Genomic DNA, 71,731 nt, shown 5'->3' with positions numbered 1-71,731 from the left:
TTTTCTAGAATATTTTTCATCATTCAGGGTATGAATAATGGATCCAGAGCATAGAAAAAGTATGTTTCAGAAATACATGCGTACAGATGTGAAGAAATGCTAAATGTGGTTGATTAATGCCACTAGTGACAATTAGGAGACCTAGGTTTGAGGTAGAAAAGGCAAATGATTTTTTTAAGTCTTATTTTGTGTTACGGCACAGATTGCTGTGAATGAAGTGGTAATACCACCTAAGCAGTTTTGTTATTTTCTTTTTTCTTTTTCTTTTTTTGAAACAGGATCTCATTCTGTTGCCCAGACTGGAGTGCAGTGGCAAAATCACGGCTCACTGCAGCCTCACGCTTTTGGGCTCAAGTGATCCTCCTACCTTAGCATCCTGAGTTGCTGGGACCACAGGTGTGCACCACCATGCATGGCTGATTTTATTTTATTTTATTTTATTTTATTTTATTTATTTCTGTAGACACAAGGTCTGTGTCTACTGTGTTGCCCAGGCTGGTCTTGAACTCCTGGGCCCAAGCAATCCTCCTGACTCAGCCTCCCAAAGTCCTAGCATTACATTTGTGAACCACTGCACCCCACTGTGTTTTCTTTTCTATTAGTAAAGTGTATTAATAAGAAAATTCTTGTTACAACTATTGTGCTTGAATGAAGTAAGGCTAAAACTGGTGTCGAGCCCTCTGTCACTGATGGTAGTTATGGGTGAAAACCAAATTGGGCAGATTTACCAGTTGCTGCTGCCAGGAGAAGCCTAATTAATGAGAGAGTGTCAGGCTTGGGGTTGAGTATGGACATTTTTTGGAATTCTTATGTGTTTGAGTGTAACAATCATGATGCTGATAATAGGAATCCAGTATCTCCAATACTTGTATATAAAATTGCCTGGAGGCTGCTCTATTTGTGTCTGTTAGGCCATATCATCATCTAGTAAGTAAAAATGATATGATTTCTATTGTTTTTCATCCAATAAAGAGTTGGAAGAAAAAAAAAGAGTTGGAAGAGGTTGGTGGCATTAGCTACTATTAGTATGGTTGTGAGGAATATAAATATGGACTTAAATAATTGATTAATATTTTGATCTGAAAGTATATATCACATTGAAGATTCTGTAATCAATCATGTGATGAAAGAAGTTACTGGTACAAATATTAGTCTAACTTGAAGCTGAATGTCAGTTTTAAAGTTTGAATAGTCATTCAATGTCAGTTTGAAATAATTATTTCTTGCCCTGAATGAATAAATATTGGGGTTGGAAATAGGCTGGTGGCAAATGAGTATTTTTTTTTAATAGTTATAGTAATTGGTAAAAATAAGTTGGTAAGTAAAATTATGATAGAAGAAGAGAAGAAATTTATTTTATTCAAAGTTGCACCAATTTTTGGCTCCTAAGGTCAATAGATTAATTCTAACTTTTAAAAGTTCAGAAAGCCACATTGTTATATATGGAGGCATGAGTTAGCAGTTCTTGCATACTTTCTTAGCAAATCATCAGTTCCCCCTTATCTGCAGGGTATACATTCCAAGGCTCCCCCAGTGGATGCCTGAAACCAGAGCTAGTACTGAGCCATACATATAATGTGTTTTTTGAATCTGATAAAGGAGATAGCTACTGGGTGGTGACTAATAGGCAGATCCTTTTTGGATAATGGCAAAATTAGACAATATGCTCATCAAAGGGATGATTCATGTCTTGAGCAAGATGGAGTAGGATGGTGTGAGATTTCATCATGCTATTCAGAATGGCACAGTTTAAAACTTATGAATTGTTTATTTCTGGTATTTTCCATTTAATATTTTGGACCTCAGTTAACTATGAGTATCTGAAACCACACAAAGTAAAACCTTTGGAACTACTGTAAAGAGTTTTAAGTTTCTATATAAGATTCACAACTGAATGTTTTATTTAAACTTTATTTACAATATATGGGTCCTGGAATAATTTTGGAGTTAAGTGACAGGAGTAATAGAGGTAGAAGATGTATAAATATGAGAGTATTTTCTCATGTGAATAATGGTTTGATGTTATTAATGTGATATGTGAATTTTTCTCATTGTAATGTGATTGATAGAGGGACTATATGGCCATAATTAGTACATTAGTCCTATTTGGATAATGGCAAATTAGATCATAAAAATACTGATATAATTCCAAATAATTCTCCATTCAGGTTAATAGTTGCTAGTAAGGCTGTCAACTGCTAACTCAGGCCTCCATATAGAACCATGTGGCTTTCTGAACTTTTAAAGGTTAGAAGTAATCTGTTGGCCTTAGGAGCCAAAAAGTTGTTGCAAAAGGCTAGGTCAGTTAGGCTAGCCCGTACTTATCATGTTTCTGTTAAAGGAAATAATGTCTGTAGTCTGCGAGCTAATAGTACAGATGCTTCTCAACATACGTTGGGGTTACTTCTGGATAATGTCAAAAATATTATAAGTCATTCTGTGTAACCCCGTTGGTAAGTCAAGAAGCATAATGAATGTGTATTGCTTTCTTACCATGGTAAATTTGAAAAATCGTAAGTCTAAGTATCATAAGTTGGGGAACCTTGTGTCTGGTTTGGCTATGGATTTGTTCATGGTTTGAATTTGGTTTTTGTTTGTTTGTTTGTTTTGAGATGAAGTCTCGCTTACCCAGGCTGGAGTGCAGTGGTGTGATCTCAGCTCTCTGCAACCTCCACTTTCTGAGTTCAAGCAATTCTTTTGCCTCAGCCTCCCAAGTAGCTGGGATTACAGGCACCTGCCACCATCCCCAGCTAATTTTTGCATTTTTAGCAGAGACGGAGTTTCACCATGTTGGCCAGGCTCAGGTCTCAAACCCCTGACCTGAGGTGATCCGCCCACCTCAGTCTCCCAAAGTGCTGGGATTACAGGCATGAGCCACCGTGCCAGAATCATAGTTTGAATTTGTAAGGCAAAATCATTTTGATGTTGTGTGGTCATGGGCAGTTATTAGGGCTGTGGCTCCTATAAAACTTCATGGCATTTGGATGAGAAATGCTATAATTAGTAATGCTGTATGAGCTACAGATGAATACTCAATGATTTTAAGTCTGTTTAGTATGAACAAATAGAATTTGTTATAATTATTCCTCATAGTGATATTAGAAATGGATAGGCTATATACTTTTAGATTTTAAATTAGGGTAATTTGTATTAGGCCACAGCCTATTAATTTTAGTAATGTGGCTACAGGAACTGTGGGTGCAGCATTCGGGGCTTCTACATATGCTTTTGGTAATCAAAGATGGAGGATATAAAGGGGTGGGTTTTTTTGGTTTTTTCTTTTTTTACTATGAATGCTATAATGCCTTCTATTTATACGAGACTATTCAGGAGTTTGGTAGTATTTGAATTCAATAGCAGGTTGTTAAAATATTTAATGAATCCATGGTGTTTTAGATATAGATTAATTCTATAAGTAGGGGTAAAGAGCCAATCAGTGTATAAAACAGGAAATGAAAGTCCTGTGTTTAATCATTCTGTTTGGCTTTCTCATTGGGTAATAACAATTAGAGTTTGAATTAGAGTTGCTTCAAGGAGACTATAGAATACAATTAGTTCTATGACGGTAAATGTCATGATTAGGAATATTTGTTGAAAAATTAACATTGAATTTTTTTTTGTATATCTGATTCCTTGGTGAGTTGGTGTTGACTTGCTATAATTATGTCTATCTTGGGAGAGGTTAGGTGAAGCAAGGCGGAGGGAAAGACATGAAGGAAAACATTGTTTCTGGCCAAGTAGCATGCTCAAAGTTTCAATAGGATCAAGAAGGTGAAGAAAATAATCAGAGTGGGGGCAGAAGTTGTAGAGGATTTTGTAGAAAGTACACGATGAATTCCAAAAGGCATAGTTTGGAGTGAAGTAGGACATGGATGGGATAAGTGAAGTAGGACATGGATGACCAAGGACCCAGGAAGCCAAGGCTTTTGAGAGTATTGAGATAAGTCAGAGATACCAGGCATTACAGGATTGGCCTCTAGTGGTCTTTTAGGGGAAGGTGGATGGTTATTCCTTTTATAAGTTAAGGATAGTAGGGCTATGACACTGAGAGCTTATGGAAATTGAGATCTCCATGGAGAAGCCAGCCTTAATAGCAGGATGTGGAGGTCTTACCAGCACCCAGAGCTGTGGAGGCTTTGCTTGTAAACTGCAGTGGGTGGAGTGGCTGTCTTAACAGAGGAGAGATTACTGGAACAGCATTGCTAGGAGTCTGGGATTGGGGAAGCTTCTCAGGAAGTGCAATGGTACATGAAGTTTCAGGTGAGCCCTGAAAGAATGAAAAGCAGGTAAGGAGACTGAGGGTGGAGAGAAGAGGGAAGAGCATTCCTAGCAGAAGTGACAGTGTACTGAAGACCATAGGAGGATGGAGCTTGGTGTATATGAGGTATTGAGAGAAGGCCTTCGCAGCTGGAGTCTAGTGAGGCAGAGGTGCCACAAGGGAGTTGGAGAGGCTGACTGGAGCCAGGCCAGGCAGAACCTGCTAGAGGTTGTGAATACGACCTAGAAGGTTATAAGCAGCACTTGTTGTTTTTAATAAAACAGGAGATAAAATAACAAAATATGAATATATAATACATATAGCAAAGAGAATTTTATGACATCCTTGTTTTATGTTTGTGTGTGTACTCAGTCATAATACGTGTTTCTTGCTATGAGGTTGCAGTCAAAAGAAATTTGAAAAATACTGCAGAAGAGTTCAGATTTTATCCCCCAAATTTTTGCAGGCTGTTGAAGAATCTTAAGATGGTGACATAATGTGATTTTCATATTTACTATTCCATTCTGTCTGCCAGATGGAGATTAGAACAAAGGATCTTGTAACATTACTGAGTAGGTTTTTGTTGTGGTTCAGGATGCTTTGGGGCCAGGCGCAGTGGCTCATACCTGTAATCCCAGCACTTTGGGAGGCCGAGGCAGGTGGATCACTTGAGACTAGGAATTTGAGACCAGCCTGGCCAATATAGTGAAGGCCCATCTCTACTAAAAATACAAAAATGAGCCAGGCATGGTGGTGCACACCTGTAATCCCAGCTACTCAGGAGGCTGAGGCAGAATTGCTTGAATCTGGAGGCGGAGGTTGCAGTGAGCTGAGATGGCGCCACTGCACTCCAGCCTGAATGATAGAGCGAGACTCTGTCTCGAAAAAAAAAAAAAATGCTTTGGGCTTCCTGAGTGTCAGCAGTAGTGTTGGTGATAAGGTAACAGATTCAACAGCTACTTAGGAGATACATTCAGTAGGACTTGATAGGGGCTAGAATAAAAGAAACCTCCTAAAATGAGGACTCCTTTTCAGACTCCATTTTGTTGTCTTCACTCATCACCCCTTTTGCAGTTTTCCCTTTTTTCACCATATAGTTTTTCATTACTGACAATAAAAAGAGCTGCTAAATGTTAATTGAATACATTTTTATATGTACTCCTCATTCTGGGTACGGTTCTGAGACTTTCGTATTTTAATCTTAACTTTTTCTTTATTCCTCTAGATTTCTGTGTAGCACCTTCCTGTGTTCTCATAGTGCCTCCTACCCCAGAATCATATTAGATTTATATTTCTTCCCATTTTTATTAGGGCACCAGCACATAGGTAGCTGTTTTGGGTCCCAGCTGAATTTATTTGATTCCTTATAGTGTTCGCTTAATCACCATAAGCCCATTGATTTATTTCAAAGTGTTTTATAAACCATATTGTTCTTCTATGAAAGAAACAAAATAAAAGCAGGGTCTTTTTCCATGATATGTTGCTGACATGAATTGGTGTTAAACTGAGCTGTGCTGTGCATATGGCAGGTGGGCGGGGGGTAGTTGCTTTTGTTTCTACAGTTTCTTTTTGCTTTTCAGCAAAAGTGTGTTTTCTCAAGTTTCAGAGGCTTATTTCTAAAAGACTGTTTAAATTTGAACTTACTGATGTGTATTTATTTTTCTTCCCATTACCAGTCTCTGTTATTCTACAACCTATATACACAGTGGTCAGAGACCCTGTGCCTGCTGATCCAGTTACATCAGATAGGTTTCTCTGCATTTGAAAAGTACACTTGTTTCCCAACTTCTTTGTTCAGAATGATATAACACCTTTATTGTGTAAACTTTTCACTATTTACAGGACATTTTGAGGTACTTCTTTGGGAAATATAAGAACATTTGGCCTTAAGTAAGACATGGAAAGAAAGATGTGAAAAACTATATTAAAGAAATAAAACATTGTATGTATACTGTGTTCTGGGGACTAGCTATATAATAAAACATTCATTTTCCCTCTACACATGTAGAGCTTGAGGAGTGGAAAGATCAGATAAATAAATGAAATTTTAGAATTGCAAAAATTCAAACAAGAATTAGGAATAAATTACAGGTATAGAAAATACATGGCATGGACCTAACTAAAGTAATCCAGGACAGTCTTTCTCAGCAGCTGACATTTAAGCTAGGACATTTCACACACAAAGGAGGTGGCCACTTTGACAGCATTCTTGGCAGATGGAACAGCATATGGAAAATCTAAAATGGGAAAGAATTTGACATGTTCTTGGAGCTTAAATCAGGCCAATAAGATTAGAACACTCTTCCTGAAGATAGCAGTGGCTCAAAATGAGGCTTAAAAGGTAATTTTGAAGAAGTTGGAGAAATTTAAGAAAGAATTGGATCATAAAAGGGGCTTGTAGGCCATGAATAGTAATTTGGATTTTGTTCCAAGTACAAGGGTAAACCACTGAAAGATTATTAGCTCTATTCTCAAACTTTGTGTTGTATGAGAAGCATCTAAGGAGATTTATGAATAAAGGGAACATTTACATTTTAAAAATTATTGACAAATATTGAATGCCAACAAATGTGTAAGTAATGATGTTAGGCACTAGAGATAAAGCAGTATATGAAATGAAGTCCCTGCTTTGATTAAGCATGGGACAGAGAGACAGTAGTCAAACTTTAGAAATGGTACATCCATTAGTGAAAAATGCAATATAGGTAAAATTGTGTGTTGGGTATTTTGATAATGTGACAGCTGAGCAGAAAACTGAAATGAGGGAGCAAGCCATGCGTGTATCTAGAGGAAGGGCATTCTAAAAACAAAACTGTAAACGGAGAAGCATATGCTTGACACTTTTTAACACCAAGGAGGCCATTATGACCAGAGCAGAGTGGTAGGTGATGATATCAGAAAAGTGGCCAAGGGGGGAGATGACATAAGAATGGTGGCCATGGGCAAGTTCATGTAGGGTCTTGTGAGCCATATTAAGGACTTTGGATTTTATCCTGAGATGGCACATTATTAATGGGGAAGATTTTTAGCAGGGGAATCATGATATAAACCACATTTTGAAAGAATTCCTCTGGCTACTGTATGAAGAATAGATCATAGAAGCAAGGATGAAAGCAGAGAAACCAGCTAAGAGGTTATGACAATGAGAGATGGGTGACTTGGCCTAGGGTGGTGGTAGTGGAGGTGGTCAGATTCTTAATTTTGACAGGAGAGCTGATAGGATTTGTTGACAGATTGTATGTCCAGCTAGACATCTGTTTTCAAGAGGGTGTTTTTATTATTATTTTATAAGCCTCCTGGGTGTTTCTAAGCCATTCCAAAGTTTGAGAACCACTGACTTAACCTATTTTTCTAATTATCTTCTTTCCTATAAGCTCTCCTTTTTCTTTATTCTCTCCTTGTGCCTTTAAAGAAAAATGGCACAAAATATTTCTGTACTGTTTAAGCCATTCTATTCTTATGAGAATTATTTTCATCTATCATTTTTACCATAGAATTTTTATTTCTCCTTGTAAACAAAAGCAGGAATTTGTTTTCTTGTTATTCTACAGACTTGGAATCCAGTCGTGCGACCAAAGAGTTATCTCCAGAAAAGGAAATTTATGAAATGGAATCACTCCAGTGGGAGAATATGGGGAAACTTATCAACCATCACCTTCAGTACAATGGTCTTGGAGACAATATGGAGTGCAAAGGCAACTTAGAGGGTCAAGAAGCAAGTCAGGAAGGGCTTTACATGTGTGTCAAAATTACCTGTGAAGAAAGGGCCACTGAAAGCCATTCAACCTCTTCTACTTTTCATCGGATAATTCCTACCAAGGAAAAATTGTACAAATGTAAGGAATGTAGACAAGGTTTCAGCTACCTGTCATGCCTTATTCAACATGAGAAAAATCATAATATAGAAAAATGCTTTGAAGTTAAGAAACATAGGAACACCTTTAGCAAAAAGCCAAACTATATGCAACATCAGAGAATTCAGACTGGTGAGAAACCTTATGAGTGTATGGAATGTGGAAAGGCCTTTAGTCGTAGTTCTGATCTCATTCAACATCAGAAAATTCATACTAATGAAAAACCTTATCAGTGTAACGCATGTGGGAAAGCTTTTATTCGTGGTTCACAGCTCACTGAACATCAGAGAGTTCATACAGGAGAGAAACCATATGAATGTAAGAAATGTGGAAAAGCCTTTAGTTATTGTTCACAATACACTCTTCATCAGAGAATTCATAGTGGTGAGAAACCCTATGAATGTAAGGATTGTGGGAAGGCCTTTATTCTTGGCTCTCAACTTACTTACCATCAGAGAATTCATAGTGGGGAGAAACCTTATGAGTGTAAGGAATGTGGAAAGGCCTTTATTCTTGGTTCACACCTTACATATCATCAGAGAGTTCATACTGGTGAAAAGCCTTACATATGTAAAGAATGTGGGAAAGCCTTTTTATGTGCCTCCCAACTGAATGAACATCAGAGAATTCATACAGGTGAGAAACCCTATGAATGTAAAGAATGTGGGAAGGCCTTTTTTCGTGGCTCACAACTTACTTACCACCTGAGAGTTCATTCAGGTGAGAGACCCTATAAATGCAAAGAATGTGGGAAAGCCTTTATTTCTAATTCGAATCTTACTCAGCATCAAAGAATTCATACCGGAGAGAAGCCCTACAAATGTAAGGAATGTGGAAAGGCCTTTATTTGTGGCAAACAACTTAGTGAACATCAGAGAATTCATACAGGTGAGAAACCCTTTGAATGTAAGGAATGTGGAAAGGCCTTTATTCGTGTTGCCTATCTTACTCAACATGAGAAAATTCATGGTGAGAAACATTATGAATGTAAGGAATGTGGGAAGACTTTTGTTCGTGCTACACAACTTACATATCATCAAAGAATTCATACAGGTGAAAAGCCCTACAAATGTAAGGAATGTGACAAGGCCTTTATATATGGCTCACAACTCAGTGAACATCAGAGAATTCATAGAGGTGAAAAACCTTATGAATGTAAACAATGTGGGAAGGCTTTTATTCGTGGCTCACACCTTACTGAACATCTGAGAACTCATACTGGAGAGAAACCCTATGAATGTAAGGAATGTGGGAAGGGCTTTAGTCGTGGCTCAGAACTTACTCTGCATCAAAGGATCCATACTGGTGAGAAACCCTACACATGTGTCCAGTGTGGTAAAGAGTTTAGACGTCCTTCACAACTTACTCAACATATAAGGCTTCATAATTGAGAAAGCCTTGAATGTGATTAAATATAAGAAAATCTTCATCATCTATTTCATATCTGTACTGAATGTGGGACATCCTTTTGCTTCTGCTCAGAATCTACTCATTCTTAGAAGGTCTGTATTAACATGGATGCAGAATAATTTCAGAAACCCCTTATAAATAATTAACATCTCTATAAACCCTAGAATATAATGCCGAATTATATCCTTTATTAAGCATCATCTCCATTTCACCATATCCTAACTGAAATCAGATATATTTGTGTGTTTTTTTCTATTTGTAAAATACTGTAATTGTATTACAATGACTAAATTATAATTAAATACATATAATTCCCTTTGGATAGTATCTGATATTTATTTTTTAAATGATTGCCATTATCATCATTACATACTGTTAGAGAACTCAAATGGTGGGAATAGTTTATGATTACAATAAAAGGATGCAACCATTCTCTTATCATGTATCCCTTTTAGAACAACAGATACTTTATTTTAGAACAAAACCTTTTGAGTGTAGTAAAGATATGAAGGACTTCAGAGCACATCAGTTTTGCAGCATCAGATAATGCCAAAAAGAAACTTGCAGAAATTGCTTTAGGGCTGTTGTTTTTCTGTATTTGCCTTAAATGGAAATATAAACAAAATTTACCGACTACAGTTTTTCCTCATTTGAATCTAACCCATTTCTGATATACTGAATGGTAAACTTTTAGAGACCCAGATCTCAGAGCCTACGTTCCATTTTTTTAGCTTTTTGGCTTTTTTTTTTTTTTTTTTTGAGACAGAGTCTTGCTGTTTCTTGTTCAGGCTGGAGTACAGTGGCACAATCACAGCTCAGTGCAGCCTTGACTTCCTAGACTCAAGCAATCCTCCAACCTCAACCTGCCAAGTAGCTGTCACTATAGCTATTTATCACCATGCCTGGCTTGGTTAAAAAAAATTTTTTTTAGAGATGGGGTCTCACTATGTTGCCTCATCTGGTCTTAAACTCCTAGGCTCAAGCAGTCTACCTACCTCAGCCTCGTGAAGTGTTGGGATTACAAATGTGAGCCATTATTTTATTTTTTATTTGTATTATTTTTATTTGGCCCTATTATTTTAAATAGGAAAAATAGCATGTTTTCAGTTCATTAAAAAATCCTAACCAATTTCAATTTGAATTCAACTTAAACCACCTAAATGACTTCTATCAGGGATTTCTGAATAATGTAAAACACTCAAAAGCCAGTTAACAGTTAATTACCAGATATGTTTGTGCATGCAGTGATTTTGAAAACTATTAACGTATGAATTATGCTTGCTTTCTATGCTTTAAGGAACAGATACTATAGTGACAATAAATGTAATATATTAGTATATAATGGACACAAATGACAGATAAAAACAGCTTTAAATAATTTGAACTTATTAATTAGAATGTTGTTGAGTGAGGACTGATGGTCAGAAATTAATGACGGTCAGAAGAGGTTAATGGTATTCAGTGAGTGAAGGTGAGTGAGAATAATATATTGGAGCAGCAATCAATGCCTACAGTTCTGTGATTCCAACCATCTGGTGCACAGTATTCTCAGAACTCAAGACCTCAAAACTGAGTTACTGTGTACAAAGCTGTTCATAGAAAAACAAATGTTCCCAAGAAATACTTACCTTTTCTATATGCAGTGTTATCTGTTGTCTTCTAATAATACATTATCTTTTTTTATTTGTTTCAAACAAAAAAACGGAGGTTCACTCATGTTGCCCAGGCTGGAGTGCAGTGGTGCAATCTCGGCTCACCGCAATCTCCACCCCCCCGGGTTCAAGCAGTTCTCTGGCCTCAGCCTCCCAAGTAGCTGGAATTACAGGTGTGCGCCACCACACCTGGCTATTGTATTTTTAGTAGAGACAGGGTTTCTCCATGTTGGTCAGGCTGCTCTCAAACTCCTGACCTCAGGTGGATCTGTCCGCCTCAGCCTCCCAAATTGCGGGGATTATAATAGGCATGAGCCACTGCACCCAGCCTACATTATCTTTAATAAACACTGCAGCCCACTGAATTATCATCACTCTGGAAACCACTGATTGTATATAGTATATGATTATAATCTAAATGTTAATTCACTGTTTTAAAAATTGTCAAAAAAAAATTGGTAACAGAATCATTAGAACTCTGAATAATCAGTGTAACCACCATGATGCCACAACACTCATGCATTCTTCATCTCTAAAGTACATTTTGCTCAGATTGGATAAGTTATGCCCTCATTGCTCAGTCATTAACAATTGAGACATTAACATAATTGCAAAATTATAAATTTAAAGGAAAAGTTAAATGTCAGTAGACTGTTAGGTGCCCTTCTACAATGAAACATACTTGTATATTAACTGCCATTTGCAAACAATATCTTGAGCCAGACTTTTCAAAAATATGTTCAAGAAATAATTCCCAAAATACCTAGAAAGGGTTCTACCTCATTGCGTATGATACAGTGCATAACCAAATTTCCTTACTGGCATTGTGAATTCCACTTTGAACAAACCAAATTAAAAGGTTGAGAAGACCTGCAGTAAAGAAAATACTATCTTTTGTTTAACCCATTGTTTCCCAGTCCTGACCATTAATCCTTTCTCTTCTGTATGCTTATTAATATCTTTGGCTTGTGAACACACTTTGAGAATTCCTTTTTAACCATAAAGAATGATGGTAAGGGGGAATTTTAGGCATTATGTCAGTTATTTAAATTTGATGGATGATATAGTGCTTTTCTGTTCTTCCATCATGGACTGCGTTAGAGAGGAGCACTTTCTGTAGCTCAGGTTTTTGCAGTCCTCTACACTCCATCATTGTCCAGATCAATTTTATAAGGGTTTTGTCTTTTTTTGTTTAGAGGTGGGCTCTCTGTCACCCAGGCTGGAGTGCAGTGGCATGGCTCATTGCAGCATCAAACTCCTCGGCTCAAGTGATCCTCCTGCTTCAGCCTTCCAAGTAGCTGGGACTATAGGTTTGCACCACCACACCTGGCTAATTTAAATTTTTTCTTTCTTTCTTTTTTTTTTTTTTTTGTAGAGACAAGGTCTTGTTTTGTTGCCCAGGCTGGTCTCAAATCCTGGGCTTCAAGTGATCCTCCTGCCTTGGCCTCCTAAAGTACTGTAATTACAGACATGAGCCCCCATACCTGACCAAGGCTTTTTCTGTTGTTACAAGATTGTTTAAAAGGAGAAACCTGAATAACTGTTAACTCTTTCAGCACTTATGTTTATTTCATAAATCATGTTTTCAGATAAATTTATCTCAAAATGGTTGGGAGCGGGTAGGAATGTACACTAATCAGAGAATTACTAAGGCAGACAAAAGTTGCAGCACTGCTTTAGTTGCTCCTTTGAGTTTTGTTACCATCGTAACTGTTTAAAATGAAACTTTTCTTTCTTTACATCAATGTTTTTCTTTAAAAAAATCATTACATTCACACCTGTAATCCCAGGACTTTGGGAGGCTGAGGCTGGCGGATCATGAGGTCAGGAGTTCAAGACCAGCCTGGCCAATATGGTGAAACCCCGTCTCTGCTAAAATTACAAAATTAGCCGAGTGTGGTGGTGGCATGCCTGCAATCTCAGCTACTCGGGAGGCTGAGGCAGGAGAATTGCTTGAACCCAGGAGGGGGAGGTTGCAGTAAGCCAAATCATGCCATTGCATTCCAGCCTGGGCAACAGAACAAGACTCCATCTTAAAAAAAAAATCATTACATTTATCTTACAAAGTTACATATGAATTTTATCCTATACCAAGGAAATAGTGTAAAATTTATTTTCGTTTATATTTTTATTTTTCGGTTTTGAGACAGAGCCTCACTCTGTCACCCAGGCTGGAGTGCAGTGGCACAATCTCAGCTCACTGCAATCTCTGCCTCCCGGGTTCAAGCAATTCTCCTGCCTAAGCCTCCTGAGTAGCTGGTATTACAGGTGCCTGCCACCATGCCCGGCTAATTTTTGTATTTTTTGGTAGAGACGAGGTTTTGTCATGTTGGCCAGGCTGGTCTCAAACTCCTGGCCTCAAGTGATCCACTCGCCTTAGCCTCCCAAAGTGCAGGGATTACAGGTGTGAGTCACCACGCCGAGCTAAAAATTTTTTTAAAAACCACCTTCATTGTATTGCACTCATCTGTTAAAACTTTGGTGTTTATTTTTTGATGTTTTCTTCTGTGCTCAAGTATGGGCCTCATTTCAGTCTAGTAACAGTATACTATAATAGGATAACTGCAAATATATCTGTCACTTTAATTTGTTTTAACTTTAGAAAATTTTAAACATAGGCAAAAATAAAATAGTACTGTGTACCCAAAACCTCTTTAATAATCACACTATTTTTTGCCTTTCTTGTTTTATCTCCCAATAAGTTTTCACTGGGATATATTAAAGACAACCAGTATGCTATATACCATTTCCCCCTATATATTTTCAGTATATATCTTGAACAGAGAAGTCAACCTTTCACAATAATAGTTGGTTTGAGTCCAGATATAAATAAGGTCTGTACATTACATTTTATTGGTATTTGTCTTGTGCACCTTGCTTGTCTTTTTCAAAATGTCTGCAGAATTACATGTAGCAACCTAGTAACAGCAATGCCATGATAACTCTATCCATTCCCCCTAAGCTTTCAGGTTGAGTTTTCTGTTTCTGCAAACTAGTGCAATAATATCTTTATATGCTTATTCTTGGATTTTGTTTATATAGAATATATTACAATTGATTATACTGCCAAGTAAGAAGTATGTGTGCATTTTAAATTTTAATAGATTATGCCCAATTACTTTTGAAAATGTCAGTTTACATTCTCACCAGTAATGTGTGAGGGTTTCTTTCCAGTGACATCACCAGTGTCAAAAAACATGAGCTTCTGTTGGAGCCATGATGGAATAATTGGTTTGTATAAGGACTGTGATCCCTGACAGAAGAGAATCATGTGGGCCAGGCGTGGTGGCTCATGCCTGTGTTCCCAGCATTTTGGGAGGCCAAGGCAATCATTGCAGCACAGAAGTTTGAGACCAGCCTTGGCAACTCATAGTGAAAACCCATTTCTACAAACAATACAAAAATTAGCCAGGTGTAGTGGTGCATGCCTGTATTCTCAGCTACGTGGGAGACTGAGGTGGGAGAATCACCTGAGCTTAGGGAGGTGAAGGTTGCAGTGAGCTGTGATCATGCCACTGCATTACAGCCTGGGTGACAGAGTGAAACTCTCTCTATATATAAAAGTGAAGTTGTGCAATAGTCACACAAACTTTCTACTTGGAGACACATTCTGGATAATGAGAAAGCTGATCCCAAACAACGTGAAGTTCTTACTGTGTTGAGAAGATAACAAAGAGACTATGCTAGCTGGTACAGGGCAGAGTTCCGCAGAGGAAGGAGATAAACAGAAAAGATTTTCAGAAATGTGCACAGGGATTTTTCTGGCGTCTTTTGAAAATATTAAATAGTACATGTGTAGAGTGCAGTTCCTCCACCTGACTGGGCACTAAGTGCAGTCAGGGAGCTGCAAGTTGGAAACTGTCCACAGTTCACATGTGGCCAAGAAAGGTTCTAATTCTGACCAGTGATCACCCACACTATTCAGTGGAAATCCCAGAAAGGTCACACATTAGGAGCAGAGCTAAACTGTCTCTAAAGTAAAGACTTCAGCTCTTCTGTAAACTGCTTTTTAAAGAATTCAGAAGGATCAAGCCACTTCACAAGTATTTGCCTACAGATGAAGTTCAACATTGTTAGAAAAGTGTAACAATATCTACCACTTAACTGTAAATTTTACAATGCCCCGTGTCTATATAAAGAAGTGGGAAAATGTGACCCAAATAGGAAAAAATGTCAGCCCAGATGCAAGTGGCAGGGGAGATGGTATTAGCATAACAATATTAAAGAAACTGCAGCATCCTGAAGGTTTTTTTTTTTTAAGCATGTACACAGTGAGAGAAATGGAAGAGAAAAGAACAAAGTGAGACTTCTGGAAAAGAAAAATATCTGAAGAGAAAATTTATTGGAGATTAAACACCAATTTTTGGGAGAAAAAAAATCAGTAAATTTGAGAACATACCAGGAAAAATGAAGCACAGAGGGAAAAACACTGTAAGAGAGTCTCAGTGATCTGTGGGAAAATATAAAGCAGTTTAAGATATATGTAAATGTGAGTCTCAGAAGTGGGGAGAAGGCAGAAAAAATATGAAAAAACAATGGTTGAAAATACTCCAAATTTCTTGGAACCTATCACCCATAGATCTAAGAAGCTCAAGGAATTCAAGGCTAAACACAACACAAATTGCTGAAAACTAGTGGTAAAGGAAAATCTTGAGAACAGCCTGATGGAAAAAAGATACATTCATGGGGACAAAAGTAACAAGATTCATAAACTTCTTGTGAGAATGTATGCAAGCAGAGAAAGGAATAGAGGGGAAACTCTATCTGGTATTTCTGCACTTGGTAATAATATGAAAAAAGTGAAAACTTTTGTAAACAAATGAAAGCTAAAGCCTCAGGGAAAAAAGAAATTGTGTTATTTGCAGCAACATGGGCATAGCTGGAGGCCATTAAGTGAATTTATGCAGTATCAGAAACCCAAATACTGTATGTTCTCACTTATAAGTAGAAGCTAAACACTGAGTACACATGGACACAAAGATTGGAACAATAAACACCAGGGCCTGCTTGAGAGTGGAGGGCGGCAGGAATGTGAGGGTCAAAAAACTGTCAGCTACTATGCTCACTACCTGGGTGGCAAAATCATTTGTACACCAAACCCCAGGGATATGCATTTTGCCAATGTGACAAACCTATATGTGTACTCCCTGAGCCTAAAATAATAGTTTCAAATGAAAAAAGAAATGAACGGTGAGAGAATTCATCACCAACAGATGCAGATGGAAACGTGGATTCATACACAGGAATGGAAATTAACAGAAAAGTTAAATGTGGGTAAATATTATTGTTTTCCTCATATTCTCTTGAAAAAGTAATTGAGTTTTTAATGCAAAAGCAATAATGTATTATAGGGATGGTAATATTTGTGGCAATTAAAATATGAAAACGGCTCAAAAGGTGAGAAGGTGGAATGGAAGTATTATTTGTGTAAGACCCCAACAAAATATATGATAGGATATAATACATAAAACTAGACATTGAAAGCTAAAAATGAATGTTGAAAGGCTCTATGAAAAAAAAGCATGCAAAATTCTAAAAAGTAATCAATGAGCCAGTAGAAGTAAAATAGAATATAATTTTAAAAACTACGAAAATAGGCAGAAAATTAGAAAAATGAAGGATAGATAAACAGAATAAAGAGCAAGTTGATTGTTACAAACCCAAATATATCAATAATTACAAACAATGGTAATGGCCTAAATACTTCAGTAAAAAACACAGAAGAAAGCCGGGCGCAGTGGCTCATGCCTGTAATCTCACCAGCACTTTGGAAGGCCAAGGTGGGTGGATCACCTGAAGTCAGGGGTTTGAGACCAGCCTGGCCAACATGGTGAAACCCCAGCTCTACTAAAAATACAAAAATTAGCCAGGCGTGGTGGCGGGTGCCTGTAATTCCAGCTACTCAGGAGGCTGAGGCAGGAGAATCGCTTGAACCCGAGAGGCAGAGGTTGCAGTGAGCTGAGATCATGCCACTCCACTCCAGCCTGGGTGACGAGGGCAAGACTGTGTCTCAAAAAAAAAAGATGTTAGTGTTTTAATTTAATTTAATGTAACTTAATTTAGGAGAGCTAAGTAATTAAACATGAGGCCAAAGTACGTAAGAAAGTGGCAGTCTTTTATTGCAAATATGCACACACTCTCGGGGGAGGTTCTCTGGTCCTTAGGTGTGGGGGGCCAGGGAAGTCGCGCGGGCGGTCTCCGGTGATGTTCTCCGGTCCACAAATGCGAGGGCCGAAGAAGTCACACCAGCGCTTACAGGCAGCGGACTTTTATGCCTGGGAGCTGGAGGGGGAGGAGTTTGGGGGCATGTGTGTAGGAGTGGCTTCTTGAATTTCGGTGTCCCCGGCTTGACGTCACTCTGCGCATGCTCAGTTGATTTGGTTCTTTTCCCGGGCGCGGGAAAATCTGTGATGAAGAACCCGGAAACAACAGGGACTGCTCCATCTTGTTCACCTTCTGCCATCTTGTCCCTTCCCCCTCGCCCAAACAGTTAGGTTATGTAAAAAAAAAGATTAAAATATGAAGACTCAGGTTAAAAAGTCAAAAGTATATACCAACTCGAATAGGTTAAAAGTTTAAAAAAAAAAAAACCATGCAAACACTAATTATACCAAAATGGCTATGTGAATATAAAACAAATTGCCTTTTTTTTTTTTCGAGACAGAGTCTCACCCTGTCGCCCAGGCTGGAGTGCAGTGGCGCCATCTCGGCTCACTGCAACCTCCACCTCCCGAGTTCAAGCGATTGTCCTACCTCACCCTACCGAGTGGCTGGGACTACAGACGACGCACGCCACCATACCCGGTTAATTTTGTATTTTTGGTAGAGATCGGGTTTCACCACATTGGCCAGACTCATCTCAAACTCTTGACGCCAAGTGATCCGACCAACTCAGCTTCCCAAAGTGCTAGGATTACAGGCGTGACCCACTGCACCCAGCCTTCACAACAAATTGTCTTTGAAACAAGGAATATTACCAGGGACTTTCTTCTAAAAAGGCATATTTTACAATACTATAGAAGTGTATTGACCGAGAAGACAAAGCAATCATACAAGTATTTGTGCCTAGTACCAGAACTAAACAATAAATAAAAAACTGCTAGAAATAAAAATAAATGGACAAACTCAAAATTATATTTTGAGATTTTAATACTAGTCTCTCATTAATTTTTAAAAGTATAGAGAAAATCTGTAAATATATAAGATACTTGAACGGTGCTAATAACCAGCTTGTTGTAATTGATATTTATAGACAGTCCACCTAAGAGCAGCAGAAAGCAGTGTTTTCACTTATACAAAGAACATTTAGCAAGCTTGTTTATATTGTGAGCCATAAATTGTCAATATATTGAAAAGGATTGAAATCAGAAAAGCTGTTTTCTAACCACAGTAGAATTAAGCCAGAAATTAATGTCAAAATTCAAAAATGTTTGCAAATTAAGCAACACACATTTAAGTAAACTATAGGACAAGTAAAAAATTATACATACTTGCAGTCAAAAATAAAAACAGCATATAAAATTTTGTGGAATGCAACTAAAGCAGCACTTTGAGGGAAACGTATGTTTTTAAATACACATCAATGATTTAAGTTCCCCCTTAAACAAAACAGGTGAGACTCAAAAAAGGAATTAAGCTTACAGCTGAAATCAATGACCCCCAAGAAAGCGAAAAACAAGGAAAGCACACCTGGAACCTACAAGAGGGCGCGTAAGAAAGTAGGCGGACTACAGAGAAACCGCGCTCCACTGCACGAGACACATTCCTTTCACCAGACACCACACACACTCACAGAGAAAAACACAGAGACATGCAGCACTCGCGCAGAAACACACACAGCCAGGCAGCTCCTCCCAGGAGAGAGCAGCCCCGGGACACACAGGCAGGCGATACCTTCAAATCCCAGGCGGGACAGCATTCAAGGAGACGCGCCCCCAACACTGGGCAGGCCTGATGCATCGGGGAGATCCGATAGGGATCACGCGGTGCATCCTTGAAGCTCTGCTGGAGGTTTCTTTAGCCTGGTTTGGCTCTGCCGGACTCCTAGGGCCGGGGGACCAAGGCGACGATCCCCCGGAGAGGAGGGGCCACAGCCCAGCGCCAACTTACTGCCACGGAGGGGTCCTGCTCCGCCAAGCTGCTGCGACCCGTCCCCAGGCAACGGTGGCGGTCACTGTGACGCAAGCACCGGCTCGGCGATCGCGCCTGGTGACGCGCCCATGGCGCATGCGCATTCGCGTGCCCGGCTGGCGCTGCAGCAGCGTCAGGGCTCTCTGGCTGCAGCCCTATAGGAAAATGGTGGAGGCCGTGCAGGCGGCGGCCGGAGGAAGGAGTCTGAGTGAGACCAGCAGCGCAGGACCCCGACAATCCTGAACTCAGTGCCTACTTGAGCCCACTTTGTGTTCGGGTCTGGGTGGAGGAGGAGGCACTACAGACCGTGAGGTGGGCACTCAGGACTGCTCTCTGATTTGATTCTGGATTGGACGGTGTGGGCAGGAATCGGGTCCCATGGGGCTGGGGATCCAATCTGGTGAGGAGTGGAGGGGTCACTGGGGCAGGAAAACATATCTGAGACCCCAGTGGAGGGTGTAAGCAGTACATTCCCCCACCCCATGCGCTGACTGCCCCCCTTCGACCTGGGCCTCTCAGGGCCCTGTCCTGGTCTCCAAGCCCAGGGCCTCCTGCTTCTCAGCACTGCTGTGGAGAAAAGGCGGAAACAAGAACAAAGGCAAGCCCAATGTGGAGCAGGGGTGGCAACACCTGAAACTGGCATCCCATGGGGGCAGATAAGGTGGAGAGAGTGTCTCAGAGGCCTTCTGGGGTGAATCCAAGCCTGAAAGGGATGTCCAGGCATGCAGCCGAGGACCACTGAGGATCGTCCAAGAAAGCGAAGCACAAACAAAGCACACCTGGAACCACAGGAGGGCCTATGCCAGAGTCCAAGCCTCGTCCAGGGATTCCTGCCAGAGGAGCCAAGAGGATCCTGCAAACTGCAAACCACCCCAACTCCCACACCGGGATCACAACCCACCACCGGGCCTGCACCCAGCAAACCCCCAGTCCCTTTTGCTCCGTGAAATCCGTGGCAACCAAAAGGTGCAGTGCTGAGAGGCAGTCCCAGCCAGGAACAGAGCAATGGAAGACCCCTCAACAATGAGAAAACACCAGCAGATGAGATGAAACATAGCCTTGATTAGAAGGCAAAGACCAGCTACGGCTGGCTACCTCTCATCCTATGTGAATCATGCAGCCAACTGATGCAACAGGGAGACCAAGAGTTTCCTTGTTGGCGGAAGCTACGGGCACCCACGGTTCCACGAGCGTCACAGCTATCCAGTCATTAAGAAATGCGAGTGTTGAGAAGGAAACACTCATCACGTACATCCCCGCCAAGGCGGTCCTGGACGAACTGGGAAATGTTTGCTGTGGAGGACACTCTGGAGGACTGTGAGCCAGACCAAGGAAAACCTGGGCCCACGAGCATCAGGGAAGGCAAGAAAAGAGGGAGGACAGAGTAGAGGCCGCAGCTCAGGCAGGATCAATCCATCCCACTCCCTTGCGGCTCGGGGAACCGGGGTCCAACAGGGGACCTGGCAAGAAAGGCCACAGTTTGCGGTCTAAAGGATCTCTGAAATTCGTGTCTTCTGTCGCCAGCACAGCGCCATGGTGTGGACAAGGTTGTACACTGAAGAGGAAAAGGGGATGGCGTTGGAAGCAGTTTCTTTGACATCTTTCTGCACCTGTTCTGCAGGTGAAGGTGCCAGACGCCCTCCACAGCTCAGCGGATTGTATCCTCACCCCCATCTGACCTTTTTTTCTGCACACATGCTTTAATCCAGAATGAAATCCGAAGAGGATGAAGGAGTGCCCGCCTCACGTCCTGAAGCTCCGGTTCCGCCAGTCACCGAATTAGAAGCGGGCTCAAGGGGGGTCCTGAGGACAGGACGCTAGGGTCCGTTCAGCCTTGGGTGCACCACAGGACCATGGACCCCCGGAGGAATTTGTTCTTGGGTGTGGTGTGCCCGTCTTCTTTCTGGAAGAGTGGCCCCCTTGGGGTGGGGAGGTGATTTGGACGCCTGCGGGTCTCAGCCAGCCCCCGCCCTTCACCGAGGCTTTAGGAACCAAGAGCAAAACAAAGAACGCTCGGCCCCGCAACCCAAGCCCGGCCAAAGAGAGGGGCGCAGCAGAGAGTAGGCGCACTACAGAGAAACCGCGCTCCACTGCTCGAGCCACATTCCTTTCACGGGACACCACACACACTCACACGAACACACACACAGACACACACAGAGACATCCAACACTCGCGCAGAAACACACACAGCCAAGCAGCTCCTGAGGCTGCGGGGTTCTGCTCCCTGCCAGGAACCCCTTCCGGGAAGAGAACAGCCCTGGGAAACACAGGCCGTACCTTGAAATCCCCGCGGGGACAGCTGTCAAGGAGACACACCCCCACACCATCTAGGCATGCCCGACGCATCCTGGGGATCCTTAGGGATCACGTGGTGCTTCCTTGAATCTCCGCTTGAGGTTTCTTCAGCCAGGTTCGGCCCTGCCCGACGACTAGGATAGCGGTGACCATGGCGACTATCCGGCGGAGAGCGGACGCACTGCCGCAGACGGCTTCTGCCCCGCCAAGCCGCTGGGGCCAGTCCCCCGGCAACGGCGGCGGTCACTGTGACGTGAGCTCCCCCCGGACCCCGCCTCAGCGCTGGCGCCTGGTGATCGCGCCTGGCGCATGCGCTTTCGCGTTCCAGCGTTGTGGGCCGCCATTGTCAGGCCTCTCAGGCTGCAGCCCAATAGGAAGACAGCGGAGGCCGTGCAGGCGGCGGTTCGGGGAAGGAGACTGCATGCGACAAGCGGCGCAGGATCCTGACTGCGTGACTGTCCTGACCTCAGTGCCTCCTTGAGCCGACTTCGTGTTCGGGTCCGGGTGTAGGACGAGGTGCTTCAGACCGTGAGGCGGGCACTCGGGACTGCTCTTCTGATTTGGTTCCGGATTGGAGGGGTAGGCCGGAATCGGGTCCCGCGGGGCTGGGGATCCAGTTTGGTGAGGTGTGGAGGGGTCGCTGTTGCCCAGAAACATACCGGATACCCTCGTGGGGGGGGGGGGGGGTTCCAGCAGAACATTCCCCGGCTCCATGAGCTGACTGCCTCCCTTCGATCTGGGCCTCCCAGGGCTCAGGATTCCTGCGTCTCCAGCTCAGGGGCTCCTGCTTCTCCGCACTGCTGTCTGGAAAAGGCGGGAACGAGGACTAACGCAAGCCCCGTGTGGGGCAGAGATGGCAACGCCTGGAACTAGCTTTTCATGGGGCAGATAACGTGGATAGAGGGTTCCAACTACATCTCCCTTTATTCTACCCCATACTACTAAACCCCACCAGCTATTTGCCTACAAACTGAGTGTATCAGTCAGGACATTAGGACATCAAGATAAAGGACTAGAGTTTGGTAATCAACTACTGGCTTCTCCAGCAGCTCAGAATGTGGCCTGTATACCTCACTTAATTCATTCAAGAAATGCGGACTGAGTTCCTACTGTGTGCCGAACACTTTCCTAGAAGTGGGGCACACTGCAGTGTGTGGGACAAAGGCTGGGCCGCTCATAGCTTACGTTCTAGTTGAAGAGAGAGTCAATCAACAACAACATTCTACTTTCAGACATTGGTAAATGCTCCAATGAAAAGACAAGGAAAATGAAAAGGTAAGAAAAGGGATGGAGAGAGATGGGATGAGGGGTGCCTGGGCAAACAACGCAATGATCTGGCGAAAGAGTATGACAATCGTGAGGCTGCATGTTTTCCAGTTTCTGCTGCTGAAAAACAGCATCAACACTTCACATCTTTACTTTTCTGTTACATACATACTATTATTTAAATAAAAAATAGTACTCGTTAACTGTGAAAATTTCAATTCATAGGGCAGATTAAACAAATCCTTTACATTTAAACAAATATTTTATGGGTTTTTTTATCCTCTGATACATTGTTTCAACTGAAAAAAAAAAACTTCTTTATTTGATATTTAAACTCTTTAGTCTATATTAATGTATATTCTTAAGATACATAAATTTAAGACTTTTTTTCGAGACAGGGTCCCATTCTGTCACACAGGCTGGAGTGCTGTGGCTCACTGCAGCCTCCACCTCTCCAGGCCCAGATAATCTTCCTGCCTCAGACTACCCAGTAGTTGGGACCACAGGTGTACATCACCACATCCAGGTAATTTTTTTGTCTTTTTTTGTTGGGATGGGGTTTTGCCATGTTGCCCAGGCTGGTCTGGAACTCCTGGGCTCAAGTGATCTGCCTGCCTTGATGTCTTAAAGTGTTGGGATTGCAGGCGTGAACCACCACATCCAGCCTAATTTAAGATTTTTAAAAAGCAGAATGTAAACCTGGTCATGCATTGTGTAATGATATGGATACTTTCTGAGTAATGCCTGGTTAGGTGACTTTATCATTATGTAAACATTAGAGAGTGTACATACACAAACCTAGATGATGTAGCCTGGCACACATCTACGCTATATGGTACAGCCTATCACTTCTAGGCTACAAATCCAAATTGCTGGATACCATAGGTGATTCTACTCAATGGTATTCGTGTATCTAAATATGTCTAAACATAGAAAGGGTACAGTAAAAATATGGTATAAAAGATAAAAAATGGTATACCTGCATCTGGCACTTACCATGAATGGAGCTTGCAAGACTGGAAGCTATTCCAGGTGAGTCAGTGAGTGAATGTGAAGGCTAGGACAGTACTATATACTACTGTAGACTTTATATGTACTATATGCTTAGGCTACACTAAATTTATTTGAATTTTTTCTTTGGTAATAAATTAACCTTAGCTTACTATAACTTCTTTACTTTATAAATCTTTTTAATTTTTAAAAATGTTTTGACTTTCTTGTAAGAAATTACCTTCAGACAAACACATTGTATAGCTGTACACAAATATTTTCTTTATATCATTATTCTATAATCTTCTACTTAAAATAATTTTTTTTAATTTTTTAAAATTTTTATTTTATTTTATTTTGAGACAGAGTCTTGCTCTCTCGCCCTGGCTGGAGTGCAGTGGTGTGATCTCAACTCACTGCAACCTCCGCTTCCTGGGTTCAAGCAATTATCTTTCCTCAGCCTCCAGAAATTTTCTATTTCTTAAAAATTTTTTTGTTAAAAACGAAGACACAAACACATTGGCATAGGTACACACAGTGCCAGGATCACCAAAATGTCATTAGGCAGTAGAAATTTTTCAGCTCCATGAGAGTTGGAAGAAAAAATAATAATAATACGATTTTATAAAAAGAAAATTTTCAGCTCTGCTATAATCTTATGGGACCACTACTGTATATGTGGTCCCTCACTAACCAAAACATCATTATGTGGCATATGATTATAACAAATGATGGATGGCAAGGTGGTGAAGAAACTGGAACCCTTGTGCATTGCTGGTTGGAATATAAAAAGGTACAGCCACTGTAAAAAAAAAAAAAAAAACAAACAAACAGTTTGGTTATTTCTTAATAAGTTAATCATAGAATTACCATATAACCCAGCAATTTCACTTCTAGGTATACACCCAAAATAACCGAATAAGGTGTTTAAACATAAACTTGTACAAGAATGTTCATAGCAGTACATTTCACAATACCCAAAAGGTGGCAACAACTCAAATGTCCACCAACTGATGGTATTACCCATGCAATGGAATATTATTCAGCCATAAAAAGGAATGAAGTACTGAGGCATGCTACAACATGAAGGAACTTTGAGGACATTATGTTAATATGCTATATACTGTGTAATTCTATTTATAGGAAATATCCAGAATAGGCAAATCATTAAGGACTAGAGACAGTAAGCAGATTAGTGGATGCCAGGAGTTTGGGGAAGGGGTGGGAAGAATGGGAAGTGACTGCTTAATGGATACATGGTTTCTTTTTGGGGTGATGAAAATTTTCTGGAACTAGATTGTAGTGATGCTTGCACAGCCTTGTAAATGTACTAAACGTCACTGAATTACACACTTTAAAGTGGTTTAAATGGTAAATTTTATATTTGTGTATTTTACCATGATAAAAAAAGTCACCTATCACCAACACTTTAGATCCCTTATTGACTCCTTAGACTCCCCACATCCCATGTCCCAGAGACTACCACTCTCCCAAATTCCAAGACCTCGGATACCTGACCCGCTGGGACGCCCATACCAGTCATAGCGTTCTCTGGACTCCTGAATCATTGAAAACCAAGTATCTGCATCCAGTCATTCCTTGGACCTCTTTATCACTACATCCCAGAACTGATTCTCCTCCCCCAACTCCTAAACCCGATTCCTGCCACCCACTTCCCGTTTTCAGTCAATTGCATCCAATTTCTAAACCCCATCTCTCCACAAGACCACACATTGCCATGGTTTCCTCAAAGGACATCTCTCCTTCTGTGGCTGCAGGGCCGCTGCTACAAACCCTCTCCGCCCCGCCCCAAGGCTGCCACACACGCTTAGGTGCGGCATTCCGCTGTGTAGCCAAATGCCCAGGGCGCCCCATTACAATATGAGATGCTGAGTAATTAATTGCGTCTGTGCGGTGAAACCAGGTAGCTGCACCCATTTAGCTGTTTCTCCCTGGGGACGAAAGTTTTCAAAGATGTGTCCTACAGTACCCACAAACTATCTTTTTCTGACCCCGAGGTTTTGGTTGTTCTAGATAGGGATTACACAGTTTACACTGACCTGCTACCATCCTTTCTGTGGGAACCCCACTCTGAGGCTGTCACTTCTGCAGGAAATCGCTGTCGGCATCTCCTCTCGATCAATACAGTGCTAGTTCTAAGAAAGACGTAGAGCGGGCACGGTGGCTCACGCCTGTAATTCCAGCACTTTGGGAGGCCGAGGCGGGTGAATTGCTTGAGGTCAGGAGTTCAAGACCAGCCTGACCAACATGGTGAAACCCTGTCTTTACTAAGAATACAAAAATTAGCTGGGTGTGGTGGCTCATGCCTGTAATCCCAGCACTTTGGGAGGCTGGGGCAGGAGAACCGCTGAAACCCAGGAGGTGGAGGTTGCAGTGAGCTGAGATCGTGCCACTGCACTCCAGCCTGGGCTGGAGTGAGTGAGACTCTGTCTCAAAAAAAGAAAAGAAAGACAGTAGTGGTCTGCAACCTGCTCTCACTGGTGAATGGTAGGGTATACTGGGCACCACTGTTTTGGAGAAGGTGCTGAATGGCTTAGATTCCACTGCTGGGTAGAGGAACCCAGAAAGGCCATGGCAGAGAGGACTCCTTCCTTCCCATAAGCACGAATGGCACTGGCCCTGCTGTGTGCCAGTCTGAAAAGAGAGATAGCTTGGACAAAGACTTGGGAAGGGCAGAGTGACAGGGAAGAAGCCACAGCTAAAGGGAGTGTGAATCCAATGGTACTTTCAAAATTCCTGACCCACAGACAGCGTGTGAGACGTTTATTGTCGTTTTAGGTCACTAAGTTTGGGGGACAATTTGTTATTCAACAAGAATACACCTTCCTTTCTGGTCTCCAACACTCCAGACACATTCCCTTAGGATGTTTGCATTTTTGCATTTCCTGTTCCCTCTGCCTAGAATACAATTTTCTAGACAGTTGCATTATTACATCTCTCATTTCCGTTAGGTCTTTATGCAGAGATCATTTTGAGGGCTTTCCTGGTTACTGCATATAAAATTTAACTCCCCTCCTATTTCATTTTGCTTCCTGACAATTATCAACATTTCTCTTTCTGTTTACCGCTTTATCCCCAGATCCTAGAACGGTGTCCAGTTCATAGTTAACACGCAGTGTATTCTGTTTAGTGGAGAACTTCCAGCAAGCATATCTAGAATCTGTGCACTCATGGTGCCCAGCAGCAAGTATGTGGCTTACTTAAATTACTATTCCAACACAGTTGCCACCCTCACTCCTCCCTACTTTTTTTTTTTTGAGACAGAGTCTGGCTTTGTCGCCCAGGCTGGAGTGCAGTGGCCGGATTTCAGCTCACTGCAAGCTCCGCCTCCTGGGTTTACACCATTCTCCTGCCTCAGCCTCCCAAGTAGCTGGGACTACAGGCACCCGCCACCTCGCCCGGCTAGTTTTTTGTATTTTTTTTAGTAGAGACGGGGTTTCACCGTGTTAGCCAGGATGGTCTTGATCTCCTGACTCGTGATCCGCCCGTCTCGGCCTCCCAAAGTGCTGGGATTACATGCTTGAGCCACCGCGCCCGGCCTCCTCCCTACTTTCAAATAAGTGTTTCCCTGATGGGGTGGGTGGACTCCAAGATGGCCCCCAATGATCTCTGCTGCCTGGTCGTCTGGAGAGGGAAATTACTCTCATGTGTAATTCCTTCTCTTTGAGTATGGCTGGGACCTATGACTTGTTTCTAATAGAATGCAGCAAAGGTGACAAGACTTCATTTCCATAGCCCTAACTCAACCTTAGACCAAGCCAGGGTGCCATCTTGTCAGAAAATGGAAACGTTTTCAAGGCTTCATTTGGTTTGAAATGTTTTCCCCCTTTATTTTACGTTTTTCAAATTACAAAAGCAATATATGTGAACAAGACAATGCAAAGGTATTTAGACAACTTATTACCCCCTTCTCCACCAAGGTAACCAATGAATGTTAACACCTTCGTGTGTATTTTTCTACATGTTTCTATGTTCATATAAACATCCACATGCATATATACACACACAGGAGTTTTCACTTTTTTAAAAAATAGAATTGTATACATTATTATGAAATTTTCCCTTTTCACTTAACAATATATACCATGAACATCCCCACAAATTAGCAAAATTCTAGCTCCCCCATCCCCAGCCAAATTTACTAACTCACACATTTGTGGTATCACAAACAATTTTTCTTTTTTGGTTTTCCTTTTCCCTACACCCCTGACTCCCCCATATCCTACCTGCATTACCCACCTCCCTCCAAGTCAGTGCATACTCTTCTACACTTTTCTTCATGCACATAAAATCAAATAAACATATATAGATACCGCTTATTGCTGATAAACACCTAGAGACATTTTGTTAATGATTTACAAAAATGGAGTCATATTTAACACACTTAATATCTACCTTGCATTTTTCACTCAGGAGAACATTGTGGAATTCCACTCAAGTCCACTAGCATAGTTTTAATTTGTGGCTATATTAACATTCTATGGAATGGATATACTATAGTTCTTTCCTTTCTCCAATTTCCCAATTGATGGGTATTTACTTTGATTCTAGTGTTTGCTTTGGTTTTGGGTGTTTATTTTGCCATTAGAAACAACTTTACAGTAAACGTCCATGTTCACATGTTCATCTGTCTTTTATGTATTGGGGCTTTTATTTCTAAGGGAAGATTCCCCAAAGTGACATAAGTATTTTAATAATATTTAATAATATTAACAGATTTCTTTTTTTTGTTTGTTTGTTTTTGAGATGGAATCGTGTTCTGTTACCCAGGTTGGAGTGCAATGGCACAATCTCGGCTCACTGCAACCTCTGCCTCCCGGGTTCAAGTGATTCTCCTGCCTCAGCCTCCCGAGTAGCTGGGATCACAGGCACCTGCCATCATGCCCGGCTAATTTTTGTATTTTTAGTAGAGAAGGGTTTTCACCATGCTGGCCAGGCTGTTCTTGAACTCCTGACCTCAGGCAATCTGCCTGCCTCGGCCTCTCAAAGTGCTAGGATTACAGGCTTGAGCCACCGTGCCCAGCCTAAATATTACCAGATTTCTTTCCAAAAGAGTAACTTGCATTGTTTTTCAAAATTTATTTCTCCACCAGCAGTGTATAACATCTTTTGTTCTGATAGCTAAAAATGCTGTCACATAGTGTTATTTGATTTTAACTTTAAATCTGCATCCCCCAGTGACTACTGAGGATAAACATTTTTGGACAGGTCCATCGGCCACTTAGATTTGCTCTTCTCACAATTGTTGCCTCATATTCTTTGCCACGTTTTGCTATTGGGATTTTCCCTGTCCATTTGGTGACTGCCTTCTCTCTGATCAGCTCTACAAATATTTCCCCACAATCTATTATCTCTTGAGTTTGTTGATGGCATCTTTTGTCACCCAAAAGATTGTACCTTTTACGTAGTCAAATGTTTATTTCCTTTTTTCTTTTGCTTTTTTTCTTTTTTTTTGAGATGGAGTCTTGCTCTGTTGCCCAGGCTGGAGTGCAGTGGTGCAATCTTAGCTCACTTCAACCCCTGCCTTCTGGGTTCAAGTGATTCTCCTGCCTCAGCCTCCCACGTAGCTGGGACTACAGGCATGTGCCACCACACCCAGATAATTTTTGTATTTTTAGTGGAGATGGGGGTTTCACCATGTTCACAAGACTAGTCTTGAACTCCTAACCTCAGGTGATCCGCCTGCCTCAGCCTCCCAAAGTGTTGGGATTACAGGCATAAGCCACCACGCTCAGCCTTCAAATGCTTATTTCTAAATAGCTTCTGAGTGTCCTGTGTTGGTAATCTCTCCCAACTCCTAGATTGTACATGTAGGTTCCTTTGATTTTAAGAATTCTGTTGCTTTAAAATGTTACGTCTTAAATCCACCCAGAATTTATTTTTGTGCTGTTAATCCAAATTTTCTTCCTTTAATATTAAAAGCTTCTTGTTCCAGAATTCTTTTTAAGTAAACTACTCTTTTCCCCTATGGTTTGAGATTCTACCTTTTTCACATATGAGAAAGTTCATATATATCAAAGTCTATTTCTGAATTTTCTACTGTGTTCTAATGATGTATTTACCTGTTCCTTTGCCAATACAATATTAATTTCATTAGAATGACTTCATGTTGTCTTCTGGTATCTAGCATGGCATTTAAAATTTTTTAAATTATTATGGATATATAATTGTTATATATATTTATTGGGTACATGAGATGTTTTGATACATGGTATGACTTTTTTCCTATTTTTTTCTCAACGATTCTCAAAAAAAAAATCATTGAGATTTAGTCTAATTCCAAAAAAAGTACATATAAATTATTACATGTTTCTTGTCAGTATGGAGAAAGGCTCTTGATTTTGGTATCCTGCCTTCTTAAAAAGTTAGCTCAAAAAATAATTAGAGTCTTTTCATTTATTGGTGTACAACCATATCACCAGTAAAAATGGATAGTTTCACCTTTTCTGCTGTTTATACCAATTCATTTCTTTTTATTGCCTTCACTGGAATCTCTAAGACAATGTTGAATTCCTGATTTTTAAAGATGGCTTTGGCATAATACATGCTTTGGGGTTTGGGTTAATTTTTTTTTTTTTTTTAAGAAAAACCTCTTTAAGTGGTTACCATCTATTACATATTAACACATTCCATGAAATGCCTTCTCAGTATCTGTTGAAAGTTCATATGATTCTTCTTCTTTAAGTTGTTAATTTGATTGATGTGTTTCCTATTCCTGAACTGGCTTGACATTCTTGGGATGACTCTTACTATGTCATTCTTTGGGTATATGGCTGAATTCTATTTGCCAGTATTTTAATTATAATTTTTGTTTCTATATTCATGAGTAAGACTGGTCTGAAGTTTTCTTTTTTCTTTTTCTTTTTTTTTTTTGACAGAGTTTTGCTCTTGTTGCCCAGGCTGGATGGCACGATCTTGGCTCACTGCAACCTCTGCCTCCTGGGTTCAAGCGACTCTCCTGCCTCAGCCTCCCAAGTAGCTGGGACTACAGGCGTGTGACACCACACCTGGCTAATTGTTGTATTTTTAGTAGAGACGGGGTTTCACCATCTTGGCCAGGCTGGTCTCGAACTCCTGACCTCACGATCCACCTGCCTCAGCCTCCCAAAGTGCTGGGGTTACAGGCATGAGCCACTGCACCTGGCAGAAGTTTTCTTTTTTTCAACTATCTGTATTTGATTTTGGTGTTAAAACTTATTTTGACTTAATAAAATAAATGAGGAGTATAGTTTATGGATTATATTATATCCATATAATAAATAACACTGGTATTACTCTTTCTTTAAAAGATAGATAGAACTAAGCATGAACTCTTCTGAGCCTGGAGCATTTTCCCATTATAGATCTTTAATAGCTTTTTTTGAGTTTTTCAATGGTAATTATTCTACCAAATTTTCTACTTCTTATTGCAGTCTTCATAATTTAAAGTTTATTAGAAAAGCATCCGCCTCCTCTGTTTAAAAAATATGTTGATTAGAATTGTATGAGTTATCTTTTTATCACTTAAAAAGTCATATTGATATCTGTGGTTATGTCTCCTTTCTCATTCTGGATCAGGCAGTCTTGCATGGAGGCAAATCTTGAAAAATGTAGATTCCACATGGCCATTTATTTTCTTACATGGATGACATGGCAACTCAGGGAGGCAGTCTTCTTTCCAAACATTGAAATAATGAAGACCTTGGGATTTAGTGTCCAGGACACTTGCAAGGAAATATAAATGAAAAAAAAAAGAATATTCTTGAATTAATTTGCAGAAGAATAGAGAGAAAAGAAATTCTCCTTCAGTGGTCTATGCATGAAACATTTCTGAGTTATACAAACTGCATATAGAATAGTGTTATCTATGCTACTAATTTGCTACAAGACATTTTAAGCAAGACTAAGAAAATATGAACAGTGTACTGTATACCAGGGTGACACTACATTTTGTCAAATAGTTTACAGTGTTTCATTTACCCAATATCAGGTTCTTAAACTGTTCCTTAGCTTGCATTTTTAACATAAATAACTACATTTTGGTAAAGTTTTTGGCCAAATTATCAAAATACATTTAAAAACACTGCAGAGGACAATAACAACCTCTATAGCCATTTACGTGTATTACAAAAAGTGGAAAAATGTAGCTGGTATAATAAGGTTCTTTTAAAGATAGTGGGCCATGTCGTTGTTGTTATTTTTTTTTTGTATTGTTAAGACATTAAAAGACAATGATATTTAAAGTGGAAAAGTTTTCTGAATGGCATTCTATATATTGTGTGACATGTGTCTGCTATTCAGATTTTATGTTAATTTCACATTTACAACTCCAAAATACAAATAGTGCTGATTGTATGGCTCACTGTGGAATATACCAGAGTATGCCTTTAAGACTCTTCAGAGATATTTTGTTTTCTGTTGTTATTCCATTTAATACATTTTTAAACATTTACATGCCAGGGTGACCATGCTTATGTTTTATAAAGTATTTTCCAGAAAAGTTTGTATCACAATTAGATCATGATTTCCATTATGATAAAACACTGTCAGTTGGGTGTGGTGGCTCACATCTGTAATCCCAGCACTTTGGAAGGCCGAGGCAGGCGGATCACGAGGTCAGGAGTTTGAGACCAGCCTGGCCAACATGGTGAAACCCCATCTCTACTAAAAATACAAAAATCAGCCAGGTGTGGTGGCAGGTGCCTGTAATCCCAGCTACTTGGGAGACAGAGGCAGGAGAATTGCTTGAACCTGGGAGGCGGAGGTTGCAGTGAGCCAAGATAGTGCCATTGCACTCCAGCCTGGGAAACAGAGAGAGAATCCAACTCAAAAAAAAAAAAAGCAAACACACATATACACTGTCCAAATTCATTAAAATGAATTCATTAAGATTTCTCCTAAGGATAGATTCCCTACATACCATGAAACCAGATATTTTGCTCAAGTATTTCCCACAATTATTAAGTTTTCATTCCTGTAGGCATTCTTCCGAGCATGAATTTTCTGATGTCTGCTGAGGTTTGGCTTCTGGTAGAAAGCTTTCCCACATTCATTGCACCCATAGGGCTTCTCTCCTGTGTGAGTTCTCCAATGTTTATTGAGGCAGGACTTCTGGCTGAAGGATTTTCCACATTCTCTGCAACGATAGGGTCTTTCTCCCGTGTGCATTTTTCGATGTACATTGAGGTATGACTTCTCACCAAACGATTTCCCGCATTCACTGCAGACAAAGGGTCTCTCTCCTGTATGTGTTCTCTGATGTTCTGTGCGGTGTGACTTCTGGGTAAAGGCTTTCCCACAAAAGAAACATTCAAAGGGTCTTACCCCAGTGTGAATTCTCTGGTGTTTGATGAGGGTTGACTTATGTGAAAAGGCTTTCCCACAGTCAGTGCAGCCATAAGGCTTCTCCCCAGTGTGACTTCTCTGATGCCTAATGAATTCAGACTTGTAGCAGAAGGCTTTCCCACACTCACTACAGACGTGGGGTTTTTCTGTAGGTGGAACCCTCTTCCGTTTGTACACGAGAGAATCACTTACTGCTGGTTTATACGTAAGTGCCGGGTTCTGGGTGAAAGCTTTCTCACAGTGACTGCAACCCCAGGGCTTTTCTCCATTCGGTCGTCTACCATGGTGTATACGCTGAAGCAATTTCTCATAACCATAACACTCATCTTGCTTTTTTGCACAGTTTCTCTTAAAACCAATCAAGTCTAAATTATGGTTCAAATTCTTTCCACAAGGGTTCCAGTTGTTAGGGCTCTGGATTGAAGAAAAAAGGTCAGTGCTCAGAAGTGATATTTTCCCAAACTTACTATATTCATGGCTTTTTTCCTTGGGCAGTGTTTTCTTGCTTATGGCTGCGCCTTGCCTCAAAAGCATGTCTTGCCGTCTTTTCCTCTGGATATTAACTTGCCAGATGTCTTCTGGAGAAAGTACAGTGAATCATCCTTATGAAACTTCATACAACTTGAGAAATGCTCTCAAAATTTAAAGAGTGCACAGCACACAAATAGAGAACGTGAACCATAACCCAAAGCACAAACGCGGGGAAGAGTGTTCTATGAGGAAAGAGGATTCTGAACACTGGCACAAATGGAATACAATGTACCATAGAGTATAGAGACCAATAATTTCAAAGAAAACAGGATATTACAGAGCAGAGGGTGGCAAACTTATTCTTAAGGGGTCAGAAAGTAAAGGCTTTGTGGGCCATATGGTCTCCGTCGCAATGACTCAACTCTCCCACCTTACCGTGAAAATATAGACGATACGTAAACATAAGAATGTGGCTGTGTTCTAACAAAACTTTATTCACAAAGCAGGTGGCCAATCGGCAGGCCATAGTTTGCTGATCGCTGTTATAGAAGAAAGAAGGTGAACTGTTACACAGTACCTTGCTGTCCGGCATGTGGGTTTTCAAGTGGCAATTTTGGCCTTACTTGGAGCTTGTTAGATGTGTAGAATCTGAGGCCCCACCCCAGACCTACTTAATCAGAATCTGCATTTTAACAAGATGCCCGGGTGATTCCAAACACCTTGGAGTTTAACAAGCACTGGTATAGCGGTCATCCAAGGGTGTATCATATTGGGCTAGTTAGTTACAATATAAATGGCAAAGCACTCTAAGGCGAACCAGATTAAAAAATAAAGTCAACAAAGCTAACTAAAACTTAAGCAAGAGTTCTTAACTTGGTAGGCAGAAATCAGCGGGCTTATGAACTTTGATAGAAATTACATTTTTGTTTTCACTGAGTTCCAACTACAGTTGAACAATTCCTTTGACTATGAATGTAAGCAACAAAACACAGTAGTATCAGCACTTCCTGTGACTTGATACTAGTTTGTGAATATTGTTATTTTCAGGTCACATTATTATATTTATAATCATCTCTTCTTTGAGATCATGATAGTTATTAGACCTGATGTTAGGTCTCATTAATGTATAAATAAAAAAGTACATGTACTATTATATTGCACATTTTGAAAACATTTTGAAGCCGGACATGGTGGCTCACACCTGTAATCCCAGCACTTTGGGAGGCCAAGGCAGGTGGATCATCTGAGGTCAGGAGTCAGAGAACAGCCTGACCAACATGGTGAAACCCAGTCTCTACTAAAAATACAAAATAAGCTGAGTGTAGTGGCACATGCCTATAGTCCCAGCTACCCAGGAGGCTGAGGCAGGAGAATCGCTTGAACCCAGGAGGTGGAGGCTGCAGTGAGCCAAGATCACGCCATCGCACTCCGGCCTGGGTAACAGAGCAAAACTCCATCTAAAAAGAAAAAAAAAGAAGAAAATATTTTGATAACTATTTTCTATAATCTTATGAATTTTATTGTATTTTTATACATAGAAGTGAGGTCTACAGCCTTCAAAAGAATGCCTAAGAAGTCCATGGCACAAAAATAATTAGTAACCCCTCACTTAAAGATATTCAGTCATGAGATAATCTAGGTCTGATTTTAGGAGATATCAGTGGAAAATTAAAAGTGGGACCAGGCGCGATGGCTCACGCCAGTAATCCCAGCACTTTGGGAGGCTAAGGTGGGTGGATCATGAAGTCAGGAGATCAAGACCAGCCTGGCCAAGATGGTGAAACCCCATCTCTACTAAAAATACAAAAATTAGCCGGGCGTGGTGGCATGTGCCTGTAATCCCAGCTACTGGGGAGGCTGAGGGAGAACTGCTTAAACCCAGGAGGCGGAGGTTGCAGTTAGCTGAGATGGCGCCACTGCACTCCAGCCTGCGCGACAGAACGAAATTTCATCTGCAAAAAAAAAAAAAAGTGGAGAAGGACTGGGCATGGTGGCTCATGCCAGTATTTCCAGCACTTTGGGAGGCTGAAGCAGGTGAACTGCTTGAGCCCAAGAGTTTGAGACCAGCCTCAGCGGCATTGCAAAACCTCTTCTCTACAAAAAAATATGAAAACTAGCCAGGTGTGGTAGCGCGAATGTAATCCCAGTTACTTGGGAGGTTAAGAGGTGGAAGGATCGCTTGAGCCCGGGAGGTCGAGGCTGCAGTGAGCCATGATCATGCCACTGCACTCCAGCCTGGGTGACAGAGTGAGACCCTGTCTCAAAAAGAAAAAAAAAAAAAAAAGGCAGTGAGGAAGATTTAAAGCCATTTCTCAGAAGAAAAAAAAAAATCAACAAAACCACACATATGAATGGAACAGTTAGAGTGAGTGGTAAAGGCAGAAGATTCAAAATGACCACACGGTAGCAAAGCTCTGAAATAAAAAGCAAGATGAAGTGGTGTGTGTGTGTGCGTGTGTGTGTGTGAGGGTGAGTGTGTGGCAGGGGTACCAAGGACAAATGAAGATGATTTTCGTTTTTGACACACAAAGAACAGGGGAAGTGCACACCTGTAGTGTAGTCCACAGACTGGTTAAATGTGGGGCTGGGCAGAGCAAGGGGGAGAAAGGGGCCAACACGGCAAAGAGGCTGGTTGTGAGAATCATGTACTCTCAGAATGGGTGAGTTCTTTGAGAGGGTTACACCACTGGAAAGAGAACCAAGTTATGGAAGACAGAAAATGCAATAGTTCCTTGGAAGGAAAATGCTGGGTTTGAGCCAGGGAAATAGATAATAACAGAGCAGTTGGAAAAACAGAGGCTGACTAGATACATTCTTGTGGAATTTACAGTTATGAAATTTTCAGAAGAGGAGAAAAAAAGAAAAGCAGGGCAACTGATAACCAGGATACCAGTCTCAGGACGGCTGAAGAGCACACTTTAATGGAGAAACACACGCCAGAGCGCGCCAGAAGCAGAAGTTCCGAGGCATCCCTAAGAGTGGCCATCCATCAACCCTCAGGGTACCATGGGCATTGCTGGAATGTCTCAGAGCTGAAGGGAGAGGGGCAGTGAGTCTGAGTGTTAGTCAGCAGTGGTTAAGATGGGCCCAGCTCAGGCATTTCCTTCACACCTCCCCACCCCAACATGGAATTCACCGCTTCCTCTTCTCTGATCCCACAGTCATCTGTCTATGGGAGTGATTTAAATTTGAGTGCAGAAATTAGGGAAAGCAGGTAGCTCTGAAGCATTTCATCTGGAAAGTGTCAGAACGCAGAATAGGAAGCAGGAACAGGAGAATCATAGAAGCTTTTATTTGTAAGAATACCTGCATGTGAAAGATTCTGGAGAAAGAGAGATGGACCGAGCACATAAGGACAGAGGTGCAATCAAGTAGAGCTGAGAAAAACACTCAGATTCAGGCGTTGGGGTTTCATGGAGGTTAAAGAGGCATTAATGTGGCTGAAGTTCTTGGAGGAATGTCAAGGCTTTTAAGAGAAGAACGCTGAACAAAATTCCAAAGGTGCCAGCCTCCTTCAGTACCCCTTTTGCTAGATTTATTACACTTACCCCAACAGTGGCAGCCCGGGCATGCTGCCTCACCAATCCATGGTGCTTCTTCCTGCTCCAGCCTGAGGATCACATCTGGTTTGGTGCCTTCATAACCTGTTCCAGGGAAATGATCCAGGCCTTGGAGTGAGCTCCTTGGTCTTCAGGGCCTCTCAGGCAGCTTTAAAGGCTGCACAACAGATGTTATACTTGGGAGGGGACTAAACACACACCTTGTCCAGAACCAAATGGAATTAGTAATCCAGGACCACGGAAACTCAAGCCATACCCACTGAGGCAGCAGCACAGGGTAAGAATGCATTCTGTGCCGCCAGAACACTGAGGTTCAAATCCTGACTCTGTTATCTACTAGCTGGGTGACTCTGGGCAAGTTACTTCACCTTTCTGTACCTCAATTTCCTGTAAAAAAGTGGTACTAATAGTAATTACCTCATAAGGCTTTTATGAGGATGAAATGAGTTAATATTTTTAAAGTGGCTAAAACAGTTTCTGGCACATAGAAAGTGCTAGATAATTATTAAATAAATAATTATTTAATTATTTAATAATTCAGAGGTTCTAGGTACTTCAGTTGCTTTTTTTTTTTTTTTTTTTTTTTTTTTTTTTTTTTTTGAGACAGAATTTCACTCTTGTTGCCCAGGCTGGAAGGCAATGGTGTGATCTCAGCTCACTGCAACCTCCACCTCCCAGGTTCTCCTGCCTCAGTCTCCCAAGTAGCTGGGATTACAGGCACCTGCTTCCACACCCAGCTAATTTTTGTATTTTTAGTAGAGACAGGGTTCACCATGTTGGCCAGGCTGGTTTCAAACTCCTGACATCAGGAGATCCACCTGCCTTGGCCTCCCAAAGTACTCCAGTTGCTTTTAGCAACTGAGAAAGGAAAGGTGGTCATTTGAACATAATCTGCATTATATGGTGAAGATGTTCTTACCCACTGAGACGAGGTTGCTATAGGTTTCCAGCATCACATCCCGGTACAGGGCCCTTTGAGCAGGACTCAGCCGGTGCCACTCCTCTTGGGTGAAGCCCACAACTACATCTTTGAATGACACAGGTGTCTGTTGAAACAAAAATGACATTGAGTCATGTAGAAAAAAATGTTTGTGCATGGCCAGGCATGGTGGCTCATGCCTGTAATCCCAGCACTTTGGGAGGCCAAGGCAGGAGGATCAGGAGTTCAAGACCAGCCTGGCAAACATGGTGAAACCCCATCTATACTGAAAATATAGCCAGGCATGGTGATGCACACTTGTAATCACAGCTGCTTGGGAGGCTGAGGTGGGAGAATCACTTGAACCTAAGAGGCGGAGGTTGCAGTGAGCCGAGATCGCACCACTGTACTCTAGCTTGGGCTATAGAGCAAGACTCCATCTCAAAAAAGAAAAGAAAAAGAAAAAAAGTTTGTGCAAGAGATGGTGCTGATTTCCATAATGTTTATAAGTTAGAGCTTATTATCTATCTGGAAGGTCTTTTATATTCTTGGCTTTGTGTTATATATGGTGGGGAAAACGAAAATCACATTGGAAGCTATCTACCGTTGCCATTCATACTTTGAGTCAACAAAAATTGAAGACCTACTGTGTGTTGCTGGGATCACAATCATAGATGGGTCCTGACCTCAAGAAGCTCACTGTCTGGCACAGAAAGAGCAACATGTAAAGCCATCAGGGTAAAAGTGTCACAAGAGCTGTGATGGCAGGACATCTAGGCTATGGCATACAGAGAAGCAAATGGTCTGTTAAATTTTTTAGGGTCCGGTTAGGCTTCAGAGCCCAGGGATATGGAAAGCTGAGTCTCCCCAGGAAGACGGAAAACTGCATTCTATGCAGGGGAGCAGTGGGAACAAAGACTGGGGGGCAAAACGGCGATTTTAGGGGTGGCAAGTTACCTTGTAACAAGAGAAAAGCATGTAGAGGTCGGCCAGCAATGAAATGATGTGCTTTAGGGCCGGGCGTGGTGGCTTACCCCTGTAATCCCAGCACTTTAGGAGGCTGAGATGGGTGGATCACCTGAGGTCAGGTGTTCAAGACAAGCGTGGCCAACATGGTGAAACCCCATCTCTACTAAAAATAGAAAAATTAGCCGGACATGGTGGCGGGTGCCTGTAGTCTCAGCTACTCAGGAGGCTAAGGCAGGAGAATCGCTAGAACCCGGGAAGCAGAGGTTGCAGTGAGCTGAGATTGTGCCATTGCACTCCAGCCTGGAGGCCAGGCCGAGACTCCGACTCAAAAAAAAAAAAAAAGAAAGAAATTATGGACTTTAGGACAATGGAAACCCTATCCAAGAAGAAGTGTATGCAGAAAGCATATTCTAGAAGGCATGAGGTGAGCTTCTTGCATTCTATGTGAAGTGGTATAATGATAACTCTAAATAAACTGTGAAAAGTTAAAGACATATATTGTATCCCTAGAGTAACCACTAAATCATAATGAGAGGTGTACCTGATATAAACAAACAGAATTCTGAAAACTGTTCCATTCATCCACAATAGCACAACAAAAGAGAGGAAAGAAGAAATAGAGGAACAAAAGAGTAGATGGGATAAATAGAAAACAGACATGAAAATGACAGATATAAATCCTACTATACCAATAATGTAATTTAATAAACATTAAATGTAATATAATTTAATATAAGACTGAACACTCCAGGCCAGGCACGGTGGCTCATGACTGTAATCCAAGTACTTCAGGAGGCTGAGGCAGGAGAATCGCTTGAAGCTGGGAGGCAGAAGATTCAGTGAGCCCAGAAAGTGCCACTGCACTCTACCCTGGGTAATAAAATGAGACTCTGTCTCAAAAAAAAAAAGACTAAACACTCCAAAAAGGCAGAGATCGTCAGACTGAAAAAAAAAAAAAATGCTGCCTACAAGAGATGCACTTTCAATGTAAACTCACAGGCAGTTTTAAAGCCAATGGATGGAAAGAGAAGTGTGGTGGGTGACCTGGAGGGAAGTGAGAGGAAAGACCCTATAGTAACCTGTGTGAAAGGTGATGTTCACAAGCAGGACAGTAACCATTAGAGAAAGATAGAACGCTGTAACGAAGAGCAGACCCCATTCTGCATGGGGTGGTTATTTCACGTTGCATGATGCCTGTACCAAAACATGTTGCCATAAATACACACACCTACTATGTAGCCACAAAAAATTTTTTTAAAATTAAAACAACAAAACAAAAAAAGGAGAGCAAAAAAAGGAGAGGTGGCGGGCGCCTGTAGTCCCAGCTGCTCAGGAGGCTGAGGCAGGAGAGTGGCGTGAACCCGGGAGGCAGAGCTTGCAGTGAGCCGAGATCGCGCCACTGCACTCTAGCCTAGGCGACAGAGTGAGACTCCGTCTCAAAAAAAAAAAAAAAGGAAAAAAGAACTGATAGCCCTGGAGATCCTGGCATAAGTTGTGAAGGAGCAGGACAGTCACTGAGGGAGACCCATGGGTACCAGCCTAGGAAGGTCCTGGTGATCCTGTCTTGAAGTGACTGTGTGGTAAAGAATTTGACCTTGCCAAAAGAGAGGTGTGGCCTTTGCCCTCAGCTCCTGGGAAGTAATCTCTATACTCTTGGAATGTCCTCAGAGTGTCCTTGTTTACCTATTGGCCTTGGGCCACACTAGATAGTCTAATGATGTGGCTTATAATGAGGGCTTTAGGTCACAGGTATCAGCTCAACCTCTTGGAAGGGCTGGAAACTGAGGTCAGCAGTGGGAACAGTCAAGCCTTTCTACATGATCAACCACCAATAAAAAGTGGACACCAGGGCTTAGGTGCACTTTCCTGGTTGGCAAGGCTCCATGTGTATTGGCACACGTTACTGCTGGGAGGATTTAGCACTGTTTTGGGCTCCCTTCGGAGAGGACAGAAGTTCTATATGTGGAACTCTCCTAAACTCTAATTCATCGGCCTCTTCTCTTGGTTGATTTTACTTAATTAATTAATTAATTTTGAGACGGAGTCTTGCTGTGTTGCCCAGGCTGGAGTGCAGTGGCGCAATCTCGGCTAACTACAACCTCCATCTCCTGGGCTCAAGAGATTCTCCTGCCTCAGACTCCCGAGTAGCTGGGAATACAGGCACGCGCCACCATGCCCAGCTAATTTTTGTATTTTTTTTTAGTAGAGACAGGGTTTCACCGTGTTGGCCAGGCTGGTCTCAAACTCCTGACCTCAGGTGATCCAACTGCCTTGGCCTCCCAAAGTGCTGGGATTACAGGTGTGAGCTACCGCTAGCGGCCAGCTTAAAATCTTTCTGAGAATTATCCTTGGACAAAGGGTACTGTGCCATCCAAGGATATCTACCCTCCTGAGGCAGCCTACAATCAATGATTAGTTGATTTCAGAATATAAAAGCCTCCTTGCCTCCATTCACAACAATGCTGAAGGCCATCCCAGCTCTAGAGTATAAGATTCGCTGAGGCCTCTGTTCAACAACTCCCTCAGCTCAATCCAGCTTCCCTCACTGCCTTACAGGGGTTCTAAGAGCCTGCCTAATAAACCTCCGGTGAGAAAAATCTCCATCTATGAGTCAGCTTCCCTGAGAACCCAGCCAGTATGTACAAACTGTACATACTTACAATGCATACTTTTTTTTTTTCTAGGACAGTTTCCCCAGGAAGGAAAACTGGGTTACTTAATGTGATACTCACCTGGTACTCGATCATTTTCTGCTGTTCTTGGAAAAAGATCTGACACCTGTAGACATGTGGGGGGAAGAAGATGGAGAAAGAGAACAGAGTGTAAGGGACTAGGCCTGTCTTAGAAATTGCAAATTTCCTTTGTAAATCTTGTACAAAAATCCATGCTTTTAGCTGGGTGTGGTGGCTCACACCTTATTTGAGGCCAGGAGCTAGAGACCAGCCTGGACAATATGGCAAAATGCTGTCTCTACAAAAAAAGAGAAAAAATTAGCCAGGCATGGTGTTGCACACCTGTAGTCCCAGCTATCCAGGAGGCTGAGGTGGGGGATCACTTGAGCCTAGGAGGTCAAAGCTGCAGTGAGCCATGATCCTACTACTGCAATCTGGCCTGGGTAACAGAGTAAGACCCTGTCTCAAAAATTAAATAATAAATAAACAAACAAATAAATATCCTTTATCTCTTACTTGTTTCAAATAATTTGAAATATTGTACAGGTCATAAAGCGTAGACCATAAAGCATGGTTGCCATAGTATCTAAATGCCCCACACCCCAAGACATTTAATGATTATAAAAGGAAAAGAAGTAACTTTTTCTTGGAAAAACTTGGCAGTATCGCTTAGTCAAGTGATCAGTTAACATGACCAGTAATGAGATATAAGACATCATGTGCCTTCTGATATAATGCACTGTGAAGGGTACAACATCCCTTCTGTGGTATTCACACCCCAAATGCATACCTGAACCTAATCAATGAAGAGAGACATCAGACAAAACCATACTGAGTTACAATATAAAAAATAACCTACCTATACTCTTCAAAAATCTCGACTTCATGGAATATGAAGACCGAGAAACTGCTCCTGATTAAAGGAGACTAAAGGGATGTGTCACCTGAAGGCAGCATATGATCCTGGATTGGATCCTGGGATGGAAAAAGAAAAGTTGCTATAGGGCCAGGCACAGTGGCTCACGCCTGTAATCCCAGCACTTTGGGAGGCCGAGGTGCGTGGATCGCCTGAGGTCAGGAGTTTGAGACCAGCCTGGCCAAGGTGGTGAAACCCCGTCTCTACTAAAACTACACAAATTAGCCAGGCATGGTGGCAGGCGCCTCTAATCCCAGCTACTCAGGAGCCTGAGGCAGGAGAATCATTTGAACCCAGAAGGCAGAGGTTGCAGTGAGCTGAGATCACGCCATTGCACTCCAGCCTGGGTGACAAGAGTGAGACTTGGTCTCAAAAAAAAAAAAAAAGAAAAGTTGCTATAAAGTGACAGTTGACATCTGGTTGTAGACTGGATTAGTCTAGTCTATATTCTGTATTAGTCTAGTTATCATGATTATTAAATCATTATAACACTGACTTAGTAATAAGTGTTAATTGCCTGGTTCTGAAAAGTACCAGTTATATAAGAAAATGTTCTCATTCTTAGGAAATATACCCTGAAGTACTTATGGGTAAAGGAGCATCATGTCCGCAAGTTAGTGTTAAGTGGTTAAAGAAAAGAAAGAATAAGAATGATATATTTATGATATAACATAATCATCTATATACATATATATTTGTATATAGAAAGACAGCACATGTAAACATGGCTTTATATAGATGAACCTAGGTAAGGAATACATAGGAGACCACAGTAATATTCTTGCTTTTTTTTGGAAAAAAATTTCCAAATAAAATGTTTAGTTAAAAACAAAAGGCTGGGTGCGGTGGCTTACCCCTGTAATCCCAGCACTTTGGGAGGCTGAGGCAGGTGGATAACCTGAGGTCGGGAGTTTCAGATAAGCATGACCAACATAGTGAAACCCCATCTCTACTAAAAGTACAAAATTAGCCGAGTGTGGTGATGTGTGCCTATAATCCCAGCCACTTGGGAGGCTGAGGCAGGAGAATCCCTTGAACCCAGGAGGCGGAGGCTGCAGTGAGCTGCGATCGCGCCATTGCACTCCAGCCTGGGCAACAACAGTGAAACTCCATCTCAAAAAAAAAAAAAAAAAACTGGTCATGCACGGTGATTCATGCCCGTAATCCCAGCACTTTGGGAGGCCGAGGTGGGCGGATCGCTTGAGGTCAGGAGTTCGAGAACAACCTGGTCAACATGGTGAAACTCTGTCTCTACTAAAAATACAAAAATTAGCCGGGCATGGTGGTGCATGTCTGTAATTCAGAGATTGTGCCATTGTACTCCAGCCTGGGTGACAAGAGTGAAACTCCGTCTCAAAAAACAAAACAAAACAAAATTATATACAGTAGGCCCATAAATTCTGCCACCACCACCGTTCTGAGAATCCAGGGCCTTTTCTGCCTCTGAGTCAGGATGGAATGAACTCATCACATTCCAAGAGGCCAGATGAGGTACCAAAAATGACAGGAGAGCAAGTCTAGAAAGGTCCAGCAAGAATAAAGGAGCGGATGGGCCATACCCCGTACCACAAGATAGCAGAATGCACTGGGCTAGATGGATGTCCCCTTCTCCTGAAAGAACGTACTGATCGCACCTGCACTGAAACTCTGGCCTCCCTACCTCTCCCTTCACTCTGTCTCCCTGGATCTTGGGCTGACCCTCCTCCCTTCAGGTAGCCATGGAGAGTCCCTGGAAAGAGTAACGTCTTCAGGTTGGTCAGCTTCTGGCTCAAGGATGAAGCTATTTCCTTTTATGTGGGAGTCTTTGCTCTGACAAGAGGTATGGGGTCTCAGTGATTCCTTCAGAAGGGAATTTTCATCCCAAGTTCCCTTCTCCTGGACAGAGGGTCTTTAACCTGGCCTGCCTAGGCGCTCACAGCTCCGTCTCTCAACAGTAACTCACACTCAGCTGCAGGGCCTTCTGTAGATGTTGTAACCAAGGTCCTGTGGCTCTAAGGGCTGGCAGGAGCTAGAGAACCCTAATGTCCAGCAAGGTGGCAGGATCCAAAGGTCTGCAGGGCACCCAGAGAACCTGAAGATAAGCAGATCCCATGGTGAGAGTCATCCACTCATCCCTCCCCAAACACTGCCTGGGGCCTCAGGGGGAAAAGCCTGCAGAGGCTGTACAGGAGACATAGCTGAGTGATGGCTCTGCTCTGGGACTGCAGCACGGGAAAATGCCACAAAGACCCTTGTGTCTGAGTCACTCCCTGAGCCAAGGAATGACTCAGATACAAGTTTGAAGCCAAGCACTTCCTCTGACTAACTGAGAGAATCTGGGCTAGACACTTTACCTCTCTAGGCCTGTTTCCTCATCTGTGAAAACAGAAAGAGGCTGTCAAACAGACTTGAAAACCAGAAAACCTCGGTTCAAATGCAGGCGCTGCCATTTACTGATGTGTGATGTTGAATGAGTTACTTAGTCTCTCTGTGTCTCAATATCCCCATCATTTATTTATTATTTTACCCTCCTTTGATTTTTAATGGAGAAAGACATTTTCCCCATCTATTTATTGGTCATTTGCATTTCTTTTGTAAACAATCTGTTTATGCACTTATGATTTTCCTGAGTTATTTGCAAAAATTAATTTATAAGTGCTCTTTATATATTGAGGCTATTAATCCTTTGTCATATTTGTTATAAACATGTTTTTATAGATAACATTTGTCCTTATTTGTCATTTGTCCTTAAACTTGGGTTTATTAGTTTCCAAATACCAAACAAGTTTTATTGGTTATTTTTAATAGTCTACTTGTTGATTGTTTTCCCCTTATAGTTTCTGCTTCTGGTAGTATTTTCAGTAAAAGTCTTTTCCACAAGATTATTAAAATGGTCTTTTTGGCTTACAAGATTGGTAAAGGGCCGGGCGCGGTGGCTCAAGCCTGTAATCCCAGCACTTTGGGAGGCCGAGACGGGCGGATCACGAGGTCAGGAGATGGAGACCATCCTGGCTAACCCGGTGAAACCCCGTCTCTACTAAAAAATACAAAAAACTAGCCGGGCGAGGTGGCGGGCACCTGTAGTCCCAGCTACTCGGGAGGCTGAGGCAGGAGAATGGCGTGAACTCGGGAGGCGGAGCTTGCAATGAGCTGAGATCTGGCCACTGCACTCCAGCCTGGGTGACAGAGCAAGACTCCGTCTCAAAAAAAAAGAAAAAAGATTGGTAAAGATGGAAATCATATCTCTTACACTGCTGGTAGGAGGGTAGGATATTACAGCTTTCTGAAGGGAATTTATATCAGAATTTTTTTTTTTTTTCTCTGTCGCCCAGGCTGGAGTGCAGTGGTGAGATCTGGGATCACTGCAAGCTCCACCTCCTGGGTTCACACCATTCTCCTGCCTCAGCCTCCCCAGTAGCTGGGACTACAGGTGCCTGCCAGCACGCCTGGCTAATTTTTTTGTATTTTTAGTAGAGACGGGGTTTCACCACGTTAGTCAGGATGGTCTCAATCTCCTGACCTTGTGATCTACCCACCTTGGCCTCCCAAAGTGCTGGGATTACAGGCGTGAGCCACCACGCCCGGCCCTATCAGAATTTTTAGAGTGCACACTCATTAAACCACTCTTCAACATCCAATAATGTGTCTCTAGGAACTAATTCGTCTCACTAAAAGAAAAGATAAAGGTACAAGGATGTTCATCTCACCTTTGCTTACAAAAGTAAAACAACTGGAAGCAATCAAAATGTACCAACAATAATTTATTTATTTTTTCATTTATCTATTTCTTTATTTGAGATAGCCTGGAGTACAGTGGCATGATCATGGCTTGCTGCAGCCTCAAACTCCTGGGCTCAGGTGATCCTCCCACCTCAGCATCCAAGTAGGAGGGACTATAGATGTGCACCGGCGCACCTGGCTAATTTTTTTTTTTTTTTCTTTTGTAGAGACAGCGTTTCGCCATGTTTCCCAGGCTGGTCTTGGACTCCTGGACTCAAGCAATCCACCCACCCTGGCCTCCCAAAGTGCTGGGATTATAGGTGTGAGCCTATAATCCCACACCCAGCCTGTCCCAGCAATTAAAAGATTGGCGGGCTGATATTGGTGAGCCACAGAATGGAACACAACGCAGGCATTAGAAATAGTAGTGGAGGCCGGGCGCGGTGGCTCACGCCTTGTAATCCCAGCACTTTGGGAGGCCAAGGCAGGCAGATCAACTGAGGTCAGGAATTCGAGACTAGCCTGGCCAACATAGCAAAACCCCGTCTCTACTAAAAACAGAAAAAATTAGCTGGGCGTGGTGGGAGGCGCCTGTAATCCCAGCTACACGGGAGGCTGAGACGGAGAATCAGTTGAACCCAGGAGGCAGAGGTTGCAGTGAGCCGAGATTGCACCACTGCACTCCAGCCTGGGTGACAGAGTGACACTCCACCTCAGGAAAAAAAAAAAAAAAAAAGAAATAGTAATGGAGTGGTGTACTCTGACTTGGAACTACATTTGTGATGTATTTTGAAGCAGGAAATACAAGTCATAACATACAATGTGAAGCATAATTCTATTTTTTTAATTATGTAAGTCCAAATCTATGAAAATATTAACAGTTGCTTTCTCTGAGTGAGGGGATTGAAAGGAATTTACATTGCATTTTTGAAGTGTTCATTTTCTAACTTTTCCAATAGCATCATAATTATATATTTATTTAGATAATAGCAATAATAACAATAATAAAATTTACAATAATGACCAATCAAAACAAGCATGGTCTTACATAGGAAGAACAAATAAAACTATGACACATCATAGAAACTGACAGAAATAGAAAAGAAAAAAAAAAAGCCTAGCTTGTATTTATTGAGCCCTGATCTCAGCTTAGGCACTGTGCAGGTTATTTCCTCAAATTGACTCATTTATTCCTCACACTGCCCTCTAAACCAAGGCCTACTCCGTTTCTAGATAAAGACATAGTACCTGAGAGAGCTGAAGAACTAGCACACAGCAGCACTGAGATATATCACCCAACTAGCCTGGCTGTGGTGCTTCGGTTTATAACTTCTTAGTCTTGCTGCCTCTCAGAGACAGATTTGCCTTCTAAAAGAGCAATGCAACATTTGATGTGCTTTTTTTTTTTTTTTCTAGACAGAGTTTCTCTCTTGTTGCCCACACTGGAGTGTAGTGGTGCGATCTCAGCCCACTGCAACCTCCACCTCCTGCGTTCAAGGGATTCTCCTGCCTCAGCCTCCCAAGTAGCTGGGATTACAGGCACCTCCAGCTGTAGATTACTAAAATCACCTCCAGCTGTAGATACAGACTAAAATATTAAGGCAGGAAACAGTAACTGGATACATATGGTAAAACTATGATGAATATTTTCTTCAATTTCCTTCAACAACAAGGAAAAATTAGTGAGTAATTTTCCTTTTTTATTTAAAAACGGATTTTTTCCTACTGGGGATGCCCATCTGAACACAGAGCCAAGTGTGGCAGACAAAAGCAGCACCACCTATCCTGATTAATAAGGAAATGTGAAAAAGGTCCCTTCCTCCCTCAGCCCCAATTCCTCCCTAAAACTGAGCAACTATGGAGAGAATCCGCGTGAAGATGAAATCAATCATTATCTTTCTTGGTAAAGAGTCAATCTTAGGCTGGGCACGGTGGCTCATGCCTGTAATCCCAGCATTTTGGGAGGCCGAGGTGGGCAGATCGCTTGAGGCCAGGAGTTCAAGACCAACCTGGCCAACATGGTAAAACCCCATCTCTACTAAAAATACAAAAATTAGCTGGGTATGGTGGTACACACCTGTAGTCCCAGCTACACAGGAGGCTGAGGAAGGAGAATTGCTTGGACCTGGGAAGGAGAGGTTACAGTGAGCTGAGATCGTACCACTGTACTCCAGTGTGGGTGACAGAGCAAGAATCCAAATTAAAGAGAAAAAAAAAAAAGTCAATCTTGGAAAGCAGTATTGCCCTGCAGTCAGTCACTCTTCTAACAGCATGGCAGCCATCTGATGGGCACCATCTCAGCATTGTGACATGATTGTGACTTACATACCCTTATCATCAGTCCCTAACAGTTGAACTCAAAAGTCATATTTTGCCATATAGATACCATCATCTGGATGCTCTCAGTCACAAACTTAAAACTAGATCATAGGCCAGGCACAGTGGCTTACACTTGTAATCCCAGCACTTGGGAGGCTGGGGTGGGTGGATCACCTGAGGTCAGGAGTTTAAGACCAGCCTGACCAACATGGTGAAACCCCATCTCTATTAAAAATGTAAAAATTAGCCGGGCATGGTGGCGCACGCCTTTAGTCCCAGCTACTCGGGAGGCTGAGGCAGGAGAATCACCTGAATGCGGGGGGCAGAGGTTGCAGTGAGCCAAGATCGCGCCATTGTACTCCAGCCTGGGGAAGAAGTGGAAAACTCTTGTCTCAAAAAAAAAAAAAAAAAATTAAAAAAAAACTAGATCATAGGTCTTTCATTGCCACCCATTGTGGTTTCACAAAAGTGAACTCAGTATCTTCTCCCTTAACTTATTCTTCCTCTTAGGTTGTAGCCTCTGTCTCCTGAAGCTGTATGTTTGAAAGCTTTGTTTAGCACATTACCTCTTATTACTTATTTTTCATAAATGTCCTAGATATTCTCAAATGTTTCATCTTCAACATAAACTGTAGAATTATTCTGTTATAATTTGGGGCAAAGAGAATACTGACAATTCTGAAAATTGTTGAGCCTTCCAATCCAAGAACAAGGCTTCAATATTTACTCAAGACTCTCTATATATCTCAAAATGTAATGTTTTATGCTTTCACATAGGTACTCCAATTTTCTTTTCTTATCTGTTACTGGACAGTCGACTGTGTTTTCAGCTACCATTCTAAATGGCATATTTTCATCCTTTTAATTACTGACTGCAATAAAAAAAAGTCATCAATCCATTTTCCTACAGTCATTTTAAACCAGCCACCTTACTGAACTTCCTTAATAACTATAATGGTTAACCTTCCAGAGCTTTGGGAATAGGCAGTTATTTCATCCACAAATACAGTTTTTTCTTGTGTTGTTCAGTACTTCTGTTTCTTATTTCATTTCCTGATGAGCTGCACTGGCAGGCACTCTAGAGGAAAGCAAGTCAAAGCAGGGACAGGTTGTTCACTTGAATGGGAAGGTATGCAGAGTTCTGCCGTTACGTCTGCTACTGACTTTTCACTTGAGACATAGGTCTTACCAAGTTAAGAAAGTATCCAAATCATTCTATTTCATTATGTTTTTTAAAGTCCAGAACGGATGTTGAATTTTATCAAATACTTTTTTCCCATCTATGAGGCGGCTATGGTATTCTCCCCTGTCCTATTAACGTGGTAAAATTCATTAGGAAATTATTTAATATTGAACTTCTCAGTCATAATGCATCATTTAACATACCGCTAATTTTGCATGTACATTCATAAGAAGGTTGGGTTATGGTTTTCTTTTGAAATGCCATCTTTTCCAGTTTTTGGAATCAATGCAACAATGTTGGCTTTATTAAAAAAAAAAAAAAAAAACAGGCCGCAATGGTTTATTCCTTTATAAATTCCCTGGAGGAGTCTATCTATCTATTTATCTATATCCATCTATCTAATAGTGGATGAAAGTTTGAGGTTAATTACATGATCTCAAAATCTCTTTCTACAAGATACTTAGTAATAACATAACTTTATAGTGGAGAATCCTGGTGGGCATAGCCTTGATCAAGTGATCAAAGCTAAATCAGCATTAATGTGACAAACCAACATTGTGTAACTTCTGGTATGGTACATTGAGAGGGACACATGATCACTTCTGTAGTATTCCCGTCCAAGATGTACAACATGACTCTAACCATGAGGAAAAATCAGAAAAACTCAAATTATAAAAATAACTGGCCCGTACTCCTCATACATGTCAAGGTGAAAACAGGTTAAAAAAAAAAATGACTGAGAACATACTCCAAATTAAAGAAGTCTAAAGAGATATGACAACTAAATGCAACGTATAACACTGGATTAGAATCCTGGACCATTAAAAATAATTAACGTAAATGATATTATTGAAACAAGTGGAGACATCTAAATAAAGTCTATGCATTAGATAATAATATTTCAATGTTAACTTCCCTGCTTTCGATTATTATATTATGATTAATTATTGTGATCACATACAAAATGTATATTACCTAGGAAATATACATTAAGAGTAAAGGGTCATCATGTCCACAACTTACACAGAGAGAGAGAGAAAAAGAAAGTTTCTACACACACAGCAAAATGTTAACAATTACAGAATGGGGTGAACGGTATAACAGGAATTTCTGTATTATTATTTACTATTATTATTATTTATTATTAATATTTTTTGAAATGGAGTCTTGCTCTGTCACCAGGCTTGAATGCAGTGGCGTGATCTCAGCTCACTGCAACCTCTGACTCCCTGGTTCAAGCGAGTCTCCTGCCTCAGCCTCCCAAGTAGCTGTGACTACATGCACGCGCCTCCACGCCTGGCTAATTTTTGTATTTTTAGTAGAGATGGGGTTTCACCATGTTGGCCAAGATAGTCTCAATCTCTTGACTTCGTGATCTGCCCACCTCAGCCTCCCAAAGTGGTGGGATTACAGGCACGAGCCTCCGCGCCCAGCCTATTCTTGTAACTTTTCTAAATCTGAATTTATTTAAAATCAAAACCAAAACAAAACAATAATCTCTTATGTCTGTGGAAAGGTGAGCAAGATGGGAAGATCTGTGAATTAAGGAAGAGGTTAGCTGCTTTCCCATATTGTCAGGTTGTGTGTGAGGGACAGAGGCTTCTCTGTCTGGGAGTGAATCTACCAGCAGCTTCCAGAATCCCTAAGGTAGACTCTTCCTAGAACACCCAGCATTTGTTGAGTCACCACTATGTCTTGACCCCCAAGTAGCCAGCCTCTAGAAAGGTTTTTTTTCAAGCTACTTCATTCGGGTCTCTGTAGTCAATGATCAGTCCCTAGAGACTAAGAGATTTTGACCAAGGGACTAAAAATCCCTGTCCAAACTACCTATCGAGAGGAGTCCTTAACTGTTAGCTTCATTAATGGGACCCTCCTAGAAAACCACCTTAAAACCTCAGGGTCTAGTTCACTGTGTATGTTTTTGGCTTCCAGGGAGAATAATAGAAAAGAGGCAATCTCAGATGGCCAAGCCAGAACTTCAGGTTAGAATTTCTTTGTTATTTTTTTGAGACAGAGTCTTGCTCTGTTGCTCAGGCTGGAGTGCAGTGGTGCAATCTCAGCTCACTGCAACCTCCACATCCCAAGTACAAATGATTCTCCTGCCTCAGCCTCCTGAGTAGCTGGGACTACAGGCTCTCGTCACCATATCAGGCTAATTTTTGTATTTTTAGTAGAGATGGGGTTTCACTGTGTTGGCCAGGCTGGTCTCGAGCTCCTGATCCACCCGCTTCAGCCTCCCAAAGTGCTGGGATTACAGGCATGAGCCACCACACCCAGCCTTCAGTTTAGAATTTTGTCCTGGTGTTCGTGTGGTTTCAGAATTTCAAACAAAATTTCCTCATGGTATGAATGCCTTGGCTTCACATGTATATGATTCAGATGGAATCCTATCAAATTCAATGAATATGAGTCAGTCAGGTGGACTCATTGGGGATATATGATACTCAATTCAAATTCAAAAGCAGGCAAAAGTAAACCACTATATTAAACCGTAGTTACCCCTGGGGTGGCAGTAGGTATTGACCAGTAAGGACACCTTCAAGGTGTTAGAAGCGATGAATATCTTGATCTAGGCTGTGGTTACAGGATTCTGTAATATAAAAATTCATTGAGTTGTACCTTAAAGATAAGCCCACTTGACTACATACGTATTATGCCTCAATTGTTTTAAAGAATTCTTTTTTTTTTGAAGCAGGGTCTCACTCTGTCACCCAGGCTAGGGTGCAGCGGCACCATCATAGCTCACTGCAACCTTGAACTCCTGAGCTCAAGGAATCCTTTCACCTCAGCCTCTCCAGTAGCTAGGATCACAGGTGTGAGCCACCACACCCAGCTAATTTTGTTTTTTTTTTTGTTTTTTTTGTTTTGAGATGGAGTTTCACTCTTCTTGCCCAGGCTGGAGTGCAGTGGTGCAATCTTGGTTCACTATAAACTCTGTCTCCTGGGTTTAACTAATTCTCCTGCCTCAGCCTCCCAAGTAGCTGGGACTACAGGTGCCCACCACCAAGCCCAGCTATTTTTTTTTTTTTTTTTGTATTTTTAGCAGAGACGGAGTTTCACCATGTTGGTCAGGCTGGTCTTGAACTCCTGACCTCAGGTGATCCACTCGCCTTGGCCTCCCAAAGTGCTGGGATTACAGGCGTGAGCCAACATGCCCAGACTACCCAGCTAATTTTTAAATTTTGTATAATGATGGAGTTTTGCTATGATGCGCAGGCTGGTCTCAAGCTTCTGACTTCAAACAATCCTCCTACCTCAGCCTTCCAAAGCACTGAGATTACGGACGTAAGCCACTGTGCCTGGCCAAAAAGGGAATATTTAATGACCTGGAGAAATGTCTGTTATATAAATGAAATTATCTCCATTCAAACTTAGATATTTTGTTCAAACACAGGCTGGGCGCAGTGGCTCACTACTAAAAAATACAAATTAAAAATACACCTCTACTAAAAATACAAATTAGCCGGGCATGGTGGTGCGTGCCTGTAATTCCAGCTACTTGAGAGGCTGAGGCAGGAGAACCGCTTGAACCCGGGAGGTGGAAGTTGTGGTGAGCCGAGATCACCCCATTGCGCTCCAGCCTGGGCAACAAGAGTGAAACTCCGTCTCCAAAAAAAAAAAGAAATTTTGTTCAAACACAGCCACATCTTGCCTCTCCCCATGGTGCTCCTCCCCTCAATGAATATCCCATTAAATTAGGGATCAAAAACAGACAAAACTAATCTGTAAGGTTAGAAGCTAGGAGAATGGTTCCCTCTGGCAGAGTAGTGACTGGGAGGGGCATCATGAGGGCATGGTGCTAGAATGTTGTTTTCTGATCTGAGTGCAATACCCAGCGGTATTCCCTTGTGACAATTCATTGAGCTGCATATTTATATACATTTTTGCATATATCTTATATCACAATAAAAGGTTTATGTAAAACATTTTTTTTTTAATTATTTGCTCTGAAACCTGGCACTGAGCACAGTATGGGTAGTGAAGGGAATCAACGTGGAGAAAAAAATACCCAAACTCCTTTCCCTGGCTTATTACTTCACCCATGCTAAGCAGCTATCTGTCTTTGATTCTGTGCAAATGAAAAATAGGGACTATCTGCTTTTAAAACTAAAACATGACCTATGTGGGTTCTGAAAGATGTTACCTGCCTTAGCATCCAGCTGCCTTTATTTCTTAAGATGCTACAGGCATTGTGCTTTTTCTGAAGGTTACATAAAGATCAAATGTAATAATTTTTTAAAGTTAAAATATTGTTTTGGTATTGTACCTTTTCATTAGAGTAATGGTCAAAATCTTATTTTCTGACTCAGAAACTGAAAGTCAAATACTGCATGTTCTCACTTATAAGATAATAATGTGTACATATGGGCCAGGCGCGGTGGCTCAAGCCTGTAATCCCAGCACTTTGGGAGGCCGAGACGGGCGGATCACGAGGTCAGGAAAACGAGACCATCCTGGCTAACACGGTGAAACCCCGTCTCTACTAAAAAATACAAAAAACTAGCCAGGCGAGGTGGCGGGCGCCCGTAGTCCCAGCTACTCGGGAGGCTGAGGCAGGAGAATGGCGTGAACCCGGGAGGCGGAGCTTGCAGTGAGCCGAGATCGCGCCACTGCACTCCAGCCTGGGCGACAGAGCGAGACTCCGTCTCAAAATAATAATAATAATAATAATAATGTGTACATATGGACATAGAAAGCAGAATAATAGACATGAGTGACTCTGAATGGAGGGAGGCTAGGAAGCGGGTAGGGAATGAGAAATTACCAGATAGGTTCAATGTACATTATTCAAGTGATAGTTACACTAAAAGCCCAGGCTTCCCCATTATGAAATATATCCATGTAACAAAACTGCACTTATATCCCCTACATCTATTATTTTAAATTTTATTTCCATTTTATTTGCAATCCCATCTCAGCCACTTTAATAACTATTAGTTCAATTTCAATTTCAGTGATGAACAGTTTCTAAAAGCAGCTTTAAATTTTGTTTTGTGGTTGTTGTGGCTTTATCTGTCTCGAATTTTTTCTGCCAGGACTTTATAAGGAACTGATTAGTGGAGGTTAAATGTGGCTATGCGTAAAATATATAGGACAAGGCAAAAAGACTCTCAGAATACAATAAATTCCAAATCTAGTTTCTCTTCCTTTGATAATTTATTTTTAAGCTGAGCCTACATGAAAGTATTTTCTAAACACTCTGTTTGCTCTTTCAGCCAAATCTTTTACATTATCATTTTATTTTATTTTGTTTATTTGTATTTATTTATTTATTTTGAGACAGAGTCTCATTCTGTCATCCAGGCTGGAGTGCAGTGGTACAATCTCGGTTCACTGCAATCTCCACCTCCAGGGTTCAAATGATTCTCCTGCCTCAGCCTCCAGAGTAGCTGGGAACTCAGGCGCCCCCCACCACGCCCAGCTAATTTTTGTGTTTTTAGTAGAGGCAGGGTTTCACCATGTTGACCAGGCTGGTAACTCCTGACTTCAAATGATCCACCCACCTTGGCCTCCCACAGTGCTGGGATTACAGGCATGAGCCACTGCACCCAGCCTACATTATCCTTTTAGATACTTACTCAGTAAATTTGTTTTCTAACCACGGGCAAGGTCACATCCATCGCCGCTGTCACAGAGTCGGAATGGATTTCCAGAAACCAGGCTCACTCTTGGGATGCTGTCACAGATGCGTATGTCATTACTTTTGCCAGAAAGAACCTTAAAGGAAACAGGAAAAAATATGCATTAGATCACTAACAAGAACAATAGAAGCCACATCTTTAATAACATGGTACTTCAGATAAATTTAGCACGTGATCCTTTCAAATTATTTTCATTATTGTGGAGAACAATAAAAAGGGTGTGGGTTCAGAAAAGGGTTTTGAGATGGGCCTTGGTGGAGAGGAACTGGCTGCTATTCAGCTAGGGAGTGTCATTTGAGTGAAATGTGTTCCCACAGATTGAGGCTTGTAGCGTCAAATCTGTGATTTTCCCATCCCCAATCTCCATATTTCAGGACCCTCAACACCAACCCTTATAAGCCTCCTAATCAGACACACATAGTGTCCCCAGTCACCGGCCTCCAATCTCCAACCCTCAGAGGTTTTCATAGTCACTGATATTCCCGTATGTTTAAATCTGACCAGGAGAGACTACTGGTCAGTAACTACAAAGCACACTGATCCGATCTGATTGCCAGTGAATTTACACCGCCCCCAATCGTGAACCCACACTGTTCGCCAATGATATCCCAACGACTGAGGATTAATTGTTGATTCTCACAGTCCCACCCCCACCCACAAGTGACAGTCTGAATAACTGAGCCTCATTGAGGCGTACCTTTAAGATAAGCACACTTGACTCTATTCTCCATTCCCTGACCTACAAAAGTCCAATCGTTATTACTCTCCGATCCTCCACCGATGATATGAAGTAAGTCTCAATCACCGATGGCCCAAAACATTTCTCCAAATATTCATCACCACTGACCCCCCTCATAACTGAACCCCAAAGTTTCCACAATCACCAATTCCGGTACCCAAACTATTACTGCCCACAGAACTTAGAACCTCCGATCACTCATCCTCTCGGTCTCAGATCATTAACCTTAAAGTTCTCTAAACCAGTGTCTGAAAAATCCCAATTGACCCCAGACCCATGAAGACCACTATAACTGACCCCATGCACCCTGAAAATCAAGACATTTCACAGAACTCGCATTTATTGATTCCCACACACTCCCAATACATCTTCTTCAGAGACTGTGCCATTGACTCCCGCCAACCTCTGTCTGCCACCACTGAGGCCCCGCGAGGCTCAGAGGTCCAATCTCTTAACCCTTCAGTCCCTTTGTCGTTGACCCTCACGGGCACCCATAACTGACCCAGTCGGCCACCGTAGTCGGCAGCTCACTATCCTTCATCAGTCCCCAGGTTTGACCGTTTCTCAAACCGACCCTTCCCATTTATGCTGCATCCGCGCCCAGAATCTGAAATTGATCGTCCTGCCACACCGCCTCATCGCGGTATAAGGTCGTCCCATCCTCAATGGCCGGTGCGCAGACTCAATTGCGACTTTGAGGCTGTCAGCGGCCACCCGGCAACGTTCCAGAGAACAGGATTCTGGGTTTCTCAAAGCTGTAATGGGAGGTATGATGGCGACGCCCGCTTGACTCCTACCGGGGGCGGCCATGTTTAAAGGTGTGCCGTACCACGGATGATTACGCCCTTTCTTTGCCCGACCAAAAGATAAGGCTATTTTAGGACAAGGAGAAGCAAGTGTCCCTGGATCCCTAAACAGAGATGTCGTCTCTGCTCTTAACTCAGCATCCCAGATGCCAAAACCTCCTGTGACTGACATGGCGGCGCCCAGACATCAATGCTGAGCTTTCTTTGTTTCAAGCAGCCTGATAAGATGGCCGCGAACATTTTTACCGCTTCTTACGTGCAATGGGTGCAGCCTCTCCTAGGAGGAGTTCCCCTATGGCAATGTGAAACTTTTTCTGAGCCAGCTCTGGGAGTTACAGAGCAGCGAAGAGACTCGCTCTTCTTTTAGGGAGACAGAGACAGCCTAAGGAGGGGGCGTGACTTCACGGAAAGGGCGGAGCCGCAAGGAAAGGGCGGGGCTGCCGCAGTGGGAAGAGATCTGAGTTCTTAGCGCATAATGGAAAGGAAATGTTGAAAGCAAGATTTTTTCCTAAGGAGGCTTGTCCGATAAGCCGACCTGAGGGAAGAATATGAGTGCAAGAAGTTTATTTGGTAGGTAGGGGATGGAGAAGTGAGACGGGAGCGATGGGAACTACTATAGAGTGCGTCGGTGAGCCGATTAGCTCGATGATCAATGAGGGCTCTGTCAGCTTGGGAACTCTGGGGGATTGTGTAGAAACAACTTCCAAATTGTCACAACCCCCAGGCCGATGAAGCTGACATATGTCTACACCATCTCTCTTCCCCATTGTTTTAGAGCCACTCCAGAGGTGTTAAAGCTCCAGCACTTCCAGCCTGCCTCATGGGAAGGTCTTAGGCTGAGTCTATAGGTGCCTGCAGTAAGAAGCCAGCGGTCTGCATATGATTGTCCAGGGGTAGTGGCTGGGTACCAACAGCATTCACTACAGGCCTGCCTTGGATACCGCCTAACGCAGTGCTCTGCATACCACAGGTATTGGAACATCTCTAGAAAAGATTGCCTTGTCTTATGAAAATGGCTTTTTAAAAAAATCCTAATTCCAACTGGTTATCCTAGCAACTGATACAGTAACTGACCTCCAAAATGTTTCCCAATGATTCCTACCTCCTACTATTCACACTCTTATGGAGTTCCCTCCTACATTGTACCAGGGTTGGACTGTAAGACTAATAGAATATAGTACCAGTGATAGATGTCACTGCTGAGATTAAATATAATAATAAAAGGCACATTGACTTCTGTCTTAAAGGCTGCTGCCCCCACTTTGAGAGAAGTTAGTTGCCATGTCATGAGGATACCGAGACAGCCTATGGAGAGGCCCATGTAGCAAGGAACTAAGCCCTCCACCCAATAGCCTGGGAGGAGCTGGGGCCTTCCTGTAACCAAGTGGGTCACCCTTGGAAGCACATCTCCCAGCCCCAGTCAAACCTTGAGATGACTGCAGCCCCTGCCAATTATTTGACTGCAACTGCATGAGAGACTCAGTCACAAGCACTCGGCTATAGCAGCTCCTGTATTCCTGACCCTCAGAAAGTATGTGAGATACTAAATTCTTGTTGTTTTGAGCTTCTGAGTTTAGGGTAATTTGCTATGCGTCAACAGATAACTTCAATGCTGTGTTAAATGCTACAGTTGACATTTCTTATTCTTTCTTTTTTTTTCTTGAGACGGAGTTTCACTCTTGTTGCCCAGGCTGGAGTGCATTGGTGCAATTTCGGCTCACCGCAACCTCTGCCTCCTGGGTTCAAGCGATTCTCCTGCCTCAGACTCCTGAGTAGCTGGGATTACAGGTATGCGCCACCACGCCTGGCTAATTTTGTATTTTTAGTAGAGATGGGGTTTCTGAATTCTTTAAATACAGTTTCTAAAGTTGTGAGATAATTCTGTCAGAGGGAGATTATTACCAGTTTCCTCTTTTTCCTTGTGATGGAAAAATTAAAAGCCTATGGCACTGCTAGATTTTTAAAATTTAACAAAGATGTCAAGGGTCCTTGCTTCATTTGATTTAACATTAATATAAGTGGTTTATATGACAACACTTTGAAGTGACTATAGTAATTAATTTAAAATCACCATTTAGGATGCGCATGGTGGCTCACACCTGTAATTCCAGCACTTTGAGTGTTGTAACCAAGTGACTTATAGAGAAACGCCACACTCTGAGACTAATTCAGGAGTCCTTTTATTGCCAGCGACCGAAACATGGCTAGAGCTCAAAATTCTCTCAGTCCCGAAGAAGGGGCTAGATTTCTTTTTATGCCGTGGTCTAAATAGGGGAGGGGGAGTATAGCTGAAGCAATTTTTACAGAAGCAGAACAAGCAAACAAATTTAAAAAGATTAACTGCTTACAGTTACAGAAAAGTAAACAGTTCCAGGTGCAGGGGCTCAAACTATCACAAAGAGATAATGCAGAGGCTTTGGGTACCATCCCCCGAGCACGTCCCCAGGAACTGCTGGTTCAGCTTGTCTCAATATCTCATCAGTAAGCACATTCCTGGATGAGCTTGGAGTCAGCTTGCACTAGTTATGTCCTTAAGGGATGGGGGGATAAGGGGGATGCAAGTGAAGAAACAAAAATGGGGTCTGTCCAGCTCTCTCGGCTAAGAGAGACAATCAGGTTAAAACAAGGTAGAGTATCACATTCCCCACTCATGTTTTGGGGAATCAAATCATTGATTCCTCGGTTATAACTAGGGGTTTATATTGGATCCTAAGATACATAAGTTTCACAGAAGCTATACACTGCTTTATAAAGTTAAGAAACCAATTTAATATACAAGACCCGAAAACTAAACCTAACAAGAGGAGGAGAAGGGATCCTGCCAATCCAGTAATTAGAGGATTCAGCCATGCATTCCAGTTAAACATGTTTTGGTACCAGGGGTGTTATTTTCCTGTTCTTGCTGGCGTCTATCTAGATTTTTTCAAAATCTTTGGAGAGGATCCTTTATGACTCCAGACTGATTGGCATAGAAATGACAACTCTCTCCTAGAGCTGCACATAACCCTTTTTGGGAGAGAAATAGCAGATCCAGGCCTCGGCGGTTTTGAAGGACTACTTCCGCTAGAGACTCTACCTGGGAATGCGGCATATTTATGGCTGATTGGAGATTGCTTAAATCAGCATCTACTTGTTGAGACAGGGACATTAGTCCAGCTTCTCTCTGAACCAGGGCAGCCATGCCAATGGCTGCTGATCCAGCTATGCTAAGGCTGGCCAGAAGGGGTACAAGGAGTGGGGCGGCTCAGCGAAACCTGGAATGTAATTCAGGGGGAGCGATGAGAAGTTGCCCTTCTGGCCCGCTGTACACACAGACCTAGGGGAGCACATGAACCAACACGCACAGGAGAGGCCCAGGTTCAGTCCCATTGATGCAGCGAGTGAGGCCTGAAATATGGGCCAACCAGGTATTGTTAGGTGTCTGGTAGGAGACTGAGGTGTTTAAGGAAGTAAGTAGAGATTGATTACAGGTGGCCTGAAAGGGAGAAGCAGACAAGTTATACCTGGTGCTAATTAGACAGGAGGCGTTTCCTGACACGTATCCTAGTGTAAGGGCATGGGGGCGTGTACGACAAGGAAGAGAGTCAATTTTAGCCTGGCTTCTACTCCTAAACCAACATAATATGGGGGTTTTGCTTTTAGGCACAACCAACAATCTTGGGCTAGTTTAGGCTGGGTGAGATTAAGGAGGTAACGTACCCCGTCCAGAATGGACATTAGGCTGGGCTAGAGATGTAGTCATGGTAGCTGAGATTTAGGAACCTGGAGAGGCGGTGGGATGGTTAAATCGACCCTGTCTGGGTGTCTTTGGAACACAGGGTCACCTAAATCAGTTAAAGGACCAATTTGCTTAGGAGGGCTCCATGGGACCAGGATTTTTTTCTGGATGGTGAACATAGTTCCAACATCAAATCCCGAGATATACAGCCTTAATCCCCACGACATGCCATAATACCATTGAGCCGAACCAGGGTTACGGACAGTTATAGTAAGAGGGTTACAATTTTCTATAATACACAGTCTAGGATGGGAAATGCGAGTTATGGAGAGGGTTGAGAACCGGGTTGATCCTCCAGGCTAAGTGGCTAGGGTTACACACGACCAGTGAGGGCAGAAAAACTGGTAAGAATCTCAACAACTAGAGTCAGGGTGATTTCCAGGACAGAGGTAAAAGTCAGCATTCTGGAGTCCTTTTTCTGCACCTTCAGAGCTTCCACATCCAGTCCGGCTTCCTGTGTGTCCGAACCCTGCAGCAAGGTCGATGTTCCCCACTCCCATGACCGGCAAGTGGTGGTGTTCTTCCTGGGTACTGGCAGGCTCTGGGAACAAAGCACATAAATCGACTGCAAAAGAGACTTCCTTGGAGGTTCCTGCCTTCCAAGTGGTGTTTGCAAACATACGTCCTGTTGTGAAAGAAGTGAGAAAAGAGTAGAGGGGGCAGAAGGCATAATAGGCAGAAACAAACAGAAGAGGTAAATAAAGAGAATTAATCTGATGGCTTCCCTCGACTTAGGTGCAGTTTTAAGGGGCCTGGCCCAGGCTTGGGGACCCATGTTTCTTGCTGGGCTTTGTTGGCTTTTTTGATGCGAGAGTGATGAATCCAAGCAGAAATCCCATCCACTTTCAGAGCTGTTGGCGTGGTGAGGATGACAGTATGAAGTCCTTTCCAGGCAGGAGTGAGTCCTCCTTTCTGCAGCCTTTTAACATACACCAGGTCACCCGGCTGGAAAGAGTGGCAGGGCCCCGTCTGGTCAGGAACTGGATTGGGGTGTGCTCCCTGGACAAGCAGCTAGATGATGTCCTGTACCTGTTGGAGAGACTGCAGGTACTGTAACAAATTAGCTTGTGAGATTTCTGCTAAATGGGTATCTCTTAGCTTAGGCAAGACAGGTGGAGCCCTTCCATACATGATTTCAAAAGGTAAAAACCCAGCCCGGTAAGCGGTGCATCTTACTCTAAGAAGGGCTAAAGGAAGGAGCTTTACCCAATCCTCACCAGTCTCTAGGATTAATTTTGTAAGAGTACTTTTTAGGGTGCGGTTCATGCGTTCTACCTGTCCAGAGCTCTGAGGTCGATAGGCGCGATGGAGTTTCCATTGAATGTTTAATGCCTTGCTGACCGACTGAGCTATGGACGAGGTGAAGGCTGGTCCATTATCAGACCCTATGGCAACAGGCAACCTGTGTCAAGGGATGATTTCATTTAGTAAAAGCTTATCTACCATGGTGGCAATTTCGTTTCTGGTGGCAAATGCCTCAGTTCATCCGGAAAAGGTGTCTACTAGCACCAGGAGGTATTTATACCCTGGTTTTTCTTCTGCAAAGTCAATTTCCCACTTTTCTCCTGGTGAGCCTCCCCGGAGGCGGTGGCCTGAGCTGGGCTTGGGACCTTGTTTGGCGTTTACCTGAGCACAAGCCGTACACAGGAGAGCTGCTTGGTTAGTTAAGTCCTGAAGGTGAGGGATCTTGAAATGGCTCCTTAGAAGCTGGGCCAGTTTTACTCCGCCCAAATGGGTGGTAGAATGCAGACGATTGATTAAAGTTTCCTGAGGGCTCAGGGCATGAAAATTCTGGAATCAGGAAGAATCCACCAACCTTCTTGATTTTCACTGGCTTGAAGATCTGAATCTTGTATTTCTTCTTCTGGGGGGTATTCTGGGTGGTCTGGTAAGTCAGACTGCAGAAAGGACACAGCGGGCAGTAGAGTCAAAGGCGAGACTGGGAGCCGAGCTGCCCCTCGAGCTGCAGAGTCGGCTCTTTGGTTACCACGGGCAACGGCCATGTCTTCTCATTGATGTCCTTTGTAGTGAATTACAGCCACCTGCTGAGGAAGCCAAACAGAGATGCACCACGACGCCCGGCTAATTTTTGTATTTTTAGTAGAGATGGGGTTTTACCATATTAGCCAGGCTGTTCTCGAACTCCTGACCTCAAGTGATTCGCCTGCCTCAGCCTCCCAAAATGCTGGGATTACAGGCGTAAGCCACTGCGTCTGGCTGGGGCTGTTGACTTCAAAGATAATTTAGGGGGTGAGGAAAATGTTCTATGTATTGTTTTAGGTGGTGGTTTCATGGGCCTATGTAATTGTCAAGACTCATCAAAGTGAACACTTATTTGTGTTATTATATGTAAATTATACCTTCATTTTTAAAAGAAAAAGCATACTGTTGAGAGTATTGAGTAGTGATGTGGGCCAGGGAACAGAGAGGGAGTAGAAAAGAAGTAACAGAACTTTATCATAGTCTGCAGAAAGATAGGACCCTGCCAAGGTCATCATCAGCATTTACGGCCTATGACAGGGCGATTCCTCTAGGCAGAGGAATTCGAGAAAGGAGCCTCTAGGCAGACTTAGCTCCAAGGCTCTGGGCTAACCCAACCTGCACTGACCATCAGTGCTCACTTGTTCCAGTGAGCTTATGCCTATAGGTCCAAGCCTTGAACTACATGTGGTGGCCCTGGACACTGTCATCATTTAAAAGGATACAGGCCCCAAATTTGGCCTAAAAGGAGGCACAGCGCTTCCTTGCTCTGGAGCAGAAAGGACCTTACCTGGGCCTGAGTGTTGTTTGTTTGTTGTAGGGGAAAGAAAGAGAGATCAGACTGTTACTGTGTTTATGTAGAAAAAGGAAGACATAAGAAACTTCATTTTGATCTGTACTAAGAAAAATTCTTCTGCCTTGAGATGCTGTTAATCTGTAACCCTAGCCCCAACCCTGTGCTTGTAGAAACATGTGCTGTATTGACTCAAGGTTTAATGGATTTAGGCCTGTGCAGGATGTGCTTTGTGAAAAATGTGTTTGCAGGCAGTATGTTTGGTAAAAGTCATTGCCATTCTCCAGTCTCGAGTACCCAGGGACACAATACACTGCGGAAGGCCACAGGGACCTCTGCCCAAGAAAGCCTGGGTGTTGTCCAAGGTTTCTCCCCACTGAGACAGTCTGAGATATGGCCTCGTGGGAAGGGAAAGACCTGACCGTCCCCCAGCCCAACACCTGTAAAGGGTCTGTGCTGAGGAGGATTAGTGAAAGAGGAAGTCCTCTTTGCAGTTGAGATAAGAGGAAGGCATCTGTCTCCTGCTCATCCCTAGGAATGGAATGTCTTGGTATAAAACCCGATCGTACATTCTATTTACCGAGATAGGAGAAACCGCCTTGTGGCTGGAGGTGAGACATGCTGGCGGCAATACTGCTCTTTACTGCACTGAGATGTTTGTGTAAAGTTAAACATAAATCTGGCCTATGTGCACATCGAGGCACAGCACCTTTCCTTAAACTTATTTATGACACACAGTCCTTTGCTCATATGTTTTCCTGCTGACCCTCTCCTTACCATTACCCTATAGTCCTGCCACATCCCCCTGAGATAGCAGAGACAGTGATCAATAAATACGGAGGGAACTCAGAGACTGGGGACGGTGCGGGTCCTCTGTATGCTGAGCGCCGGTCCCCTGGGCCCACTTTTCTTTCTCTATACTTTGTCTCTGTGTCTTTTTTTCTTTTTTCTTTTTTTTTTTTTTTTTTGAGAAGGAGTTTCACTCTTGTCTCCCAGGCTTGAGTGCAATGGTGTAATCTCGGCTCACGACAACCTCTGCCTCCCGAGTTCAAGTGATTCTCCTGCCTCGGCCTCCCAAGTAGCTGGGATTACAAGCATGTGCCACCATGCCCATCTAATTTTGTATTTTTTAGTAGAGACAGGGTTTCGCCATGTTGGTCAGGCTGGTAAACTCCCAACCTCAGGTGATCTACCTGCCTTGGCCTCCCAAAGTGTTGGGATTACAGGTGTGAGCCACCGCGCCTGGCGTCTCTGTGTCTTATTCCTTTTCTCAGTCTCTTGTCTCCATCTTGTGAGAAATACCCACAGGTGTGGAGGGGCAGGCCCCCTTCAGTTTGTTGTTTTTTTATTTTTATTTTTATTTTTTGGTGTTTTGTCTGGTTTAGTTTGACTTTTTGGGTTTTTTTTTTTTTTAGAGACAGGATCTCACTCTGTTGTCCAGGCTAGAGTGCAGTGGCACCATCATGGCTCACGGCAACCTTGAACTCCTGGCCTCAAGTGATTCCCCTGCCTCAGCCTCCCAAGTAGCTGGAACTACTGGCACACACCACCATGCCCAGCTAATTTATTTTTATTTTTTTGTAGAGATGGGGTCTTGCCATCTTTCCCAGGCTGTGGCCTGAGTGTTAATAGGGATGTAGCTTGGCATGAGTGTAGGGTGCTCTGGATCTGGGTGGGATGTGGCCATCTCCTGGATCAAGTTGATCATGGGAGTAGCCTGGGATGAGGAGAGGCCACAGCCCATCCTGTCCTGAGAGTATGTGGAGGCGGGGAGAGCACAGGGGCAAGGGTGAAACAAGTATCAAAGTATAATTTTCAAAAACTTGTAATTGTTAACTCTTTTACAGATATTCAAAGATTCATATCACTTATTAGCAAGGGAATTGGAAATTGATTTCCAAGTGAACAGGTATATACATTTTTTTCAGTGAAAAATAATAGAATATTTGAATAAGATTGCAAAGTTAGATATAAAAACTATTTAATATCCCTACAGGGCAATAAAACCATACCTTTAAGGTTATTTCTTCCGCACAGAATCAATTTGTAGCTATACCAGATGAATATATGAAAATGCATCAATTGTCTGCAAGTTAACATCTGTTTTTACACGACCTACATCCTAATCAATAACAGAGTCAATCAAATAAAGGTTCATTACACCAGAGCAATGAATTCTCAACCCGGGGCAGTTTTAAGCCCCAGGGGACATTTGGCAATGCCTGAAGATGATTTTGGTTGTCACAATGGTGGGAGTAGGATACTACTGGCATCTAGTAGAAAGAGGCCAAGAATGCTTCCAGTCACTCTGTGATGTAGAGAAGAATCCTCTGTAACAAAGGATTATCTGGCCCAAAATGTGAATGGTGCTGACTGTGGGCAAACCAGTCCCTAGAACAGTTTGTTAGACTGTGTTGTAGTATGACTTTGCAAGGATACACGGGATAACAAAATAATATATTTTCCTTATTTCCTAGTGTCATGTGGTGCAAGGTTAAAGATAACCAGGGGCACACATGCTTGTATCTTGCCACAATGTCAGCCTTTTATTGATGCTAGTTCAATCACAGCAATGTGAGCTACGTGGAGTTCCCAAGGAGGCATTCTCCTTAGTACTTCCCCTTCACTCCGGAGGCAGAGCAGCGGCACACAGGTTCAAGATACTCCAGAAGTCAGTCAATATTGCAAAGCATATATAATAGTGTACCTTTTTTTTGGTGGGGGGGGGACAGAGTCTCACTCTGTTGTCCAAACTGAAGTGCAGTGGCGTGATCTCAGCTCACCACGACCTCTGCCTCCCGGGTTCAAGTGATTCTCCTGCCTCAGCCTCCCGAGTAGGTGGGACTACATGTATGCACCACCATGCCCAGCTAATTTTTTTCTATTTTTAGTAGAGACAGGGTTTCACTATGTTGGCCAGGCTGGTCTCGAACTCCTGACCTCGTGATCCACCTGCCTCAGCCTCCCTAAGTGCTGGGATTACAGGTGTAAGCCACCACACCCAGCCAATAGTATACTTAATATATAAACGTTCTTGGTGAGACATTCTACAACAAACAAACGAATATTTAACATCAAGAAGAAAAAGAGATAGGAGAAAGGGTTAAGGAACCAGTCCATGGGCAAAGACAAAAGAGGTCCTAGTATGGACTTAGGCAGTCCACCAGTCTTGCAAGAAAGAATTTTTGATGTGGCACAGCCTTCCACAGCAGATGCCAAGTTCTTATCACAAGTAACTACAAGATAGTGTCAGTTAAGATGGCCTTTTCGTGCTGCTGAAGGCCTAATCTTTATTGTTACAGAGTCCTCTGGAGAGAACTGATGGTGGAAGAATGTGCTTGTTCATGTGCTTAACTGGTTGGATGCAGTCTTTATTCTATTTTAATTAAGCAAAATATCTTGTTGGCAAAGTGTTCTATGAAAAATGAAATGGAGTCTTCTTCTAAGATGGAGTTAGGTATGTCAAAGGTGCTCTATACACCTAGTTTCTGATAACTTACTATTTTTTTTTTGAGACGGAGTCTCACTCTGTTGTCCAGGCTGGAGTGCAGTGGTGCGATTTTGGCTCACTGCATGCCTCTGCCTTCCAGCTTCAAGTGATTCTCCTGCCTTAGCCTCCTGAGTAGCTGGGACTACAGGCGCACACCACCATGCCTGGCTAATTTTTGTATTTTTAGTAGAGATGGGATTTCACCATGTCGGCCAGGCTGGTTTCGAACTCCTGACCTCAGGTGATCTGCCCTCCTCAGCCTGCCAAAGTGCCGGGATTACAGGCGTGAGCCACCATGCCCAGCCTGGTTGTTCTCAATTCTAACTACATCTTAAAATCACCCAAAGAGATTTTTAAAATCCCAATTCTTGGGCTCCACCTCCAGAAGTTCTGGTTTGATTTTCCTGGGGTAAAGCCCTGTTTTTATTTTTTTCCTTTTTATATTTCACCAGGTATGGGAAGCTGTGGATTCATAACCTGAGTAAATTAAGGAATTTCACATTATGAACTCAATTTGAGATGGGCTGGACTGGTGATACCTGGAAGGGGTAAATGAGAATTCACTCTGGAGGCACCTTATGCCTCAGGGAGCATCCACAAATTATTTTTCAGGAACAGTGACCAGCAAGTTGTCACAGATATCCAGCATGCAAGGGGACAGAACCACATGAATAAGATCAAATAGAAACAACAGATAGTATAAGCAGATTCATCTAAACTGAGTAGCTTTGAACTAGGGATGTTGCTTTGGTTTGGGTTCAAGGCCCCCATTCAACATCTCTTAGCCCACAATGGTGAGTCTTCAAGACATATGAATATACATTACAGTGACAGCTAGCCCTTGGTATCTGCTGGCACGTAGATACCATTGCACCACTAATTTCCCATAGAACCTACCCCTCCTCCAAAGTCTTTATAGGAGCTGTAGTAGTTGCCTCTGTTTAGATCATGGGTTTTATTTCCCACTGTGTCCTCTATATGTGGTGCTAGATATTATTCCTTTTTTTTTTTTTTTTTTTTTTTTTGAGACAGAGCCTCGCTCTGTCGCCCAAGCTGGAGTGCAGTGGTGCAATCTTGGCTTACTGCAAGCTCCGCCTCCTGGGCTCACACCATTCTCCCACCTCAGCCTCTTGAGTAGCTGGGACCACGGGCGCCCACGACCATGCCCGGCTAATTTTTGAAAACATTTTTAGTAGAGACAGGGTTTCACTGTGTTAGCCAGGATGGTCTCGATCTCCTGAACTCGTGATTCACTCACCTCAGCCTCCCAAAGTGCTGGGATTACAGGCGTGAGCCACTGCGCCAAGCCAATATTGTTTATTTCTAATCAGCACTAATTTCTACCTCTTTTTGTGCTCTTACCTTTGTTTCAGGGGCTGGAAACCTAACAATTTCACTTCCTAGACTACTTGCTAAAAGTCACCTAAAAAGTCAAAAGTCAAAAAAAAAAAAAGACACTGGGCTATAGCTCAGATTACACAAGTATCTCTAGCTAAAGGATATGAATGAGTAAATGAGGCAAAATAGGGAAGAGAAGAAGGGCTTTAATTTTTTTTTTTTTTTTTTTTTGAGACAGAGTCTGGCTCTGTTGCCCAAGCTGGAGAGCAGTGGCGTGATTTCGGCTCACTGCTGCCTCTGCCTCCTGGGTCCGGGTTCAAGCAATTCTCCTGCCTCAGCCTCCCGAGTAGCTGGGATTACAGGCACACACCACCATGCCCAGCTAATTTTTGTATTTTTAGTAGAGACGGGGTTTCACCATGTTGGCCAGGCTGGTCTTGAACTCCTGACGTTGTGATCCACCCACCTCGACCTCCCAAAGTGCTGGGATTACAGGCATGAGCCGCTACGTCTGGCAGGGCTTTAATTTTTATCTACTGCTTTAACTTTCACTTCAGTGTGTTGGAGTGTGGTGGACAAGCACTCTCCCTCACTCTGCCATCCTGTTTCTTGTTGATATTTTCAACCATTCAGGTATGGATGTCTGAGGCCTCTCTTTGACAGTGATAGACAATTTCCTTGATATTCTTAATTGCTTATTTTTCCATTGACTTATAAATGAGAAAAATATAAAAATGTGAAGCTATCAACAAATTCTGCTGGATATTGATTATAATCACAGTGACTAAGTTAGGCATACATTTAAAAATCCAGAGTCTCTGTGTATTTGTTTCTGTATGCTGCCTATGTATCTGAAGTAAATTTGTCTCCACCGCCTGCTTCTACTTGTAACAGCCTCATGCCACTTCCCTTCCTGTTTCCTTTCACAGTATATTTTATAAAATAATAACTTTTACTAAATACTGCTGTAAATTTAACATGTATTATGACAAATGCATGTAACAGTTCCAAAACAAAGATTTACCTCCCTTTAACATCTGAGAAAATTGAGTTCAGAAAGAATAGTAATTGGCCCAGAAAAATTCTGGACACTCAGATGGTACACAAAGGGAAATTAACAAATCATGGTGCATATACAATGGGGTCCTAAAAACAATAAGAATGATGATGGGAAAATTAGGCTTTTAAAACCCTTAGCATAAAATGTCATTCTCAAACCAGTCACACATGGAAAGATAGTCTTAAAATTGTTAACAATGGTTGCCTCTGGAAATAGACCATAAATAAGCTTCTTTCTGAAGAAAATGGTGAATACAGGAATACCAGTGGCACGCCTGGGGAACAGTAAGAAAGTAACTGACAGGGCACAGTGGTTCACTGTAATCCCAGCACTTTGGGAGGTCGAGGCGGGCAGATCACCTGAGGTCAGGAGTTCAAGAGCAGCCTGGCCAACATGGCGAAACCCCATCTCTACTAAAAATACAAAAATTAGCTGGGCGTGGTGGTGCATGCCTGTAATCCCAGCTATTTGGGAGGCTGAGGCAGGAGAATCGCTTGAACCTGGGAGACAGAGGTTGCAGTGAGCCAGGACCATGCCACTGCACTACAGCCTGGGCGACAGAGTGAGCCTCCATCTCAAAAAAGAGAAAAAAAAAAAAAAAAAAACCCTGATAAAAGCAAACATCATTTAAATGTTCTTTATTTTTTTTGCATTACGAAATAGTTTAAATATACAGAAAGACACAGAGAGTAAGAACCGACTCATATACTCACAGTCAGCTTTATCAAATTTTAAGAATTGGCTATACAGTATTTGCTTATTTTTAAAATAAATAAATAATGAAAGATATTTTCATTTGCATCCTTTCCCCAATCTCATTTGTCTTTCTCCCTGCAGGTCATCACTGTTCTGAATCTGATGATTATTTTATGAATTCTTTTAGATTCTTTTCATATAGTATTTAGCCATGAAAAATATACATAACACTAATTTGCATGTTTTGAAATTGTACATGTTATACTGTATTATACAAAATACTCTGTAGTTCAATTTCATTAATACTATTTTTGAGATTTACCCATGTTAACAGAAATATCTCTATCCATTTTAGTTTGCATTCTATCTTGTGTTTAACCTAATGATTAGATTGCTTTCAACTTTTCATTCTCACAAACAGTGCTGCAATGGACCATCATATATATCTCCTTGAAACACGAGGAGAGACTATGTAGAGGTTTAAACGTGGAATTGCTGGGTCAAATGTTATTCACATCTTCAACTTTACTAGACATTGCCAAATTGTGCTAAATACAACTACTTCCAATAGCACCGTATGAGTGTTCCTATTGCTCCACATCTTTCCAGTAACTGCCACTCTAATGCTTTTGCCAATGTGATGATTTTGAAATAGTTCATTGTGATTTTATTTTGCATTTCCCTTACTACTAGTGAATCCCCTTACTACTAGTAATACCCCCAAATCCAGTCTTTCTCTACTGGTATGAACCATCACCATACGCAGTTTCTACAAATAGAGTCGATAATTTTCTTGCTGCTCTTAAGAATTTATACCTCATAGATAAATTTCAGAACAAACTTGTGAAGCTAAAGGGCAAAAAAAAAAAAAAAAAAAAAATACACTGAAACATTTTGGCTGGAATTGCAGTGAATTTTTAATTAGGAAGAATTGCCAACTTTATCTCTGTAGTCTAGGCTATATAATGTTCCTTGATTTATTTTCTTGTTACTCTTCAGTTTTCTGGGTTTAGAAAATCTACTGTTTTATATTTAATTATTAATTTACATATCTCCACCTCTGGAATTTTACTCTGTGAGAATATGGCCTTTGTATTGCTGTCATTTCCTCATACCTAAAACAGTGTATGACAAATAGTAATTACTCAATATTAACACAATGAATGCCTATATTAATATTTGTATATCTGTCTGTTGTTTTCTTCCCTTAATCCCCTTTTGATTTCAATTTTGCAACCACTGGATAAAAAATTTTAAAACTTTACATTTTTCTATAGTATGGAACCCTTTACATGCCTTCTAAATTACCAGAATTCAACCATATAATTACCTGGGTATGGTGCTTTTTTCTCTTTTTTGAGATGGAGTCCCGCTCTGTTGCCCAGGTTGAGGGGCAGTAGCACGATCTCGGCTCACTGCAACCTCTGTCTCCTGGGTTCAAGCAATTCTCTTGCCTCAGCCTCCTTAGTGGCTGGGATTACAGGTGTGTGCCACCACA

The 71,731-nt window shown here is 42.2% G+C and overlaps 2 protein-coding genes and 2 long non-coding RNA genes across 6 annotated transcripts in view; 2 read left to right on the top strand and 2 right to left on the bottom strand.

Moving 5' to 3' along the window:
• ZNF571 (zinc finger protein 571) overlaps positions 1 to 9,846 on the top strand; it is a 21,492-nt gene extending 11,646 nt beyond the window's left edge. For both annotated transcript variants that reach the window (XM_011973289.1, XM_011973288.1), the window contains one exon: positions 7,810 to 9,846. In XM_011973289.1, the coding sequence (XP_011828679.1) occupies positions 7,810 to 9,503 (1,694 nt within the window). In that variant the 3' untranslated portion in view covers positions 9,504 to 9,846. The remainder of the gene's footprint in view (positions 1 to 7,809) is intronic.
• Positions 1 to 21,775, bottom strand: part of LOC105534566 — a 32,598-nt gene extending 10,823 nt beyond the window's left edge. Inside the window, exons 1-3 of the long non-coding RNA XR_001005301.1 lie at positions 21,715 to 21,775; positions 19,068 to 19,195; positions 8,012 to 8,070 (exon numbers count right to left, since the gene is read on the bottom strand). This is a non-coding gene — a long non-coding RNA (uncharacterized LOC105534566). The remainder of the gene's footprint in view (positions 1 to 8,011; positions 8,071 to 19,067; positions 19,196 to 21,714) is intronic.
• Positions 21,776 to 32,772: 10,997 nt separating this feature from the next.
• Positions 32,773 to 56,916, bottom strand: ZNF793 (zinc finger protein 793). Of its 2 annotated transcripts, XM_011973284.1 has the most exons (8): positions 56,590 to 56,729; positions 55,491 to 55,629; positions 44,653 to 44,781; positions 42,654 to 42,769; positions 41,855 to 41,900; positions 38,154 to 38,280; positions 37,223 to 37,318; positions 32,773 to 33,781 (listed from the first exon to the last, which is right to left on the bottom strand). In XM_011973284.1, the coding sequence occupies exons 5-8, from the start codon at positions 41,867 to 41,869 to the stop codon at positions 32,799 to 32,801; spliced, it is 1,221 nt and encodes a 406-aa protein (XP_011828674.1). In that variant the 5' UTR covers positions 41,870 to 41,900; positions 42,654 to 42,769; positions 44,653 to 44,781; positions 55,491 to 55,629; positions 56,590 to 56,729; the 3' UTR covers positions 32,773 to 32,798. The 2 variants fall into 2 exon arrangements, with proteins under 2 accessions (XP_011828674.1, XP_011828675.1); XM_011973285.1 differs by lacking the exons at positions 42,654 to 42,769; positions 44,653 to 44,781; positions 56,590 to 56,729 and adding an exon at positions 56,851 to 56,916.
• LOC105534563 lies at positions 56,810 to 68,569 on the top strand. The gene is made up of 3 exons (XR_001005300.1): positions 56,810 to 57,059; positions 57,874 to 58,068; positions 68,513 to 68,569. It is a non-coding gene; the product is annotated as an uncharacterized LOC105534563 (long non-coding RNA).
• Positions 68,570 to 71,731: the final 3,162 nt, after the last annotated feature.

Source organism: Mandrillus leucophaeus, unplaced genomic scaffold (genome assembly GCF_000951045.1).
Source record: "Mandrillus leucophaeus isolate KB7577 unplaced genomic scaffold, Mleu.le_1.0 Scaffold137, whole genome shotgun sequence".
NCBI classification, from domain to species: Eukaryota; Metazoa; Chordata; class Mammalia; order Primates; family Cercopithecidae; genus Mandrillus; species Mandrillus leucophaeus.
This window is presented reverse-complemented; position numbering and strand designations above follow the sequence as displayed.

Bases quoted from the DNA above. Each gene is read 5' to 3' on its own strand.
- ZNF793 (XM_011973285.1), bottom strand. The intron at 37,319-38,153 runs GTAAGAACATCT...TCCCTGGAACAG, and splicing joins TAGCAACCTCGTCTCAGTGG to GTTATGAAGGCACCAAACCA. The intron at 33,782-37,222 runs GTAAGTGTAATA...TACTTTCTCCAG, and splicing joins CCCGGGCTGCCACTGTTGGG to AAGACATCTGGCAAGTTAAT.